The sequence below is a fragment of the Ixodes scapularis genome, unplaced genomic scaffold (genome assembly GCF_016920785.2).
Source record: "Ixodes scapularis isolate PalLabHiFi unplaced genomic scaffold, ASM1692078v2 PGA_scaffold21__2_contigs__length_744675, whole genome shotgun sequence".
Classification (NCBI taxonomy): domain Eukaryota; kingdom Metazoa; phylum Arthropoda; class Arachnida; order Ixodida; family Ixodidae; genus Ixodes; species Ixodes scapularis.
The window spans coordinates 504,685-563,269 of NW_024609848.1; the positions used below are offsets into that span (position 1 = coordinate 504,685).

At 46.0% G+C, this 58,585-nt stretch overlaps 1 protein-coding gene across 1 annotated transcript; it reads left to right on the top strand.

The window, feature by feature from the left end:
• The first annotated feature begins 15,375 nt into the window (after nucleotides 1-15,375).
• On the top strand, nucleotides 15,376-44,016 carry LOC121836241 (hyaluronan-mediated motility receptor-like). The gene is made up of 9 exons (XM_042291085.1): nucleotides 15,376-15,532; nucleotides 25,398-25,493; nucleotides 27,375-27,436; nucleotides 30,714-31,110; nucleotides 35,653-37,069; nucleotides 40,228-40,281; nucleotides 40,739-40,787; nucleotides 41,579-41,755; nucleotides 43,716-44,016. The coding sequence occupies exons 5-9, from the start codon at nucleotides 35,658-35,660 to the stop codon at nucleotides 43,839-43,841; spliced, it is 1,818 nt and encodes a 605-aa protein (XP_042147019.1). The 5' UTR covers nucleotides 15,376-15,532; nucleotides 25,398-25,493; nucleotides 27,375-27,436; nucleotides 30,714-31,110; nucleotides 35,653-35,657; the 3' UTR covers nucleotides 43,842-44,016.
• The last annotated feature ends 14,569 nt before the right edge of the window (nucleotides 44,017-58,585 follow it).

Consider the following 58,585-nt stretch of genomic DNA (forward strand, 5'->3'; position numbering starts at 1 on the left):
CGACAAAAGTTCGCGACACCCGTAGGTACAACACAAAGTGAAACGGAGTATAGACAGGGTTTCCGATTGGGCTTGGTGTTTTGTATGCAAAATGCATAACAGCAACAATCAAGTTGGTGATGACTAGGGGTGTTGCGAACCGGCCGAGGTTCGAGTTCGACCAGGTTCGACTTTTGCTAACCTCTTGTGAAAATTTCGACGAACCTTGTATTGAGGTTTGACACGTGTGCGCATGCGCGACAGGCTGGCAATTTGGATTCGGATTGGATGGTAATGGCTAAAGGATGAATTAAGGGCACCGCTGATTTGTTATTTCTGTTAATACAGTACAAAAAAATTATGTTATTAATGTCTTCAGTGATTAGAATTGGTTTCTTTTAATTGCAAGTGCTCATAAAATAAAATAACCCTTTGCATAAAAATAAATTCTCCAAACCTATACATGCGTGTATCAAGGTCTGGCCACACTGTCCGCAAAGTCGAACCAGTCGAATCTGCATGGTGAAAAGTTTCGAAGGTTCGTCGAACCCCGAAAGTTCGACCTAAAAATCCGGTTCGACAAAAGTTCGCGACACCCCTAGTGATGACGTGTGGTTACTGAATTCGTATGTGAAGATAATAAAAAGATTATTTTAAAAAAAAATGTGGACTTTTGGAGCACGAAAAAATGTGCGAAGTGTGTAGCGTTACGTCAGACGTAACCGAAGTTACGTCCAAATCTCCGCCTTCCCTAGGTTCACGGGCGAGAGAGAAGAGGGCGGGGGGGGGGGGGGGGGTTAGGTATAGGCGTTTCAGTGCTCCGTCCGGACGTAGCACTAGCCACAGCGAAAAACGTAATGTGTTGAAATGTATTTTTTACCAGAAGTAAACTAATGATAATAAAAACAAAACTGCAGGTGAACTGGGGAACGTTTTTCATAAAGTAATTAATCTGAAACGGAGACACGAAGACGAGAAATTAAATGCAGAAAAGACTAAAAGAGGCGAAGACGCCGCCTAGACCGAAGCGCACAAGTTTTGATTTAACCGAGTGCAGGCAAACTTAGCAAACTTAAAGCATAATTTTCAGTAAGGGACACATGCAGCTGTGAAAGCTTCATGCACACATATACTTGCATTCATTCACACTACGAATAGAAGCTTCAAATTGTATATTCTCAGGTCGGCCCACTCGTCGTGAATCTGTGAAGTCGCAACTCACAGCGCTGCAGCCTTTGCTCTAAGTGGTGTTGACAAAGCCCTTTCTGGTGGGGGCGTCGTCTGCTAGGCTATTCCGTTGACCACACACAGCCCTTGCTTTGTAGCAAAGGAGGGCAGGGCGCTTGCGATGTCGAAGTGCATGGGCGATACGCCCCTCCTCTTGAAATGCGTTCAAAATCCTATTGACATTAGCCTGTGTAACCCCGACTTTTTTCTATATCCCTTTGCGTCATGCCGCCCATCGACATTCTCACAATGCGTTCCCGTGTTTTTATGGGCCCTCGAGGAGGCATAAAAATGTGCGCACGCCCACTGGTCAAAGAAAACCAACCTCGTTGAAGAAAACTGTGACTACTTGGCTACATGATGACAGCAACAATGCAGTCGATAATACAAAACACCAAGCCAAATCGAAAACCCCGTCTATACTCCGTTTCACTTTGTGTTGTACCGCAGCCGACGCTACGAGTGTTATCTTGGCCAGTTCATCGCTAAAAGTGTGTCACGTGGCCTTCCCATTGGGTACAACTGCACGGGAAAGTACAATGTCACGTGTCAGGGTGAAAGCAATGGATTGGTTTTGATGCCTCGCAGCATTGTCTGCGGTATGTAGTTTAATTTATCGTTGCATTCAGTTTGTCGTGTCACTGTATTTTTCATTTTTGTTGGTGTTCACAAAAGTAAACACAAACATGAAATGAACAAAAAAAGTAAATTAAACTCAAGATGACACACGGTTTATGCCACGCCTAAGCAGTATCACACAAGCAAGCGCTGTTCAGATCTTTGCTTAAAGACTGTTAGCTATGCCAGCAGATAATGAACAGGGGCTGTGTGCGGTCCACGGAATAGCCTAGCAGACGATGCTCGCAACAGAAAGAGCTTTACGAGAAAGCGCTTAATCTCTCCCGTGACGCCGCATTTCTTCGCGGCACAGCGCTGGTTGTCCCGGCAGTCGACGCTGGCTTGAAATTATTAAAAATTTGGGCCATTGCACATGTCCATTTCAAGACGCGCTGCACGCCAGTAGCCGAGTTAAGTTGAAGGGAAAAATATACAGTGGAATAGAAATAATATGTATGAACGGGATGTATCAAATAATGTGTCTATAATATTTGATATAATCAACGCGAGAAGAAAAATGTGCCATATACATGCCACAACATATATTTGATGTTTGTGTTTATAGTGCAAGGTCAGCCTACCTTTGAGGAGCGGCGACACTGGTTTGTTCTGTAGTGGAGAAAGTTTGGCAGTGCTGTACCCACTTGCTAGCCTGGGGTCTTTAATGTGCATTACACAGGAGCAGGATGTATGTTAAAGTAGTGCTGAAGACAAAACATACTAATTGCATTAACGTTTTTGCGTGGTATTACCGACTCGTCCAATTAATCGCAGTGCAAGTGCATTGCGACCTTGCGCTTTTAGTGTATGCATATGTATTGTGTAGACTTCCAAGCTCCATGCTTTGCACAATGCTAAGGCTTGTTCAAATAGGTGCTATAGAGCCGTGAGGAATAATACAACTTAAATTAACTTCTTTAGCTGTTTCCTAAAATATGAAACAAAAATGTTGAATGAAGCTCCAGAGTAGCAATTCACTAAAACTTCAGAGAGCACCCAAGTCAACAAATCACTTGGGACCATTTTGTCCAGCTTTACGCTTGGTACCATACTGTCCAAAACCACTTTGTCCTACACCCGACGCCGGCATCTTGGTGCTTAGTACAGAGCAGATGCAACTGCCGATCGTCAAGATTCGAAAGTGCGACTTCCTCAGCATTAGATTCGGTGTTAAGAAACTCGTGTAATATTACTTTGCTCAGTCATGAACTGTTAAAACATTTGTAGAGGACGAAAAAGCATTCTTTTGAGACTTCAGATAAAGCTTCAGGTAGCAACTAAGATTTTTGAGCCCCAAGATGGGCAAGCATTACTCTGAAGCATAGCTTTTGGTGGCTCTAGTCTAGAGGATGCCATCCTTTGTTGTACCCCATGCTGACAGCACATGCTAAAAAAAATTCAAAGAAATCTCCGTAAAAAAAATGTCGCCATACCACAGTCAGAGCGAAGAGTGCGTGCAGGGACAGATTTTCACAAGCTTCAAAACAGAGGAAGGAAAATAAGCGATCAGAACATTAACGACCAGATGTCATCACCCTAAGCAAAGCGCACATAAAGGCACCCCAGTTTGATGGACTTTTCACATTCGTGCCAGACTGGCGATGAACAAGTATTCAAATATATATATTACTTATTCCAAATTACGAGTTTACCTTCTAAAACGAGCATGGGTGTTCTGGGCTGTAGACTTGCAGGTTTCGAAACCATGTACACGAACAGAACGAAGTGGTACCATGTTTTCTTATACTTTTTATTCTGCACGTTTAAAAATTCACATATATAATCTAAAAATAAAATGACAGTAAAAATCCTGGTATAATAAATACCAGTCCAATTGGCTTGAAGGCTGCATGCTTACAATAGGAGCAGCGACAGGTGTATGCGAAATCGGATCAGTGCGCAGTTCACGGAAACAGGTTTTCCTTATGAGAAGCAAGAGGGGGCTTGAGAGAGCAACGTTTGACTTCAAGCTCCAGCTTTTGGATCAGCTTCATCTGCTTGAGGTTTTGCTCCTGCAGTTTGAGGACCCCCTGCAAGAGCAAGAATATGGGCACGTGAGATGGCGTTTCAAACCAAAATAGTCAAGGCACGAGACACACAACACCTCTGAAATTCAAAGCAGATTATGATTACCAAATCCAGACTTTCTTCTTGTTTTAAGTGTATTTACAAAACCTTACAACCTTTTGCCCAACCATGTTGCCACCTGGTGGAAGACTGGATTCCAGGATTTTGAGGACGAAACAATGTTGTCATAGTCATTGTTTGATCGTGCCCTTTTTGGAAAATATGGCTATCCATTTGAGATATTGATGTACCAGTGATGTTTAGGAGTTCATAGAGTCCCGTTCAACGCTTCCGAGGCCTCATTTTCCAAAATCCCTTTCAAGCGGAAGTGGTCGATTACACGGCTACAATCGCCACCAACCACAAAACTACATTAAAAGAAAAGAAATCAAAATTTGTTAATATTTATTGCTTATTTTCTTTTATATAGTGCGACCCACTTATCATGATGCAACACTTATTAACGATCAGTTTCTAAAGTTTCTAGACTGGAAATGATCAGTTTCTAGTCCAGATACAACAATAAATTTGGTTATAACGATTGAAATTTCGGGTTTTCTCATTATCGTTATAAGCGAGTTGTACTGTATATCCATAATTAGATGGAATTGCTAGAGTTCAATTGTAGTTAAAAGAAGAAAGAAGCCTGGAACTACTTTCAGTCGTAGGCAGCGCTGTTGCTGTGGCGGTAACGGTGCCTCTGTGGCCTAGAGTGTAGACTGTCACCATAAGACTTGCTCTGACGCTCTTATTGGGTTGCGGGGGCAGCAGCCTCCACAGTTCACCAAGTTACCACGGGACGAAGTATACTGCCAGCAATAGGTAAAGCCTACATGAAAAGTATTTTTTGCTCCTACTATTATACAAGATTGCTCTTGGCTTGCCTGCAGATCGTTAGTCTTGGGATCGAGATTATCACTGCCGTTTTTGCCAGCGCATGGAGGGGATCCGTGTTAGCGCCGACGGTGGCCCCAAACATTTTCAACGGCACTGTGCTCAAAGTAAGTTGACATAGATTAGCAACTGCTACATGGGATATCTACGCGAAATGCCGCTGCCAAGAGCCTCGCTGTGGCGCCACTTCTTGTCGCACACTTCCAATAGTCAACGACAAGTGTGAGAATGTCAGGGTGTCTTTCAAACACCCAACCTCTAGCGCAGGCTTGCTGCCTTCTGGCTTGCTTCGGCTGCACGAGCGAGACGACAAAGCGTTATCGTAGGTAGGGAACTCGTGCTGCAGGTGGGACAACTGCCGTTCACCCTCTGTCTGCGACTTTAGAAGTGGTTAGAGCAGGCAGCACTTCCTCACGAGACGTGATACAGACGCCGTCGGTGGTGGCACCTGCAACCAACTGCCAAGGTGCACTCCCTTTTAGGTGCACCTTGGCAGTATACGCGTTGTTTAATCAAATATAAGAGCCGACATTCGCCAACCGCCAAACGGAGTGGACGGAGCTTCGTTTGTCAAAACCCTGCCTCTACGAGCGAGACAATAAACCTGCGTACAAAGCAACGCGATCAATTATTGTGCCGGGACCTCACATTTGTATTCATCCGCATTTCAATGCGAAGAACGGTGCCAAAGAATGAGACCTCCAAAAGCGAGAATCGAATCGAGCTTTCACTTTCCACACGGGCGAGTCTACCATCTTAAGCTTTTACTCTGTCCCCACGCATGCATAACAAAATGAGGCTGCCGCCTTCTTTGCCGACAAACAAAAACCGTGGAGCTCCGCGAAAACGCAGCCTACCGACCTTGGTCATCCTGGTCCCGGTCTGCCGCATCTGCGTAGCCGGTCTCGTCTTCCAGCGACTCCACAAAGACCCCGAGCTCTTTCCTCAGCTCCTGCGTGTCCTTGGTCAGCCTGAGCTCCGTGGTGCACTCCACAGCATCTCTCGAAAGCACGTCGGCCTCTGCAAAGCTCTCGGCAGCGCCGTCGTCCGGTCCGGGCTGTCTTGAGAGGGCCGCGTTTGTGGTGTTCTTCACGCTCCTCCCCATCTTCTTCTTCATGTTGCGCAGGAGTCCCTCGAGCTGGCCGACGTGCGCGGACAGCTTGTTCTTGGAGACCCGCAGCTGGGAGATGAGCCGGTCTCGGTCCTCGAGTTGCTGTAGCAGCTCCGCCATCTTGCGGCGCAGCTTCTCCTTGGGCAGCTGAGCAAGGGCATGAAAAACGGCAGAAAATCGCTTCAATGTCTGACAATATATATTTTCTTTTGAGTGTCTAAATTGGATGCGTGCCAGAAAACAAAAAAAAAAAAAAAACATTTTCCTAGGAAAATATTTTTGACACAATATTTAGCTCATGAAACCTGCTTCGAATTAGGAGCGATCCAGAAAACATGCTTCCATTTCAAGATGTCGACGGTGAAATGGACTACTGGTAGACTTTTTGGAATCGATAAGACAAGTTTTGCAACATAAATAATGCATTAACTTATTCTTTTTATTTTTGTTGGGAGAGTATTTTGTGGCAGGTGTGTTTATCTGGACACTTAGAGAAAAAAAAAAAAGTGCTTTAAATTTTATTTGAGAGCAAACGATATAGAAAGAGGCTGCAAGTTCTGCACAAGAGCTTTGAGTGACCAACAAGCAAAAGGACGAAAATGTGCTTTTCCTTGGGCAAAACCAATTACACTGCACGCAAGGATTTATGAGCAAAGCAAAGCGATGCAACAAACATGTTGCTGCCCAGTATACCCATTTCATTCTCTCAATAACCGTAACACCCATTTCTAAAGTAACCTCCGACCGTAACTGGCTTCGGGATATCAAATTTAGAACTCCAGAAAAGTACTTTAGATATGAATTTTGGCAAAAAAGGCCAGTTCCAAGCCTTTTTCCCAAAGTTTGGGTGGGTATAAGTCCTGCGAATCTTCATGGTGCAATCAATGTGGAAGTGTTTGGAGTTCCTGCAGCTGGCATTTTCGTAGCTTCATTGATGGGAGACTGATCGTCAGGGATGCTTGCAGCATTTTGGAGTGAACATCTACAGCCACCATTCGTTAAAGCAACAAACTGTGCTCCCTGCCATCAAACTACTTGGCAAGGTATACTGGCTTAGGTCATGCTTCTGCTGCGCACAAGCTCCCACTGCAGAAGTTGAAGCTCGCATGCGCCAAATCACCGTCTGGGCCTACAGTGCAACGTGGGTCATTGGTCACCATAGTCAGTAACAAGGTGAGGTCACCCTAACAATATCCCACACTGCCTGGTGATACTTACAAAAATACAAAGGGGAAGGACATTGGCTCAGAATGGCGAGGGGAGGAATCCTACTCTTGGCTTCCACTTTAGGTGGTGCAAGCCAGAGCCATATATCTAGAGAGTATGGCCATTCGTTGGGAAGTATAGGAGACAAATGAGGAGACACCATTGGCCGAAAGCAGGCTGGGTGTGCTCCAAGGAGTCTTCACAAATTTGAATGTGCCCAACCAGAAGCCGAATATAATACCCTGGCGGTGGTCGCAAGAAACAAACTTGACAAGTGCGTCGGAGTAACTCTCGGCGACTGAAAATGTGGTGCACGTAATGTTTCAATCATGGTTATCCAAAATCATGGTGGAAGACCACGACTAGCGGAACAATTGACATAACATGTACACCAAGCGCCAAGGGCCGGGAATCTGCCGTCAGAGCAAAACAAAATTGAGCGACACATTCGTTTCTCTTTCTGCATGATCATGATCAACACATCACGTGCACCCTATTTTCAACCATAAAGGGTTACTTAATTTAACTCTTATGCTCTTATTAAAACTATTAAAGCTGTTTTTCACTACCACCGCTAGGGGATTCTTTTTGGCTTCTGGTTGGCCAAGAGAGCATGCAGGGGTGGAACTCATGAAATGTACTTGGGAGCAGCCACTGGAGCAGCTTGAAATACGAGTATCAGCTGCTTAGTGGGCGCCGTCGGGTTAACACGGTCCTTGGCTCAAGAGGCGGTTGCTTAATTTTCGTAATTTTCCTGCAGCCTGTGTTGTTGGCCGAGCAGACGACTGGAGCTGTTTCGTAAATGCGGATACGCACAAAAGCTCGATTTCGCGGACAGATAAGTCGCATGGTCGAGGCATGCGAGTTAGCTGAAAAGTTAATCTCTGTGGAACAATTCTGTAGTCATCGCCGCTTTCCTTAGATGATCAAAACTGATTAGTATATTACCGTCCCTCCGGAGCCCATAGTTTCGGTTTTGAACGAAATCTCCGAAACGAATGTTTGACACGAAAAGAACAAAAAAACACCGGCAAAACAAAACTATGCTTTGCAAGTTTATCTGCACCGGCTACACTTAACCGTCTCAGTTCAAATACCTATAAAATTGGGCATTAAACAAAAGAAAATCTGTTAAATTGAACGCGCCACCTGTTCAGGCGGCCCGGCCGACCCGCCGCGACCTGGACTCAGCCGCCATGTTTGTCTGGTGGGGGCGCCCCCTATAGGTCGCTGGAGTCGCGAATACGTTGCTTTCGCTGTGAAGAGTGCGTCCGTTAGCCTTGTTTATCAGGGTTGCCAGGTTGGGCTATAAATAGCCAAATTGGGCTAGTTTTATTTGCGGTTGGCGGGAAAAAATGGTAGTTGGCTATTTGGCTAGTATTGGGCTATTTCTGACCTGTGCATTGGGCTATTTTTAACCTGTGCATTGGGCTATTTCTGACCTGTGCATTAGGCAATTTCTGACCGGTGCTGGAACTAAAATGCCTGAAAGCACTTGGGTTTTTAGGTTCAAAATTTTTCACCACCTCCGGCGGCTAACACCCTTACACGAATAAAGGCGTTAGCCAGAGGACGAGCCATTTACACGAATAGGGGTGTAAAAATTTTAAGTGTGCAGTGTGTATCTACGCTGAGGCTCTTAAATTAAATCAGTTGAAAGTAAGCGCTCTGTGGCGTTCTTCCTCTATGTCTTAAAGCGCAATCATGTTTTCTCACGCACAATACCAACTCGCCCAACAATCGGCAATGGTAGGAGAGTTCTGAGGGAGACCATGCGTATTTTGACCTCTGGTAATCGAGTAAGCACACCGTCCCTGGCATTGGACAGTGATATGAAGCGTTTTTTGTGTCTCTATAAGGTCTTGTTTTGTGGGTTTTCTAAAAATTGTAAGGGCTGTGCTGGAGCTGGAGTTGCCTGTTATCGCATGTGGCTGGTCAGCCCTCAAACGAGGTCATCAGGGTGGCTGGTTGGTGTGAATCATGTAGATATGTCTGAATCATGAATCATATCGGTTCTGTCTGAGTGTCCGGCTCTCGGTGACCTAGTGAAGAGTAGGTGTTTCTTTTTTGGTGGTGAGGGTTTTGAGGTATATGTAACAACGTTCGTTGTTCAAATAAACTAAAAGCGGTGTTTGAGACTTGTTGTTTTGTCCGTTTTTTTTTTATCGTTCCGTGTCCGTTTTTTTATGGAACTTCTACATTTATTGATATATTTACAGGAGTAAAAATGAAAGGGAAAAAATCTATTCATTTATTCGCTTAACGCGTTAAGCGAATAGACTACTTCCATAAAGCCCTGCATGCAACACGGCGCGCGTTGCACTCTGGGAACTAGTTGGCCAGGGAGGAGGGTGGCATGGTTTCGGTTTCGATCGACACGTCGACAAGAGATTATTTTCTGGTCCCGAGAGCGTCATTTGTGGTCTCTAAACTAACCTAAATGGTCATACCTCGAAGCTTTAGCACAATCCCGAGACGTATAGCTTGTCTTAACACATGTTTGTTGTATTTTTGTAATTGAGCCTTCCTGTTAGCGTTCCAATCGAGGTATGTGGACGAGCCAGTGCTGGGAGTCTTGACGCTGCGAAGCTCGAGTGCTCGGGGATGTTGCTTGTGTACGAATCAACAAGCTGTAGCAACCAATAAGTATGCCTACATCGAGCTTGCGCCTTTACATTAGTGTTGTTGATCAGGAAGTTTGCTTCGTGCGTCCATAGACGAAATATTACTTTTTGCAATTACTGTTTTTCTTAATGTGCCTGAGTATGCGAGGTAAAACTCGGAGGTGCCATTGAAAAGCTAAATTTTAACACACACTTATCTGTACTGATCCGCAGCACTGCATGAAGTGAAGTCCCCACCCGCTTGGATTCCACTAATATTAAACATCGCGTATGCGCATAAAGTTATCCTGCAATCATAGGCGAATTCGCGCATACAGGCCGTTTTAAGAATGCAAAAGTCGAGCACTTGTGTGAAGAATGTCGCACCGTTCGCCGGTAGTGCGTCAGACGGGCATGAACCCCTATGCGCACCGCATTGGGGTTCATGCATGCCCGTCCGGCGCACGGTGCGACATTCTCCAGACAAGTGCTCGAACGAATTCAAAGCGCATTTGACGGCTGCTAATGGCCATAATATTTGTTATGTGATTGCTTTCTTCCTGCCTGAGTATGCCGAGATAATTTCAGACACACCGTTCCCGGCACAGATCTCGGGCGTCAGTAAAAGCTCGTCCAAAAAGGCTTAGCGAGGAGTAGGGGACACTTGTTAGGGCCTCCGTCGTAGCTAGCCGATCTCAGCGTTTGCGAAAAGTTACTCTTCTATCAGCATAAAATTCTAGTGGGAGATATATGATGACACGAGGAAGACATCATAGGAACTTTTGTGCAGTAGTGAGGTCGAATTTATTGCGTTTCCTTAAAAGTTCACGCGCAAACGCTGGCCTCAACTTTGATACCCTGTGAGGATGCGGCTTGCTCAATGAAATAACGAGAAGCGGACGTTTGGCAAACAAAATGCGTGTAAGGCTCCAGACGAACAAATTTCAGTTGTAGTTCACTGGCACTAAACGGGATTACTGACATTGAGCTCAAAGATGCACTCGTGGGGTGAGGTGACTAAGCCACGACTTACTACGTTCGCAAACGCACGCACAATATACGGTGTTTCGGGAACCAAGGAAAGTGCGAACAAAGGTAAAAAACACAGGCGAGCTGGTGAATGGTATCCATAATAACCCTGAGACGAAGGAAAAATAAAAAAAAACGGACAGTAGAGACTTCGTTGTACTGTCCGTTTTTTTTTTTATTTTTCCTTCGTCTCAGGGTTATTATGGATACAAGGAAAGTGCCCCGGTCTTCGTTTTGTATCGCTCGAGAATATGTGTATTGTACGTTCGTGAAAAGTCAGATAATCGAAAGCGCAAGCATCGCGTTTGGTCGCGGCGTGATAGCATGAGATGAAGCTGCTCAGTCGAAACCAAAACTGAGTGGCCAACTAGTTCCCAGAGTGCACTGCGTGCTATTTCGCCGCGATGGGGCGCGTCGGTTTTGGAAGAAGTCCATTGAACGCTGTAGGGACATCTCGTCACGCGCGTATCATTAGTAAGGGTTCTGATGGAGTTGCCTGTTATCGCATGTGGCTGGTCAGTCATCAAGCGGGGTCGTCTGGATGGCAGGTTGGTGTGACCATGAATCATTTGGATCTGTCTGAGTGTCCGGCTTTCAGTGACCTACACTCTAAAAAAAAAGGGTGTATTCTTACACCTTTTGTCCCCTATGAGACACCCCAAAACTTCAGACGTCGATCTGACGGTACTACCTTTCACGAGAGGCTTGATAGCCGTGTGGTACAACTTTTTAACATATCTAATGTACGTGTTACTGACTACAAAAAAGTAATCGAGGTTTTCTTGGTCCTACTGCAAAACCTCAGTGTTTTCTTTCTGTGGTCTTTGATACGTACTTTAGCTATTTAATCAGTTATATCGCTCCGTTATCAAGCCCCTTGTAAAATGTATGGCTGTCTATGCGCTGTGCGTCAAACTAAAGTTTTGGGGTGCGTTATATGGGACAAAAGGGTGTATGGTGATACCCTTTTTTTAAAGAGTTCTTTTTTGGTGGTGAGGGTCTTGACGTATATATAAGAGCGTTCCTTGTTCAAATAAGCTACATCCATTTTTTCAAGAAAAAAAGAAAGTTTCGAGCATTTATTTATTTATTTATTAAAGTACCCTCAGGGCCCGAAGGCATTACAGAGGGGGAGAGCACATACATGAAACAAAGATGTTCGTATACGCGACGCAAAGTCTTACGAGATTTGGTTGTAGGAGAAAAAAGCGATAATTTTTGGCGCTGGAACGTGTACGTCTTGATAACATATATAGTAGAATCAAGCTACATATATCTTAATTCTCCACATAAAGGTGGAAATTAGTAATGGTTCGCAAGGAGTCGGACTCTTTTTACTAGAGTTCTTGACGTGAAAACGGGTATAAAAGCTGTGTTTAAGACTTGTTGTCTTTTGCGTTATTTATATAGTTTGTGTCTCCCGCTACTATGTAAGTTCTTCACCAGCTCGCCTGTGTTTTTAAAGTGTTATAACGGACTGAACGGTTTTGTAGACCGAAAAACGATTTAATGAAAACTTTATGGAATAATTTGATACAAGAGGGCTATATTCGCGTCCGTTTTCAGGCTTCTTTCAGACGTATTTTATTTTGATCCACACGCATGGCTTGTTCGTGTCACATCGTGTTTCTAAGGGTCCTTCTTTCTCGTTTCCACGCCGGGACCCAGCATCGGGGGTCGAAGTCGAGCCCCCATCCGGTCGAGTCGAGGAGGCTCTCCTTACGGGTCTTTGCCGCCAGCGTATTTGCTTACACTCCCGAGCTCAAAATCCTTGCGCCCTCGCACACTCGCACATTTTGCTAATGCTGTCATGATCCTCTGTCTAGCCATCGTGGAGGGCGGCGTCGGCGTGATGCGCTTGTAATCGGAGGATCTGCTGCGGTGCAGGGCGAGTTGGTTGAAATCGACGTCAACCGCTGCAAGTTGTTCGTAAAAAAAAAAAGCTATTGTGCGGCAGCTTGGCGGCAATCCGGTGTGCCTTGCGGGGTAAACCTGGAAATGGTGTAGGTTTGATTGTTCACGTTGGTGATGACTTAAGTGTCCGTGGAAAAGCAGGCCAAGTTTCGAGTAGGAAGGCCGTTCGTGTACCCTACCCTGTCCCTGACGCTGTATGGAGGTGGTCGATGTTTTGCATCGTAGGAACGCTTCATGCCGTGAAGGTAAGCGAGGTTCGCGTTTGCAGCGTCGCAGTTCACGCGGACGTCGCCGACCTCGTCGGGAAACGAGGAAAATTCCATTGGTCGACGTGGGACAAAGTTGAACAGGAGTTCGAACGGTGATGTCTGGAGTGCGGCTGCTGGTTCACTCGAAAGCATGTTGCCTGAAGATAATCGCTCCAATGGTCGATGTCGCCGTTGACGTTCTTTCGCGCAGACATGGAAGGATTTTTCCGTTGGCGCGTTCGACAAAGTTGTTAGCTTCGGGAGCGTAAGGTACTGTTAGGGATGCTCTGAATGTGCCTGTCGGTGAAGTACCGCGAAGCTGAACGAGAGATTAGGACCCTGTCGTACCGGTGATGACGGCTTGCGGCGTACCGAATGAGTGCGAGTTCTGTAAATCGAAGGACGTGCTCGGTCGACTTGTTAGGCATGGGGCGTGCGACAAGCGCGTGGTGAGGCGGAACGCGGTGATAAAATACCTGTTGCCGTCGGTCCTCGTCTTGCGAAGGACCTTGCGCCGCGGCTGCCAGCCGGCGACATATTCTCTTACAAATGAGAATAAACAACAGGGTTGCCAGGTGTCTGAACTGCAACCCGCCAAACTTCTACGAGATATAGCCCAAAAATAGCCGAATGTCAGTCCAGAAAAATAGCCCAAAAATAGCCAAAAAAAAACTTATCATTTTAAAATTTTATTTTGAACACGAAAGACGCATAATACATTTTTATCCTTCAAATAGAAATATTCACACATCACTATTTCGCAGAGCCAATGGCAGAGCATGGGTACATTACTGAAGTATTGAAACGTGTGAGAAAAACCTCTGATGGAACAAAGTCCTTACAGCACTGCTCTTGGCCCCACAACCCGAATTTAACATACAAAATATTCTCAAGTGTTTCCTTAGACATCCTGTTTCGCAAGTCCGTCTTTGTGAGGGTGACTTGGCTGAACACACGTTCTACTGCAGCGTTGGACAGTGGTAACGTAAGCAGAAATACAGCCAGTTGCGATAGCAATGGAAACATACGCGATCCAGCACTGTTTGTGGCTTCTTTCACATTCTTGCTGAATTTCGTGACAGAGTCGTCACGAAAGACACGAAGCTGTAGAAGGATATACTCTGACTCCATAGCGGAAATAATGAACACCGTGTTGTGAGATCTGCAATGGTGCCGAAATGCCCCAGAAATGGCGTCCCTTGCACGTTCGGCGAACTTCCTGAAACGCTCGTACAAGCGCATGACATCATACCTTCCACTGTATTAATGGGACGCTTACCATCGGGGGATGGTGACCAGAATGACGTCACGGGAAAACTATGCAGAATTAAACACAAAGTATAGGTGCACGCCAATAAAAAGACAACCTAAAGAATGCGCAGAACAGGTGCTGTTAAGGCCGCAAGGAATCGCGCCGTCACTTGGTGAGATGGAGGAATAACAGCACACGCTTGCATTCGGACAAGATTCGGAGGTAAACAATTGCACAAGGCGCAAAAAAACCAGACGAATGTGTTTGTCACATACTTATAAGGGTCAAGAGACTGAAGCGCCAAATGTTCACGCAACTTACTCTAACAAATACATTTGAACCTAAAAACCCAAGTGCTTTCAGGCATTTTAGTTCCAGCACCGGTCAGAAATTGCCTAATGCACAGGTCAGAAATAGCCCAATGCACAGGTTAAAAATAGCCCAATGCACAGGTCAGAAATAGCCCAATACTAGCCAAATAGCCAACTACCATTTTTTCCCGCCAACCGCAAATAAAACTAGCCCAATTTGGCTATTTATAGCCCAACCTGGCAACTCTGATAAACAAGGCTAACGGACGCACTCTTCACAGCGAAAGCAATGTATACCTCTCCATAAAAAAAAATGAAACAAAAAATTGTGTGGTTTTTTTTTTTTTTATGGTTATTTCCATCTTGCTTTTCAAATTCAAACGACTCTTTTCCCTCTCCCCCTCACTTTCTAATTTACGCCCCCCCCCCCCCCCCCCCTCCCCTCCCTCTTCCGCGCCACGCCGCCGCCGATCCGTTGATCCCCGCGCCGTCAACACGCCGCCGCCGGAGGTTCAAAAACCGGCGCGCCGCCGCCGGCGATTTCTGACCGGCGCACAGGTCTACCCGAGGGGGACACAATCCGGTCGCTCATTTGGCTCTCGTTTCCCCACCTGTCTATCTTACACCCTGGTTCAGACCGAAAACAAACGAAACATTAACTTATCTCGTCGGTACTGTTATTAAAAATCAATGAGGAATTATTTGTGCGCGGCACCATACCGAAACAAGCGACTGCAAAATCGCAATTCCCATGCTACATCACACTGCATTATGCGTCGCAACGAGGCGCGCATCACCACCCAATTCAGCGTAAAATTATTGATCAAAATATATCTATAATTTATGTTGTTCCGCCTCACGTTTCTGATTGGTGCACTGGAAAACGGCGGTTGCATAAAGCCGCCGTTGGTGTTGGTGGCCGTCTCTTTCGTAGTTGAAAAATTGTGCGGATCTTTAAAGCAGTCGGGCGGTTTGAGTTTGACTGTGCCAAGTTCAGTGGATGTTAGCGTGAGGTGTTCTTTTTTATTTTACGATGTCTTTTTCACGGGCCAAGCGTTTCACGGAACCGAAAGGTTAGTTAAAATCGCTTCTGTCTCATATTCATGTTGTGCATTTGGCAGTTGCGTTCTCATGACCATTTCTGTTCCTGCATTCGCTGTTTTCTAGTTTCCTGACGTTTCATTTCCGCCTATAGTTCTTGCGTCGAACGTATCTTTTTGTGCATGTGCGTTAGTTTGCTTTTAGCAGAGCGTAATGTAGAGGTGTAATAATTCACGCCCCCTCGATTCGACGGCACAAAGCGAATCGAGGTGCCGTGGTCCTTTTATGTGTGTGCATGTGTGCTTGCGTGCGTACGTGTATGCTAATACCACGACTCGCGTGCCAAGGCGTCAACAGTTTAATATCAGTGGCACAGTGTTACCGCGCTGTGAAGACTGGCCAGAAACTGTCCCCCCCCACCCCCTTCCCTGCCTGCCCAGTAGCGTAGCCGGCTCCCTGCCCAGTAGCGTAGCCAGAAATTTTTTTCGGGGGCGCTGAGCTGGGCTGGGATATTCATGACTTCGGGTACGGAGGGGGTTAAAGTATTTGTGTAGGCAGGGCCCGGTTAACCTGAGGGCTGAAGGAACTGTTGCCCGGGCCCCAGGCTGTCAGAATGTTAGTGGTTATCAATTTTAGTCGATTCACGCTGCCACCATAAATGAAAAACGAATAACATCTTTTTCCAGTTTCCGGGGTCAGCACCCCCCTTGGCCGCCTGACAACCTGGGGAGAGCAGAAGGGATACTTCGAAGGGCCTTTTCTTTTCATTTCATTTCATTTATTTACTTTCAAGGCCTTAGCATTACAGAGAGGAAAGGCGAAATAAACACACAGTAGTAATAAACGTCATCATAAACACAACAGCACGGTTACAAAAAATGGTTACAGTTGCCACATTTGAAGCGGACGGTGTCGGTGATCAGGGCGATGGCGGCAGGGAGGTGGTTCCAGTAGACGCAAGTTTTGGGAATGAAGGAGTTGAAATGTAAATTAGTGTGGCTGCTTGGCACGCCAACCTTGTACTGGGTGTCGCTGTGGGAAGGAGTTTACGATGGTGGCAAAAAGAAAGAATCACTGAGAGAAGAGTTAAAATGATAAATCTTATCAGAGACAGAGACAAGACATTTTATGATGAAAGGAAAGATTTGTTTTCAGTAGGCATTGGCCTTCTCGTTTCCTTCCCTTTTTATCGGAGCTCCCTCTATACAAGCTGGCGTTTGCGAGCTTGCTCTTCGTACAAGAGCATGCCAAAGCGACGGAATGTAATGCGGCCTCCCTTACCCCTCGTCGGAGGTGGCAAAGCCGTCAACGTTGGCGGCCCCGTTCAAGTCCCTTATTGAGACTTGGTGGAACGACCACCATGGCATTCTCTTTTGTGCTGGAACCCTTTTGGCATGTTTTATGCACAATGGCCGGCCTGTAGTTAAAGGGGCACTGACACATCAAAATCATATTTTATTTTACTATCCGAAACGATTGAAAACGATGCCTGGACATTACCCTCAAAATTTGAAACTTGGGAATTCCGTATTTCTGAATTAAAAAAAACAATTTTCAAATGCCGAATTTGAAGTTCCCGCGCGACCCGCGCCAGTGCAGTGAGTCAAATTTTGCGGTCTCCTGCGACTCGACTTTCTTTCGGACCTCCGCTCCACGCTATGAAGCTAAGCGCCGTTGCTACCGCGACCCGAAGAGAGGAGGAGGCGAGCAGGCGAGATAGAAGGGTGCCGGCGCGGGAAAAAAACCGGTTTCTTCCCCTGACTCGCCGATAATCCTCTGCTCGAGCGCCGCCAAGTTTTCCGAGGTTCCCGAGGGAGCATACAAATCCAGGAAGCGACATCACACCGAAATCTTATTTTCAGTATTTCAAAAAGAAAGGCCGTAGTGCGTTCGTAATTGCGTTAAAAAACGTGTTTTACGATTGCCGTTATTAAAGAGACCATGAAATGACTTTTTTACTTTTTCCAGATAACTTTTACAATAAACCGTCAATGTTCACTGAATGCCGAACAGGCATCCGTTTTCGTCTCGGTTTATTAACTTCTACACAAAAAATTAATGAAGTATCGACTTTTTCTTGACCGCAAAACAAGCCGTGACGTACGATGTTTCCGGAACCGGAAGTTCTCTCTGCAGTAGGAGATGGGAGCGTTAGCGAGTTGGGGTGCGCCGGTGGGTTTTACTGCGCCGATGTCACCGACGTATTTTCTGAATCGGCGCCTCTCATCGCCGCATCGCAGCTGAGCGAAATTCAATGAGATACGTTGCGTAGAGCGACAGCATGGGACTAGTCCCATACGCCGGTATGCCTGTTGGGAAGTGCAGCAGGAACAATTTGCCGCGGCGTTTTTCGCGGTCTCGGAGATGCAGGAGCGAGCCGACGTTAAAAAAGATACGTTTGAACTGTCAGCAAGAGCCACGTAAATACCTGTTCACACTCGGAGCGGACGCGCGCGTTTGATGAAGTGCTGTATTCGCGCTGTTGGTAAGCGCTTCGGGACCGATCTTTTACAATTGCAACTCGATACTGACGCGACACTCGGCAAAGAAAGGTTGGACCGGTATTGCACGTATACCTCCCACGAACTGTTACAGCTCGACAGTGACGTGCAGTCTGTCAGAATAAAAATGGCATACCAATAACAAAGTGTACATACCGTGCTACGAAGGTAATCCATACAGCGTTTATTTCAGCTCTATATCACACAAAACAAGGAGAGGATCGACGAGGGTCCCTTTTCGACGAGTGTTCGTCAACACTGCCTGGGAAAACAAGGGGAAGAGATTGACCTCACCTCTTAACCTAAAATTGAGGTCAGCGATCAAACTATAATACGGAAGGGTCCACAAGGGTAGCGCGGGCATATTCCATTCAGTACGCCAGCCGGTCGTAGGCAGACGGTCTTGCGACGAAGCAACGCTGCGCCGAGTCGAGTGCCTGCTAGGCCTATATTCGGAGAGCTTCGTCGGAGCGGGATTCGCGGCTGTTGTCGCTCTTCTCGGGTGTTTGTGGATCCAGCGTTCTTGTTCGTCGTGGTTTGTTTTAAGTACATTTCTTTCTTGCTGCTTGAAGTCGGCACGCGCGAGATGAACACGTAGAAAAATAAACGTTCAGTCAGTCAGAGTTTTGAGAGGAAGGAAACCAAAGCAAATAACCGTTCTGAACTTGGCCCTGCCCTACTGCGCACGCGCAGTAGTTGCTTCGTTTACCACACGATAGATGGCGCTTGGCTCCATTATCAAATTTGGCAATTTTCGCCACACATCTCTAATTATGCTACAAAATGTGGATCTGAATATTATTTAACAAAACTTTTAGGAAACATTCGCCGGCTATTTATTGTTTACGATCGCGGTGGTGGTGAGGTAGGCTCTTACCCAATAGGCGATGTGGATTCGGCTGACGTGCACCGTTTCTGCGTATGCATCGTAGTGAAAAGGCAGAGCTTTCGAAGTAAAGAAGTCGCAAAAGAGTCCAGTTTTCTTTTTTTTTTTGGCTCCCTAGTCTTGTGTTTTTGTGTTCCTTTTCACACCTTTTACGACGTGCGGTGGATGAAATTCGATTTTAAAATCATTTCATGGTCCCTTTAAATGTTATAGAAAGGTCGCCTACAAAGCTTCTAAATTTCCTGATTTTTGACGTCACCGATCAAAAGAAGCAAGGAGGCGACCTTTGTCCGGAAGTGCTCTTTTTAGCCTCGACCGCAAGGAGCAAAAGCGAACAATAGCCTCGAACCCAGACGCTCACGGGGAGGGGGGGCTGCGTCGGCTTGCGCCGCCGCTTCTCGTTGAAGGTTTCTTCGCTGGCGTGCCGACTGCCATTTCGCCGGCATCGGTCCTGTTTACCGCGGTATGTGAGTATAGTGCCCGTAATGTGAGAGCCGTGTGTCCATACGCCACTTTGCCGCTGTTGGTTTCCATCTAGCCGAGCCAGAAAACATCTCGCGACGAGTTGACCACGCCGCGAGTGACGAAGAAGCCAACATGGCGACGGTTTGTGCGATTGCTTTGGTGGCTCCGGTGTTGAGTGTCTTCAACGTCCTCGTGAGAAGGTTCCCCTGCCCTTCGAAGTTATTGCAAGCACCACGAAAGATGTGGAATCATCGTCTCAACTACAAATAAGCAGGCCTTCACGAGCAACAACGGTGCCGAGCAGGCGCTCGGCACAGTTGCGTCAGGCTCACGCAGCCAGCGGCACAGTTGTGTTGGTTGTGTCGTCAGATGTTCAACAACGCCGAGGTATTTTCATTTATCATTGGGAATGGCTTCAAGAGTGGGAAATTAATCTATTTCGCGGATTGTTAACGCCGAGGCGAGTGTCCTCCGTTGCAGTGCCGTCGTCGCGCAAAGTGCGGAGAAAACCGGGTGGCGATGGCGGCGGTGCTCTTTGATCTTGCGCCGTCGGGTTCATGAAGTCCGGAGTAAACGTACGTACGTGCGTCTGCTGGATCGGTGTTTTGGACTTCCTCAAAACTCTTTCTCACGCGCATTTTCCTTGTGAAGCTTAGTAGCTCATTACACCTCATCGTCGACTGCGCTCATTTGACTACGACGGACGAGCCTGCGTGATGTGAATTTCACTGCCTAAGATCCTTGGTGTGCTGTAACGAGGGCTAATAAAATATCACCGCGAACTTCTGAATTAATGAAGTTTCGTGATAACTGATCGCCTGTCACAATATTAATCAGTAGCGTTCCTAGACTCCGCCCCCACAGGCACCGTGCTTCGTTGCCCGATAGTAAGTGTTTCCTGGTACCTCGTAGAATTCCAGCTCCCACTTCAAGTAAGTACCATCCTTTATAACTGGCAATTAATAGTTTCGAACCCAGACGCTCGCAGTGTGTGTGTGGGGGGGACGCGTGTGAACATACTCGGAGACCTCGTTTACGCCGCTTCGCAGCGGCAGACAAGGCGCCACATTACAAAAGGAAGCTAATCCGAGCTGTCTATGTGACTAGACCCATTCGCTAGTCATTCGATGAAACGTCGTGGTCTCGTTTTCATTCGCTAAAACGGCGTTCGATCAATTGAACGCCTCCCACTTATTTCGGCTCGGGAGAGCCGCGCTGCCGCAGAAAGGCAAGCAGATCGCGAAAATGGGTCTCAAACGTGCCACGAATGTAATGTCGTATACAAGAAGCCAACAATCAAGCATTTGAAAGCTACAAGAAAGCGGTAGCGAAATATTTACTACGCAATGAACCCGGACTGAAACGCGGATGTCAAGGGTCAGCAGACACCGAGAACATTTAAGAACAGAAAGGTTTTCTCTTGTTTTCTTGATCGAGATGGGTTCTCGAATGTTCACGACATCTTATCTGTTGAAGAACGGGTCGCGGAGGCTTCTGGTGAAGACATCGTTCACGATGTGCCGGTGCATTCGGACAGCCTGCCGCATCCAGCTCCCCAAAGCAACGCCGCCAACGCAGCCCCCCCCCCCCCCCCCTCCTGCCTGCCAGTTCTTTCCGCGTGGTGGCGCGAGCGTAGATAAACATGGCGGCGCCCCGGAATTGGCGCGGACACTGGTCTATTAGCCCCGAGAGCGAACACAAGCGTCGCTGCGGTCGCCGCCCCCTTATTGGGTGAGGTGTACCGTGACGTCAGCGCGAGTACCCCGCTCCGCGATCTCGCATCGGGTTGCTTCCCAGCACCGGTTTCCTGGTTTGGCGTTGTGTGCCGCAAGCTCTTCGAGGAGCCGGACTTCGTTTACCCGGTGTACAAGACGTTGAGTTAGGTTGATATTAACGTGCTTCCGTACATTTTAAGAGCCTGCTTGTCCCTTTTACCTTTAAAATTGGGTTACAAATCCCGAAAACTATCGGCGGAGGCAATTACGCCGATGAACCTCCCCGTCCGTCCACACGACGCAAGGCAATCTTGAGAGGGGTCGGTGAAGCGGTGACGCAAGTGTTTCAGACGCTGGAATTCTGTTCCTTGCATGTTCATAATTTAGGACGATATTACATCCCGCTTTCAAGGCATCCGAAGCGGCCTTTGTATCATGGGCCTTTCGGTGGTCGGCAAATTAGCTCGCGACCCCGACTCTGCGCTGCCACTCTGCATGCGCTTGTTCGCAGATGTTTTAAAGGCCCTGCGTCTGATGATCTTTAAAGTGCTCATAGAACAGGGTTGTTTTACATAAATGTAGCTTCTTCCTGAATCAATTATATAGTTTATACGCGTATGCAGGCATATTTCTTAGAGGATTCACAATTACTGGAAATTAGTTTGTATGGTAGCAGCAAAAACGGCCGAATTTCCCCCAGTTGCCTCTATGATATGTAGTAAACTGCCCAAAATATGCACAGCAATAGTACCGTAATTTGGAATGTTTATACTTCTTCCTGACATTATTTATTCCACCCTTTGGTATTCAGAAAATACACCGTTTAGTCTGAATTGTCATTTCCATTTAAGAGTCACTGCCGCAGGTCCCCAAAAGCTTCCTCAGCCTCCAAACTCCCTGCAACTGGACTCTCTGACAACAGAGGAAAACAGGAGTAAAAGCAAGCATTCGAACGTCTGTCCAGTGGTAGATGCATCACTGGTAGCAGAAAATGTGGAACCTGTGAAGGGCGACAGTCTGCGTGAGAAAAGCTTCTGGTACTTTAGCTTCAGGACAATTCGATTTAAGTAAAATCTCAATTTTAGGGCTTAATGGACTAATAACGGGCTAGACACCATAACTTACGTTTGTTATATATTACTTGAGGATTGATATAAACAAGTCCACAGATACCACCCGTGTAGTCCATTGAAATACTATCCGAATCCAGCAAAGGTCAGGTGCGAGCAATGTATATAATAAATGTTCCTTGTTTGTTTTTTTACTTTGCCCCTGCACTTGGGCTGTCTTACTTGTGATTCTCTCCCCATGGCCGAGACTGTATTTAGCACGTTGCTCGAGCAGCATGCAGCTTTTCTGCTTCGGCGATTTTGTTTAAAGACAGAGATACAAAAAAAAAATAGTATACATAATTTGCCAATTCATTCGGACTATCAGCAGCGTTTATTGTGCAAGATGTAAATTTGTATTGATGCCCCTGCAATTGTGGCCATATTTCTATATTTTCACATACCAGCTGTGGTTCATGCGTTGCCTGGCCGGTCAGCCATGGTTAAAATGTTCGTTGAAGTTTCGCCTGTAGCTACAGGCCATACCTCAATAAAGGCATATATAAAAATTTACACTTCCTACGAAAAACACGCCAAAAAAAAAATTAAATAGAAACGAGCGCGCCGACAGTTAGCGTCGTCACAGCCTCCACAGGGCGAGCGGGGCGAGTCGGGGAAAAATTCTCTCCTCGCCGTGACGTCACCCCGGTTCGCCGTAAGGGGGCGCCAGGCGAACTTCTCGGGGCTAATAAACGCCAAAAATAAAAAAGCGCGCGCGCGCGCGGAGAAATTTTTTTTTCGCGATGCGGTTTTTTTTGCGTGTCTATGTCTACAACTTGCATCGTTTTAGACAATAAAAAAGAATACGACCTTTGGGGTGTCAGTGCCCCTTTAAGCAAGTGCCGCTAAATATTTGCGTCTCCAGCTCGACGCTCGCCCTCCCGCGGCGGAAACTGGAAGCGCTCTAGTGAGGGTCCCCCGATTCTCCTGTTCAGCGGTCATTGTCATTGTCATTTTCATTGTCATATTTCTTCGCGCGTTTAAAATTGGATCATAAGCAACAAATTATATTAGAGCTTGAAGAATTACTTATTCAAATATGTGAATTTTAATATTATTATTATTAATAGAAATCGCGGCAATGTATGCCTCTAATTAACGCCAAGATCACGAGAATACTCTATTTAACCATAATAGTCTTTCCTGAAAGGTATAATTCTGATTTCTTTTAGCATAAAAAACTCTGACATAGTTATCAAGATAGACAAACAGCTAAACACTGGATGTAATATGAAATCCTACGCATCACGCGGTGCTATAAAAACACACACACACTTCAGCTGTCTGACTTGGATTCCGTCTTGGGTTGTTGCAGTGAGAGCAGCGTTTATTAGTTTATGCGTTTCGTGGACATATTGTAAAAATTGGAATTATTCTCTTATTCTTGTGCTGGGATAATTGTCATTATCTCCCATGGCTATTATCTGAGCGAGAAAGAGGCAGCGACAACGAACAGATATCAGCACTGATTTTTTCATCAACTACGAATATCAGCCTGGATCGAACAGTATGTCACAAAATAAAAGTTTCCGCGAACAACTTTTCTAAGTAAATAATTACGATGTGAGACACATCTTGAGTCATGAAAGAATCCTAAGTTAAGACCTCTGTCGATAAATTAAATCCAAAAGAGAGGTAAGTTTCGGTTTCGCTCCATAATTAAAACGCGCATCCTTCCGTAATTAATACGCTGAACACCGTTCTTGTTTTCAGGTTAAAGAGGTGACCTGCGCTCATAAAATATTAGCTTCCTCGTATTACCAGAAATGTTTTATGTCGCTCAGTGAAGCCAGCACACTAGACAGGCTCAACAGCGGCACGCATCTCTGACCCTCACTAAACCGGCCATCTTGGAAAATAAGTGGCGCCACCTATAGTTAGTTGGAGTCGCGAAAAGACTGCTTGAGCAGCATATATGGTAGACTTTTTTTCCAACCTTTTATTTGATTAAAGTTTATGTGCAGTTTACGCCACAACGCAAAGTTTATAACAAGCAAAGAGATAATGGTACACGTTTTGGACCCGGACTGCATAACCACCGACAGACGCCTATAAAAAAAATCCTGCTCTTGAGATGACACCCCGCAACAGTTTTCGATAACCATTGGCTGCAAGCAATTGCTCTGGAGTTGGTGTTGGATTTGCCAGTGCGAGTGCATACTTTTTCTTCAGACTGATATGAGTACTACAATGCCTTCACCAACCTCTGAGGTATGACCTTATTCTTTAACTACATCCAAATGACCACTAAATTACTATATTTGGAAGTAATGAGATGACTACTAGAACTGATTGACACATTTTACAGCATGTGTACACTCTGTAAAATGTTGAATCTCAATTTTCGTCACATATTCTTTTAATGTCAATGTGCTCGAACAGCAGGGTTTATTGTGTCAGAATGGTATGCAGTTTCTCTTGTGGATTAGATGTAGAAGTACGTTTGACACACAAGGGTTCAGTTATCAAGAGCTTGGATGAGGTGGCTATCGGAAACAACAAGACTTCCTCAACCAGCGAAATTTTCTTTGCTTGTGTTGCTCCTTTTACTGTTCATGTCAGTAACCCCTGAACAAAGGGGTGGTTCGACAACTTATTGTTCGTAAAATGGAAGCTCTTTAGTTTTCAACATCTGAATATGTTCCCCCATTTTTATTGATTTGAGTTTTATACATAAAAGCTATACTACAATGTGCCGGAGCAGTTGGTTATTTGCAAAGCAAATTCTGATTAGCAATCAAACTCCGCCTCATTGCCAGCAAGGGAAGCTTGAATTACATTAGATTCATAAATCTAGAAGACGAAAAAAAATCTTACAATGAAAAGAGTTTAAATTTTGCAAGATGGTGAAATGTACATAATGGAGGCGTAATTGTTTCCTTCATCCCCATCATTGCCATGGTCATCATTATCAGCAGAGAACTTGTAACATCCTTGGCCGAGGGCCCAAAAATGCCATAATGCGGCACTGTGTGTAGGGCTGACTCCATAATCTCCTCCCCCCCCCCCATGGCTATGCCACTACCCCTACCCCTTGTTCAGATGCCACTGGCTTTTGGGTAACCCTCCTTCGGAATCGCGCTTCTTGGCTGCTTTAATTGCCTTGTCTTTCTTTCCCAGATGGATGGTGGTTGCAATATACCCCCTCCCTTCATAGACATCTGAAGTTGTACAATTTCGTATTTTGGGAGTTCATACATAATACCCGTAACCATTTGCAGTGTGCGGCCCGGGTGTGGGAGACTACGCACCCAAGGAGAAGCACAATGCGCTGTGTGCGAAATTTCTCGCAGCAGAACGCTTCAGACATGACTCGGGTAAGACAAGCTCCTATCGATGTTCAGTGGCGCCTGCATGGAGATGCAACCCGATAATGCAGCTGACCTGAACCGATCGAACGTTGTTGGTATGCCTCACTCGCGGGTTTGGAAATTCCCTTTAATGAAAGCTTGGGCTTGGCATGGAAGTAGTTTGTGAAGATTCAGCAAAGGTGGATACATGGGCCTGTAGTAAATTTAAATATAGTCAGTACAGTATTTATCGGCCACGATTGATCTTGGAGCAGTTGTCATTGTGCTATCTGTTTTTTTTAGCCAGCTTTTTATTGTTTTTAGTGCTACTCCATGAAAATCGTTCTTTTCCCACCAATACAGGGACGCCGGAAGTATATCGTGAGTGGGGGGGCTAAAGCCATGTTCCTTTTTGTCGTTTTTTGTATGATGTACTATTTTTTTTATTTTTTTTTTACTAAAAAGAATTTAAATATTACGATCTGAGTTTCGTTTGAGAGAAAACACTATCCTAGCGGGTTCGTTTTTGTCCCTTTCACTAGGTCCTGTGCGGTTTCTATTTTCTGCATGAGAAAACAATTTTCTTACGCGGTGCTCCTAATTGCTAAATACTGTATATCATCAAGAAGGAACTGTACATAATAAGTTTTCAGAAATCACTTCTTTATTGATGGGCTACAAATTCATATTAAGGCAAGATGGTATTTTCTCTGTTTATATATACAGGGGAACATCTTACCTTGAGAATCTCCGCTTCCTAGGCATGTACGCTTTGGGGCTGGTAGGAAGAAGCTGGTGATCTTCTTTGGATGGCCAGACATTGCATGTAATGCTGGAGTCGAAGAGACACTGACTGACGCTGACTGCATACGCCTCTGACGGGTTGGACCCTCCCGATGTCGTTGGGAGGGTAGGATCAGCCCCGATGATCTTGGAGCTTGGTGGCGGGCATGTTGTTGAATGATGCTCTGACTCGCTGCTTCTCGTAAACTTCAACGTTTATCTAAACGCATTCAACTTGGACGACCACCTCTTTGGTTCCGAGTCTCAAACTCCGCTAATTTCATTTCTCGCTTTTCGCATCACAACTCTAACTTTCCCTCGCTCTCGAAGGAAGAGCCAATAATTTCAAACCTGAAGATCATCACGTGCTCTCGACCGGACCAGTCGCCGGCAAGGACATCTTGAGACCTTCCTAAACGAAAACAACCGTCAAAGCTCGTCAAATATGACAGAAAGCGTCCGGTCCGAGGCGACAATCTGGCGCCACACATGTCTCGTCGCAGTATCCCCCAAGCTACGACAACAGCAACACCAACAAAACTATAATCCCCGGGCTCTAGAGGACCCCATACTAAGCCCCAGTTGGCCCCCGCGCGCCACTCCCCGGCCTTGCCACGGGCAGATCGGGTCCAGCTTGCTCTAAACCCTCGTAGCCGCCGTGCTGATGGACGACAAACATTGGATTAAAAAAAAAAAAAAAAAAAAGCGCGCTCCCGAAATTAATTGTTCTTGTCTAAAATCTCTACGTGCGACAAGACTGTGCCTTGCTGCTCTGTGGCTTGCACCTACCGTGATGCCTTCGTGACGAGCGCCTGGCTGGCGTTATATCCCCGAACTATTCTTATGAGGGCAAGGGGGCTGAGCCCCCCCATAAGAATACTTGGCGGGGCTCTGGCCCCCCCTGCCCCCCCTCTTCCGGCGTCCCTGCACCAATAGATTAGATTAGAAGCGATTCTTCCATGCTGGTTACTCCATTTTATTACATTAGAAGCAAGTGTTGCATATGTCTCTGACTCAAAGAATTAAATTCTTGAATATTTTGGTTTACATGGGTTCAGCGTGAAAGAGAAAATATACAATTGTTGTGGAGAAGCACCAGTGTATATGTTTCATGTTGCATTTCAGGATCTGCTGGAACTGCAACAGCATGTGGAACCCCATTCAAGGCTCCCGCAACACCCATGCATGTTAGTATGCTTTAATACTGACCGCATGCCTTCTTGGATGTTTTTACAATGCGTGGTCCAGCCGTTGGAAGCTCCCACGTGTCAATGTTTGTGCGAGGTTAATGTCTTGTATATAGTCCCTGACAAGACAAGAACTGCAGGGCATGTCTCTTGAATATACGGCCTCCAGCACTCTCCATGCCTTGCTATGGGCCTTGACTGCACGTGTGCGCTAGAGGTGCACTAGACGCCGAAGTGTTGTCAAAGGTAGAAAGCTCGCGCTGGAGGCAGGACAACTAAACCTCTTCCCTGCCGTTCTGAATGAATGGATCGATGCTAACAGTTGTACCCTTTATAATGGGAGGTAGCTTGCACCAGAGCCGTCTGTAGAGAGAGTTTGGTCAATCGGAGGCACGGGCGGAGCCAGGGTGTGCGCCAGATGCAGAAAGAGGGCTTGACATGCTCCAGGGGTGGAACGGCTGCGCCATTTGCGCCATTTTGCACCAGACTCATTTGTCTGCGCCATCCTGCGCCATGTTGCAGAAACTGCGCCACAGCCAATACCTTGCGCCATTACGCATCACATCGCAAAGCGTGCGCCAAAAAAAAATTGTATCTTGCCTTGGTTTCGGTTTCCATCGACTCGATTGCCAACAATGAGCGTGTTTAGCTTGGTCGACATTGCAATCCTTTGTTCTGTTTATTCTCCCTGTGTATCCCGAGTCGGAAGCATGCGAAAAAACTCGGGGGCGGATTCCAAGCCCTGCAACAGCTGCGACTTGATTGTTCTTCTTCAACCATGAGTGGTTAAGCAAGTCGGCCGAGGTGAGGTCGAGTCGTTAATGGTCAGATTGCCTGAGGCTCTGTTGCCCGGGATCCGGACGTCACCCAGTTGGAAACAAATGAGCAAAAGATTCCTTTTAGTACTTCATCGTTGGAAGTTGGAACCGCATTCCCGCAAGATAAATCGTGATTTGATAGAACCGAAACGCGGTCCGATCCGAAACCTTGTTGGCCAGCAGCTCTCACGCGAGCGGTAAATCTGCTCGGCGTACTTTAACCTCGCTCCTGCTTATCGCTTCAAATATGGTAGCTCCGTTAATCGTAGTCTACTGCTTCGATATTGAGTTGCACAATAGAATAAACTCGAAATTTATTTTTCTGTTCCTCCACGCAACCGCACGCCCTTTGCTTGCGCACGTCACGTGGTTCGCACATATAATTACTATGTCGAGCTTTGTGGGTTGTGCGATAAGCAGTGCTGGTTAGCATTTTGAGCAGCTGAAAGCCACTCAGAAAATATCAATGACACTATCTTCAGAAACCTATGGTACTTACTGTTTGGTTCTCATCAAGGCTCAAAAACTTTCAAGTTTTTGCATCTGTTACACTGTTATTTGAACAACCTAAGTTCCTGACCACCCATGTTCATATCTGCTGCTAAGCACAACTGAAATTGATCCCGTGCTTGTCTAAGACACAAGCTGAAGTGCAATAAAGACTGATCTGAGCTGCACCTTGCCTGCTCTAGAATTTAGCTTTAGCTGCTCCCAACCTGCTCCAAAACAGCTGTTTCAGCTGCTCCCATGGCTGCTCCCAAGTACATTTCATGAGTTCCACCCCTGCATGCTCTCTTGGCCAACCAGAAGCCAAAAAGAATCCCCTAGCGGTGGTAGCGAAAAACAGCTTTAATAGTTTTAATAAGAGCATAAGAGTTAAATTAAGTAACCCTTTATGGTTGAAAATAGGGTGCACGTGATGTGTTGATCATGATCATGCAGAAAGAGAAACGAATGTGTCGCTCAATTTTGTTTTGCTCTGACGGCAGATTCCCGGCCCTTGGCGCTTGGTGTACATGTTATGTCAATTGTTCCGCTAGTCGTGGTCTTCCACCATGATTTTGGATAACCATGATTGAAACATTACGTGCACCATATTTTCAGTCGCCGAGAGTTACTCCGACGCACTTGTCAAGTTTGTTTCTTGCGACCACCGCCAGGGTATTATATTCGGCTTCTGGTTGGGCACATTCAAATTTGTGAAGACTCCTTGGAGCACACCCAGCCTGCTTTCGGCCAATGGTGTCTCCTCATTTGTCTCCTATACTTCCCAACGAATGGCCATACTCTCTAGATATATGGCTCTGGCTTGCACCACCTAAAGTGGAAGCCAAGAGTAGGATTCCTCCCCTCGCCATTCTGAGCCAATGTCCTTCCCCTTTGTATTTTTGTAAGTATCACCAGGCAGTGTGGGATATTGTTAGGGTGACCTCACCTTGTTACTGACTATGGTGACCAATGACCCACGTTGCACTGTAGGCCCAGACGGTGATTTGGCGCATGCGAGCTTCAACTTCTGCAGTGGGAGCTTGTGCGCAGCAGAAGCATGACCTAAGCCAGTATACCTTGCCAAGTAGTTTGATGGCAGGGAGCACAGTTTGTTGCTTTAACGAATGGTGGCTGTAGATGTTCACTCCAAAATGCTGCAAGCATCCCTGACGATCAGTCTCCCATCAATGAAGCTACGAAAATGCCAGCTGCAGGAACTCCAAACACTTCCACATTGATTGCACCATGAAGATTCGCAGGACTTATACCCACCCAAACTTTGGGAAAAAGGCTTGGAACTGGCCTTTTTTGCCAAAATTCATATCTAAAGTACTTTTCTGGAGTTCTAAATTTGATATCCCGAAGCCAGTTACGGTCGGAGGTTACTTTAGAAATGGGTGTTACGGTTATTGAGAGAATGAAATGGGTATACTGGGCAGCAACATGTTTGTTGCATCGCTTTGCTTTGCTCATAAATCCTTGCGTGCAGTGTAATTGGTTTTGCCCAAGGAAAAGCACATTTTCGTCCTTTTGCTTGTTGGTCACTCAAAGCTCTTGTGCAGAACTTGCAGCCTCTTTCTATATCATTTGCTCTCAAATAAAATTTAAAGCACTTTTTTTTTTTTTCTCTAAGTGTCCGGATAAACACACCTGCCACAAAATACTCTCCCAACAAAAATAAAAAGAATAAGTTAATGCATTATTTATGTTGCAAAACTTGTCTTATCGATTCCAAAAAGTCTACCAGTAGTCTATTTCACCGTCGACATCTTGAAATGGAAGCATGTTTTCTGGATCGCTCCTAATTCGAAGCAGGTTTCATGAGCTAAATATTGTGTCAAAAATATTTTCCTAGGAAAATGTTTTTTTTTTTTTGTTTTCTGGCACGCATCCAATTTAGACACTCAAAAGAAAATATATATTGTCAGACATTGAAGCGATTTTCTGCCGTTTTTCATGCCCTTGCTCAGCTGCCCAAGGAGAAGCTGCGCCGCAAGATGGCGGAGCTGCTACAGCAACTCGAGGACCGAGACCGGCTCATCTCCCAGCTGCGGGTCTCCAAGAACAAGCTGTCCGCGCACGTCGGCCAGCTCGAGGGACTCCTGCGCAACATGAAGAAGAAGATGGGGAGGAGCGTGAAGAACACCACAAACGCGGCCCTCTCAAGACAGCCCGGACCGGACGACGGCGCTGCCGAGAGCTTTGCAGAGGCCGACGTGCTTTCGAGAGATGCTGTGGAGTGCACCACGGAGCTCAGGCTGACCAAGGACACGCAGGAGCTGAGGAAAGAGCTCGGGGTCTTTGTGGAGTCGCTGGAAGACTAGACCGGCTACGCAGATGCGGCAGACCGGGACCAGGATGACCAAGGTCGGTAGGCTGCGTTTTCGCGGAGCTCCACGGTTTTTGTTTGTCGGCAAAGAAGGCGGCAGCCTCATTTTGTTATGCATGCGTGGGGACAGAGTAAAAGCTTAAGATGGTAGACTCGCCCGTGGGGAAAGTGAAAGCTCGATTCGATTCTCGCTTTTGGAGGTCTCATTCTTTGGCACCGTTCTTCGCATTGAAATGCGGATGAATACAAATGTGAGGTCCCGGCACAATAATTGATCGCGTTGCTTTGTACGCAGGTTTATTGTCTCGCTCGTAGAGGCAGGGTTTTGACAAACGAAGCTCCGTCCACTCCGTTTGGCGGTTGGCGAATGTCGGCTCTTATATTTGATTAAACAACGCGTATACTGCCAAGGTGCACCTAAAAGGGAGTGCACCTTGGCAGTTGGTTGCAGGTGCCACCACCGACGGCGTCTGTATCACGTCTCGTGAGGAAGTGCTGCCTGCTCTAACCACTTCTAAAGTCGCAGACAGAGGGTGAACGGCAGTTGTCCCACCTGCAGCACGAGTTCCCTACCTACGATAACGCTTTGTCGTCTCGCTCGTGCAGCCGAAGCAAGCCAGAAGGCAGCAAGCCTGCGCTAGAGGTTGGGTGTTTGAAAGACACCCTGACATTCTCACCTTGTCGTTGACTATTGGAAGTGTGCGACAAGAAGTGGCGCCACAGCGAGGCTCTTGGCAGCGGCATTTCGCGTAGATATCCCATGTAGCAGTTGCTAATCTATGTCAACTTACTTTGAGCACAGTGCCGTTGAAAATGTTTGGGGCCACCGTCGGCGCTAACACGGATCCCCTCCATGCGCTGGCAAAAACGGCAGTGATAATCTCGATCCCAAGACTAACGATCTGCAGGCAAGCGAAGAGCAATCTTGTATAATAGTAGGAGCAAAAAATACTTTTCATGTAGGCTTTACCTATTGCTGGCAGTATACTTCGTCTCGTGGTAACTTGGTGAACTGTGGAGGCTGCTGCCCCCGCAACCCAATAAGAGCGTCGGAGCAAGTCTTATGGTGACAGTCTACACTTTAGGCCACAGAGGCACCGTTACCGCCACAGCAACAGCGCTGCCTACGACTGAAAGTAGTTCCAGGCTTCTTTCTTCTTTTAACTACAATTGAACTCTAGCAATTCCATCTAATTATGGATATACACTACAACTCGCTTATAACGATAATGAGAAAACCCGAAATTTCAATCGTTATAACCAAATTTATTGTTGTATCTGGACTAGAAACTGATCATTTCCAGTCTAGAAACTTTAGAAACTGATCGTTAATAAGTGTTGCATCATGATAAGTGGGTTGCACTATATAAAAGAAAATAAGCAATAAATATTAACAAATTTTGATTTCTTTTCTTTTAATGTAGTTTTGTGGTTGGTGGCGATTGTAGCCGTGTAATCGACCACTTCCGCTTGAAAGGGATTTTGGAAAATGAGGCCTCGGAAGCGTTGAACGGGACTCTATGAACTCCTAAACATCACTGGTACATCAATATCTCAAATGGATAGCCATATTTTCCAAAAAGGGCACGATCAAACAATGACTATGAAGTCTCAATCCTCCTGGAACAGTTGAGAACGAGGGGAAGTAGCCTTGCTTTTCTCCTCTTCATTTCGGTTCACCAGCTTGAGGGGACGAGGCAAAGAGTAGAGGGAATGAAAATCGTGACGTCGGATGTCTCTTTGGCCTTATCGGTTGTGTTTGATCGTGCGCTTTTCCAAAAATATGGCCATCTGTTAGAGATCGCTGTGCGAGTGATGTTTCTGGGTTTTGCAGCGTCCCGCCTATCGCTCCGGTCTTGTTTTGTAAGCTCCGAATTTCGGTTCAATGTCCCTTTAAAATGTTGCCCTGGAATTAGTACCCGCCATAAATTTGCTGGTGAATTGAGCATACAATTGTCTCATGAACTGTTCCCAAAGAGCTTGCTACTCTAGCGGACGGCAACGTTGAGACGGCGGACATTAACCCGAAGTTCTTAGTTTTGCAGCAGACGACTCTTGGCCAGCAGACGACAGCTGGTTCCTCAACGAAGCGACCCACACGCTCCCACGACGTGATGTCACGTGCCTCGCTCAGACGCTCTTATTGGGTTGCGGGGGCTGTAGGCTCCACAGTTATCGTGGAACAGAGTATAGTGAACGTTGTCTCGTGGTTCTTTCGGGACAGTCGAGAATACAAGCACTTTGTAGGGCCATATTCTAGCACAGAAATACGAAAAATGTGGCGGTGTGTTGCCGTTTTGTCCGCCTACAACTCTGGGGGCACGATTGACCCTCCCAGCTCGGAGCAACTTCTGTGGGTCATACGACGTAAGAACTTATACACCAACTCATGTTTACAAACAAACGGGAGCGACCCCAGCGGACGCCACCGGCGCCGCGCATGCGCGATGGGGGTGTGGGCAAGAAGCTCGCCGTCGCCCATAAACAAACCATGGAAACGCGATGTTGTCGGCGTCGGTGTGAGTCCCCCTGCCCTTTTTCGCGTTCGAATTGTTGATTCTACGTCTTTCTGGCGATGACTATCTCGAGCGGCGTCAGCGAAATTACCGAGGCTCGTTACACCACAAAACTTCGCGTGAATAATGTGACATGTGGCGATTCCTTCCGCGTGGACGCCGCAGTACGAACGCTAAAGCCTGATTCGCATGATGAGATTTCGCTCGCAATTTTCAGTCGCGACGTCGCTCGGGCTGCAAAAGCGTGAACCGTAGCCGAGATGGTCGACGTCAATACTGAAAATCGCAAGCAGAATCGGACCAAGTGAATTAGGCATAACCATCGGTGATGGTCACTGGTAACAATGATCAACATCTCCTTGTATCTACTGTTTACATTGAGCCTGCTTACCAACCTTCAAATTTAAGTCTTTTGAGGCCTGCACTTGCTTCTTATCGCAAGTACCGGGCCATCATTTGGTCTACGGGCCGGCGTCGTCTAAGAGAGCAGACGACAAGCAGAAACGTTTGAAAGAGCAGACGACAGTTTAAACGATCGGGCGGCCGTTTGAACTTGAAGACGCACTGAACGTAGTCCGCAGGTGGTCCGCACGATTTGACGGTTTTCCAGCGTTCATGTTGCAGCAAAACAAATAAATCTAATGACCACAAGTATCCGTGAATTCAACCCAAAGTGCTTCCCGCACAAGCAATCGTTGTCCGACGGCATCTGCTTTTCCCTTTTTACGGCACATATCCAGATTCTTGGACGAACCGAGCACGTAAAAACTGACCTTCAAACCTTTCTAGACACTTTTGGTACAGCCCCAGTCGCGGCGTTTTGACGAAAAGGCTGGTTTTTGTCTGGTTCCTTTCAAAACAACGCAGGAATACACGTCTCGCATGGGGACTTCTGCCCACAGCCCCAGACCGGAAGTGCGACCGACGCGCCACCACCGCGCCGTGACGTAACAGAGATGAGTTTGTGTATAGTGACTCTGGACACGAACAAGTTTTCAATTGACAAGAAGCCGAACAGAGTCGGGCACGAGACCGAGAAACGCGGCTGCGAAAAGGTGCAGGTGCGGTCAAGACTGCGCGCGCATAGTGGAAGTCCGAGCGGGCAGCGCTGCACTGTGCGATGCAATGTTGATGCTGTCATTGGTATCGGCCCTGGTCCGTACCAGGCCCGATGAGATGCCTACCTGATCAGGCCCGGCCCGGTGAGAGGCCAAAGCATGCCTCATCTCTTAAATTCAAAGCTACCTTTGGGAGGTGTAGGTGCATTTGATTCGTTTAGCCTAATTGGCATGAAAGATGGTGTCATGGCATTGTGTCGGCATAAAAATGTGAATGTCAAGATGGGGATCTTCATAGCACTCCTTCAAAAGACGAAGAAAAGTTTCGAGATATTGTGGGACATGTACAAGTCAGTTTTTATGCAATCCAGTATGAACTAAAGTCACAATAAATTAGAAATTTTCAGCATTTGCGTATTTCCGGGCCTCAGCCAGGCCCGGGCCCAGAAACAATACATACTACTTTGCCTGGGCTCGGCCCGGGTCCGGAAACGACCTGTGCTACATGGCTCGGGCCGTGCACTCTTCGTAAAATAAGCGAGATCTGGCGTCGTGGTGGAAAGCATATTCCGTGCTGGAATACGCATTCGCATTGGAGCAGTCGTTTTAATATTTTTGAGTCTCCAATTTTGGCTAGTTTGTGGGAAATGCTGGTGAAACGACGGAAATGGTGCCAGTGCTGACCCTGAGGACCTCATCTGCAAACAGAGCATGCATTCTGCCTGTCGACTAATACCAACACTAATCATTTTAGCCTGTTAACCCAATTTCTGCTACATGTGTATGAAAACTGGCCCATTCGGTCGAACATTGCTTAGCGTTTACTAGCGTCTTCAGGTAACCTGAATTTCGTCTTCTCCTGAAAGCTTGAAAATAATGTTGCTTACTCCTGCTCTTTACTCATTAGAGGTGTCTTTATGCTTCCCACCTTGCCGATAGCTAAAAAACAATTTTTGTTCGTTGGATTTTTTTTTTTTGACGCAGTGAGCAAAATATTTTTTTGCAGATGAGATGGTGTCTGCTGAAAGGATCTATCAGGAGCAGGCGCACGATGAACTGCTGCAGCAAGTGAGCAACTTCATGGCTGAAATTTCGCTTCTTCGACAAGAGAAGGAAGAGATCCAGAAGCAACAAGAACAGCTTCAGAATCGGATGACTACATGGCAAATCGAGCAGACTGCAGCAGCCCAACAACAAACCGAGCTTGCTCAAAAACTCCAACAAGACGTCGATAATGCCAACGCCTCGATTTTGTGCCTCGAGGAAATGCTTCGCTTGAAAACTGATGAAATTGCCGAGGTTAGCAAGACGCTGGAGCACGAAAGGACCGAGCAGGCTCAAGCTACAGCAGTCAACCTTCAGCTGGGCGAAGATATCGAAAAGCTGATGTCACTGAAGGTTTCCCTGGAATCGGAACTAGCCACGGTAAAGGCACAGTGCGAGGAAATTGTTGTGGATCGTGAAGCCGCCGAAAACGTCTTCCTGCAGGCAAAGGACACCATCACTGAACTGAAGGAGCAACTTTCGTGCGCTTCAGATAAAGAAGACTGCTTGGTAGCGGAATTGATCGCCCTCAAGGCTTACCTCACAGTGGTGGAGACAGAAAAGCAAGAAATCAAGGAAGATCTCGCTTCAGTTCTCAAGGACGCCGACACTATGTCTGCCGAGACCAGCAAGTTGGGGATTGAACTTTGCACGCTCCGCAGCGACAAGTCTTCGTTAGAAGGCCAGGTGACCAAACTTGTTGCTGAGAAGGAGGAGTTGCAGAAGGAAGTGTCGATTCAAAGGGATCGAGCCGACGTCGCCTCGACAGAAGGAGAGAAGCTCAATACAAATTTGAGGATTCTAAAGGAAGAACAGCGGCTGCTAGAGGAGAACTTCCAAGCCCGAGAGAAGGTGATGCAAGAGCAGGTGGTGTTCCTCCAAGCAGAAGTGGAGCGGCTGAAGGGTGCATCCCGGGGCCTGCAGCAGGAGCTCGGCAAGGCGCTGAGCGACCTCTCTGCTTCCTACAACAGGGAACGAGAGACCAGGGAGCAACTTCATAACGTGGCTCTGGAGCTTGAAGAGGAACGCACTTGCAGTGCAACTCTGCACACTCAAATCGCTATGGGGGTCCGAGCTCTGACTGAGCTGCAGTCGTCACAAGAGCAGCTGCTGGGTCAGGTGCAAGAAACCGAGCACAGGGAGGCGAGGACTGCAGGGAAGCTGGAGTGCGCGCTGGCAGAGCTGCGTGCCGCAGCTGCCGAACGCACAGACTTGGCCAAGGCGTGCGACGACTTGCGCAAAGCGTCCGATTTGAAGGCGGAACAAATCGCCACCTTGGAAAGGAAGGCCAAGAGGTATGTGGTCGTTAGCCGGGAGCTGGAACAAGAGAATCGCCAGCTTTGCAAGGACCTCCAGGACTACTCCAAAAAGGATCGCGCGCACTACCCACTTTTATTTTCCTCTGTTCTTAAGTGTGTGGATACTATTGTATGCTCATTAGTCTGGTGGTCGGTATTGTGACAATTTGCGCCTGTCGTGCAGTTCTCGAAATGTTTGCTATGAAACTGTGCACTCTTGGGTGTTGTCTGACTGCCTATGATATAGCTGAGGTTCTATTTGCAGTGGTGGAACTGCTGTGCCAATTGCGCCAAACTGCCAGAACGAATTACCTGCTACATGCTGCTCCAAAGACTGCCTTTGTGCACAATTTGCGCAGTGTCTGTGCCAAAAGGAAGCTGTTCTCGAAAAGGAAACTGAAAGTGTCTTGCACGTGGCATTTTTAGCGATGCCACTGAAAATGAAGAAAGTACAGTTTTTTTATGCCTATGTATTATGTGCAAAGAGTAGGGCTGCATGAATATTCTAATTTTCTAATAGTAATTTCAAATAATATGTTATCCGATATTCGCTTCCACATTACTACGATATTAATACTTTTCGAAGTGTTGATTGCAGCGAGTTAGCCCCCTTGAGTAAGCTTCTCAAGCACTGGTGCACTGCGGAGAAGCAATACCCGCAGAGCAGACACAGCTATCTCGCGACTCGCTTCGCTGCAGCGCAGCCACACACTTAGGAGAAAAACGCACCTTCAAACTAGTATGGTGCATGCACGCACCTGGTGTATTAAAACAAAAAATAGAAAACTGCGATTGTTGATATTACATTGCAGTAATATCGGCATTTAACTGTGGTTATTATGCAAAGGCATATGTTAGGCAGCGATGTTCTAAAAACCTGTGTTCATTATTTTTTTTATTTTTTTTTTAACTCGAAATTAAAGAAAATATTTTCTTGTAGGATTTATAAATTCCCTCATTTAGGTATGGCTGGGCTCCTTTATATGCTTAATTTTATGTCATTTGTTGTTTCCTTGCCATCCCAATGTAGGTACTGGGCATTCTGAGGCTACAGTCTACAAATATAGCTAGATTAAATTTAACAGAGTTCACGAGTGGGCAATTAGGAGCTTAGGAACAACCCTCGTGAGTTCAGCTGAATTTTCATTTAAGCATGGTGTAACAGTAGTAAAATGCGTGGAACAATGTGCCACAACTTTCCAATATTCAATTAAAAAATATTCCCTCAAACCATAGTTCACTTTTAATTTGCTTCGAACACAAAATCCATTATTTGCACATGCCTAATGAAGAGTTAATTATCGGTTCTTGTGCAAACGGTGCTCACATCGATCACAATGAATAGCTAGCACTACTCGTTGCGATTGGTGAGATTAGCGTTGTGCTCTGCTTAGCTGCTCTATGAGCAGCAGCAAGTTGAATGCGAGCGAGGGCAGTGCGAGACACATTCAACACAAAAGTGTTTGTTTGATGTCGAACTCTCAACAATTGTGTCACTGTGATGTATACCCTATACAGTAGGCAAAAACATCTTTTTACATCAAACCCAGACAGAAGCACCATCGGTACTCCTAATAGGTTAATTGAAACATCTACAAAATTGCCGGCATAGGATTGTTCAGTAAATAAATAATTGCAGAGGCCAGGTCCTTGGTAGGTATTACTATTTAGTCTTCCAACATTCCAATAACTGCAGTTTTTTCCACAGGCTAACTTTCAAAGAGATTGTATAAAATTTTTTGACATGAAAGCTCAAAATTGTCTGCTCTAAAAGTGGGAATCTCTGCTCCAAAACCCGTTTAACCCTGCTACAAGAGCTGCTCCTAATCACCGCTTGTCAGTTCCACCACTGTATTTGTAAACTTCATTGCCAAGGGCATTTTTGTTTTCACTGCTTTAAAGGGGTCTTCAAAATAAAATGCACCTGCCCGATTTTATTTTTTTAAATATTCATTAGGCCTCGAAGTATTGCAGCAAACTATTGTCTGCATTTTATTAACCATGCTTAAACATCACATTTTTGGGACTGTCTGTAACAACCATGCGACGCCCTAGAGCAGCACGAGCAACAAAACATTGTGGTAGCTGTGTAAAAGAACAGGTATTCAACTTTAATTACCCTTTAAATAATAAATTGAGAGTGATAAAAACTGTCAGTTATTTATTGGCGTTCTTGTAATAGTTGGATGCCACTACATCACTTGATTGGAATACAGTTCCAGTTTCAGACGTGTCGGGGGTTTTTGTTGTTTGGTAACAGTTTTAGTCATGCTACTTGTCCCACCGCGGCTCACATTTGTTGTGGAATGCGGTTCCACAATGTCATGGTGGATTAGAATAACAACAAAACATAGCACTAAAATAAACCCCAAGAGGATTCAAACCCAGGACTTTGCAAAATGAATAGCAAGGAGGGACGTGCACAGGTGTCCTCTCAACTACAGTGCAACCCATTTATGACGATAATGACAACCCGAAATTTCAATCTATAGAACCGATTATCGTTGTATCTGGACTAGAAACTTATCATTTCCAGTCTAGAAACTCTGGAAACTGATCGTAATAAGCTGTTCATTATTATACACTGCATCGTTATAAGTGGGTTGCACTGTATTGGCACATACGTTTTGTGCCATTTATTTACCATGGATGTAGTCGTAGGACGTCTTAATTCCCCCACGGCCGTCTTTATGGTTGAGAGTTTTCCATTAATTTTTCTTTACCGCAACCTTCTTAGTGATAACCTGTACGCAAAGGCGATTGTTTCATATTTCCATTTTTATTTTCCTTTTCCTGAAGGCAGATCGGCAGTTGACTAGTCAAAGTGAGAGCATATTCACAACTCGTCCTTTGACGATCGTATCGGGTTGCAGCTCGACCAATTGATGTTGCGAGCAATTTCCTAAACTCCTCTGTAGCACGTCACGTAGCTGAAGCGCCATACTGTATAGGCGTACGGCTCGACACCTAAAAGTTGACCGCGGTGTAATAGGCGATGCTAGAGCTCAGTCAGACAACTATCTTAAGAGTATCTGAGCATTGTGTTGGATGTCTTTTTAGGACCGAGAGGGAAGTTCTCTGGGAGGCCAAAATTTTCGCTTTTATGCTAGTAAATTAACTTAGACAACCAAAAGAATGAATGTGGGTTGTATCATAAAGGACAAGGATTCCAGATAGACAAATCGCTCAGAATTGTGGTAAAATTTTTCAGACCCCTTTAACTTTTATATTGTTTTCAGGGAGGTGAGCATACTCCAGAAACGACTCGAGGACTCTTGTGCAGAAGCCCAAAGGTGAATATGTCTCTGCCTTAAAGCACTATACATGGATTTTAAAGAGAGGCACACTTTCTGAAATGGCCTTTAACTTGGATAAATGCTATGTGGCAAGCGCAATGCGCTATATTTTAGCGTGCAACTCGGCACTTGGTTAAAGCCATAAAAACGTTTACCTCTGCGAGCGGAACTGTAGGCTGAATTCTACACCACTTTTCTCCCGGTTTCCCCGGCAAATACAAGGGTTTCCCCTTGTATTTGCCGACATTTGTTTATTCGATACCTACAACACCTTTTCGGGGTACTATTGTAGAGGGATACACATTGCAAAAAAAAAAAAAAAATATATATATATATACATAAACAAGAATTTAACACACATTATGTGATGCACTGGATACGGCACTTTCGTTGTAATGAATTCTGTGCCGCTAGCTGATATGCTCACTCCTTCCATTTTGTATTTTGTATGCAGGTGGAAGAAAGACTATGAATTGCTGCAGGCCAGGGTCGCACCCTTCCAGGTTAGTGGGAAAGGACTGTAGCGTTTTGCCAGAATAACGATCGGAAGGTTCGCAACATGGTGTTTTCCGACTTGGCAAGGAATAGACTCAGAACCAAATGGGGCCTTGGGATTGTTACTTATTTAGCGCTTGACTTGGGTAAAAGCACCTTCTGAAATTCTAAAAGAATGCATTCTCACCCCTCCCCTTGAATTGAAAAAATAATTTCTGGCAGTAACCAACAAACCCTTTCCAAAGGTTCATTGTGCAACACCGCAGCCGCCATGGTTTGGTCATTGTTTCCTGCGTGAAGCGTGCAGTTAGATTTCAGCTCACACCGAGGCTGACACAGCACTCGTCTCCAATGCATGCCCAAAATAACACTCTTGAGCAGTTACCAGAGAGCACACACTCTCAAAGAGGGTCTATTGCAGCTGAAGGATTGAACACCAGATAAAATTGCTTCCACCGTTGTGGGTAGGCATTTTGAGCCAACTCGCTTCACACCAGTACTTTTGGAGCCTGGCTCCAAAAGCGCTGGCCTACGAATCCCCAGGCGGAGAGTTCAAATCCTGGCCGAGGTGCTTACAATTTGATGAAGGCTCGTTGGCAGAGAAGGCACCGGTAATTGAGATTTCAGTTGCACATCAAGACCCCTGGGGGGTCGGAATTAATCCTGTGCCCTCCGCTGGGGTGTGCCAGATGCCCTTGGTCGGTTTAGCCCGTAAAACCCCAAAATTTTGATGGGTACAGTTTTCTCATTTTCTTTCTCCGAACAATGACGATGTGCGGTGGCACTTCGTTTTTTCTAGTTGCAGCTGGAGCTTTATGACGTTGAGAGGCGCCACCTGGCAGAGAGAAACCAGGCTACCGAATCGGAGCTGTCCAAGTTGCACCACAAGTTCTCTGAGCTGATGGGTCACCAGAACCACAAGCAGAAGATCCACTACCTCACCAAAGTCACCGAAGAACGGCAGCATTACCAGGCGGCAAGTAGCCTTTTCAGTGTTGTAGCAATAACCGCTCTTTTGTCAATGAGTTATGAATCACGTGCTTAATTGAGTACTCCCCAGGGTTAGGCACCCATGCCTTTTTCTGTACTTTGCGTAACTTCTACCTATGCATGGCGGATTCCTAGAGGTTTTTACAAAACATATCATGCTGAAATCCAGATTCGAAAAATTCTGTATCTTTTAGGCTATTAATATTTATAGTTTGGTTCTCAACCATTCATGTTTAAGGACCTCTTTGCTGGCAGAAGTGATGGGGGACTCATCCACTGGGGAGGACGGGGAAATAATGGACGATTACGATAACAAAAGTGTAAATAAAGAACTCGATGTATGCAAACTTACTTTGAAGTACTAGAACAGAACCATACTCACTTGCTGTGCATGCAAGACGGTCAGCATAATTTTAATATTGTTTGGTTGAGGGCTTTCAGTACCCTAAGAAGGCGTTCAAAGACCCCGAAGGGTCTACGGACCCCCATTTGAGGACCACTGGTTTAGCCGATGCAGAATTAATTGACCTTTTTAGGAAATCGCCAGTTTAAGAGGTTCTGGTATGAAAATGCGAGCATGTGCTCAAACAAGCGCAAGCACTGCTTCGACTGAGGTACCTACACCCTGCTGGCTCCATTGTCCAGCAGTGACCTAGATTGGGCTTCCCCAAAGTCCCCTTTGTTCCTATTGTGGCTTATCTTTTGCCCCCAAGTTAATTCTAATACCCCATTCACACGGCAGCAAGTATCTACCTTTAGCTAAGGTCCCTTAGCTAAAGGTACTTTAGTAAATGGCATTCAGTATCACACGGTGAATAAACGGAGGATGAATGTGTGAATAGGTAGTACTGGCCATACTTTTTGTATCGGCCTTGTCGTAACGATTTGTAGCTCGTGAACTAGCATAAACGAGGAAGAAAAGCCTTTTTCTACATGGCGGATGAGCTTGGAGCGAGTGGTGCAAAGCGCACCTTGAGGCGGTCCAATGAAGAAGCTGAGGTATTGTTTTGAAGTGACAGGTTTGTCCACGAACGATTTGCGTATGCTGTCCTGTAAAAGGTTCGCAATCTTATGCATTTGGCCTCCTCAGACCGGCAGTGCATTGCAGCTGCATGGTGGGCCCAAGGTTTCAGACGGTGTTTTGAAACTCAAAGAACTGGTAAAATACTGCTTCGAAAATCGTTACCTAGTTTGTTCTAGTTACCGTTTTGCTTTGCTATACAAGAAGCCACTGGCAGCAGGCATTGTACAGATTCACTCTAATATAAAATGCCTCCTTTCAAGACGTTTAAAAATGAGAGGCACATGCCAATGCTTGGATTTGCGTACGCCGTTGTGTTGTATAATTGGCTGTAATATTGAAACGGACACGTTCAACAGAATACATGGTGGCTGAATCTGCTAGCATGAGTGTTTCTCACTAGCATATTGCTCCGTGCTTGTGTTCAGGCTTAATCCAATAACTGCTACTTGGAAATATTCAATTTGTTATAAAGCACTCAACAGCATATATCAGTCATTTTTTTATTTCGAGTTCATGGGTGAAGCGATGAGGCGAGTTGGCGAGAGCTCCCTTCAACATAAGCCCTCCCTTAGTTAAAGGGACCTTTATGTGCCGTGCGACGGCCTCCAGCTCTCTTTACTAAAAGATCCTTAGTTAAAAGTACCTTGAAGCTGCCGTGTGAAATGGGTAAAAAACTTTCCTGCCCTCTTCTTCCTAATGCGCACATTGTTTCGTCCTCAAAATCCTGGAATCCAGTCTTCCACCAGGTGGCAACATGGTTGGGCAAAAGGTTGTAAGGTTTTGTAAATACACTTAAAACAAGAAGAAAGTCTGGATTTGGTAATCATAATCTGCTTTGAATTTCAGAGGTGTTGTGTGTCTCGTGCCTTGACTATTTTGGTTTGAAACGCCATCTCACGTGCCCATATTCTTGCTCTTGCAGGGGGTCCTCAAACTGCAGGAGCAAAACCTCAAGCAGATGAAGCTGATCCAAAAGCTGGAGCTTGAAGTCAAACGTTGCTCTCTCAAGCCCCCTCTTGCTTCTCATAAGGAAAACCTGTTTCCGTGAACTGCGCACTGATCCGATTTCGCATACACCTGTCGCTGCTCCTATTGTAAGCATGCAGCCTTCAAGCCAATTGGACTGGTATTTATTATACCAGGATTTTTACTGTCATTTTATTTTTAGATTATATATGTGAATTTTTAAACGTGCAGAATAAAAAGTATAAGAAAACATGGTACCACTTCGTTCTGTTCGTGTACATGGTTTCGAAACCTGCAAGTCTACAGCCCAGAACACCCATGCTCGTTTTAGAAGGTAAACTCGTAATTTGGAATAAGTAATATATATATTTGAATACTTGTTCATCGCCAGTCTGGCACGAATGTGAAAAGTCCATCAAACTGGGGTGCCTTTATGTGCGCTTTGCTTAGGGTGATGACATCTGGTCGTTAATGTTCTGATCGCTTATTTTCCTTCCTCTGTTTTGAAGCTTGTGAAAATCTGTCCCTGCACGCACTCTTCGCTCTGACTGTGGTATGGCGACATTTTTTTTACGGAGATTTCTTTGAATTTTTTTTAGCATGTGCTGTCAGCATGGGGTACAACAAAGGATGGCATCCTCTAGACTAGAGCCACCAAAAGCTATGCTTCAGAGTAATGCTTGCCCATCTTGGGGCTCAAAAATCTTAGTTGCTACCTGAAGCTTTATCTGAAGTCTCAAAAGAATGCTTTTTCGTCCTCTACAAATGTTTTAACAGTTCATGACTGAGCAAAGTAATATTACACGAGTTTCCTAACACCGAATCTAATGCTGAGGAAGTCGCACTTTCGAATCTTGACGATCGGCAGTTGCATCTGCTCTGTACTAAGCACCAAGATGCCGGCGTCGGGTGTAGGACAAAGTGGTTTTGGACAGTATGGTACCAAGCGTAAAGCTGGACAAAATGGTCCCAAGTGATTTGTTGACTTGGGTGCTCTCTGAAGTTTTAGTAAATTGCTACTCTGGAGCTTCATTCAACATTTTTGTTTCATATTTTAGGAAACAGCTAAAGAAGTTAATTTAAGTTGTATTATTCCTCACGGCTCTATAGCACCTATTTGAACAAGCCTTAGCATTGTGCAAAGCATGGAGCTTGGAAGTCTACACAATACATATGCATACACTAAAAGCGCAAGGTCGCAATGCACTTGCACTGCGATTAATTGGACGAGTCGGTAATACCACGCAAAAACGTTAATGCAATTAGTATGTTTTGTCTTCAGCACTACTTTAACATACATCCTGCTCCTGTGTAATGCACATTAAAGACCCCAGGCTAGCAAGTGGGTACAGCACTGCCAAACTTTCTCCACTACAGAACAAACCAGTGTCGCCGCTCCTCAAAGGTAGGCTGACCTTGCACTATAAACACAAACATCAAATATATGTTGTGGCATGTATATGGCACATTTTTCTTCTCGCGTTGATTATATCAAATATTATAGACACATTATTTGATACATCCAGTTCATACATATTATTTCTATTCCACTGTATATTTTTCCCTTCAACTTAACTCGGCTACTGGCGTGCAGCGCGTCTTGAAATGGACATGTGCAATGGCCCAAATTTTTAATAATTTCAAGCCAGCGTCGACTGCCGGGACAACCAGCGCTGTGCCGCGAAGAAATGCGGCGTCACGGGAGAGATTAAGCGCTTTCTCGTAAAGCTCTTTCTGTTGCGAGCATCGTCTGCTAGGCTATTCCGTGGACCGCACACAGCCCCTGTTCATTATCTGCTGGCATAGCTAACAGTCTTTAAGCAAAGATCTGAACAGCGCTTGCTTGTGTGATACTGCTTAGGCGTGGCATAAACCGTGTGTCATCTTGAGTTTAATTTACTTTTTTTGTTCATTTCATGTTTGTGTTTACTTTTGTGAACACCAACAAAAATGAAAAATACAGTGACACGACAAACTGAATGCAACGATAAATTAAACTACATACCGCAGACAATGCTGCGAGGCATCAAAACCAATCCATTGCTTTCACCCTGACACGTGACATTGTACTTTCCCGTGCAGTTGTACCCAATGGGAAGGCCACGTGACACACTTTTAGCGATGAACTGGCCAAGATAACACTCGTAGCGTCGGCTGCGGTACAACACAAAGTGAAACGGAGTATAGACGGGGTTTTCGATTTGGCTTGGTGTTTTGTATTATCAACTGCATTGTTGCTGTCATCATGTAGCCAAGTAGTCACAGTTTTCTTCAACGAGGTTGGTTTTCTTTGACCAGTGGGCGTGCGCACATTTTTATGCCTCCTCGAGGGCCCATAAAAACACGGGAACGCATTGTGAGAATGTCGATGGGCGGCATGACGCAAAGGGATATAGAAAAAAGTCGGGGTTACACAGGCTAATGTCAATAGGATTTTGAACGCATTTCAAGAGGAGGGGCGTATCGCCCATGCACTTCGACATCGCAAGCGCCCTGCCCTCCTTTGCTACAAAGCAAGGGCTGTGTGTGGTCAACGGAATAGCCTAGCAGACGACGCCCCCACCAGAAAGGGCTTTGTCAACACTACTTAGAGCAAAGGCTGCAGCGCTGTGAGTTGCGACTTCACAGATTCACGACGAGTGGGCCGACCTGAGAATATACAATTTGAAGCTTCTATTCGTAGTGTGAATGAATGCAAGTATATGTGTGCATGAAGCTTTCACAGCTGCATGTGTCCCTTACTGAAAATTATGCTTTAAGTTTGCTAAGTTTGCCTGCACTCGGTTAAATCAAAACTTGTGCGCTTCGGTCTAGGCGGCGTCTTCGCCTCTTTTAGTCTTTTCTGCATTTAATTTCTCGTCTTCGTGTCTCCGTTTCAGATTAATTACTTTATGAAAAACGTTCCCCAGTTCACCTGCAGTTTTGTTTTAATTATCATTAGTTTACTTCTGGTAAAAAATACATTTCAACACATTACGTTTTTCGCTGTGGCTAGTGCTACGTCCGGACGGAGCACTGAAACGCCTATAGACCTTTTCATCCTCCTCCGCATGGGCGCTGCCATCTTGGAATCACGTGACGCGGCAGCCATTAGGTTGCTTCAACTTGCTGCTCCGTTCTCCCCTCTGCGCCTTGGCGGATGCGTTGTATTCGTGTTTTTCGTCGCGTTTCACCGCGCTTTTTTTGCCTTACTTCGGAAACTGTAGTCCGATACGTCTACTGGACGACTAAGACATCACGAAGGTAGAAAGGTCCTTATGATAGCTGGGGTTTGTTTACTAATAGTGGCGGAACATTCTCAGTCAGAAGCGCGTATATTTATATCGCGCATTTAGGATCGGAAGGCGTCAAGAATAGTCAGTGCAAGCAGACTATCTGTATTTCCTGAAAGTAGCGTTCGTTGCATTCATCATATATCGAAAACAGATTCTTTTGATTAGGTCAGGAAACTTGAGGAGGAGATAGACAACGAACGTTTAACTTCCGTTTTATCTGAGACTAGATGTAACGGTTCGCCAATATCAGGCGATATGTTCCTTCATAATATCAGACCTACATATGTATGAGGTCTTCGATCTTTTTGGCGACGTAAACATTCGGTCGGTCGGTTACTTATGAAGTTTAAGAAATTGCATACTGTGATCGCTCCCACTTCGACAGTCATTTAAGTGATTTATTGATTATATTCAGATAACCAGTGATATCCACTTAATTAATTTTAACACGAAGGTTGAGACTTCCCGCGTAAGAAACTGCTACAGACCCTTAACAGTAGCGAGTTTTAGAATAGCGCGCACAAAGAAATAGCTTCGTTTCTATTTGCAAATACAAAACGCGGTTTGGGTTCGTCACATACGCAATAATAACAATGTTTTTTCGTGTGTGTGTGTTTTTTTTTTTTTTTTGCGAGTATCTAAGGTCCGCAATATTTGACGCCAAAAAAACAACGACAACAAACAACAGAGCCGTCCACATAACAATCACTTGAGTCCAGGATTGTCGATGGCGAATAGAGGTTTATTTTTGGTGGCTGGCGACGCCGAAATTTACAAAGCGATTTTGTTCAACCAAATAAATATTTGCTCACACAGGTCCGTGGAGTGGTGCCTAGCGGTAGAATTCAGCTAAACTTGCCGAGGTATTTCTCCTGCGACTTTTAACTTTATTTGGCCAATTTCATGGAACACAAATGCATGCCATATTTAATTTGACGGGCCTGTCACTTAAATTATATCTTGAGTAAGCAAAGATTAATATAAAAATCATTTATTTCCTAGAGCCAATATCGCGTAATGATGTTTATGAGTACTTTAAGAGGGTTGATAATTTAATAGATTTCCCACTTGGCCTGTCAAGACGTGCTCGAGTACTCAATTAAAAAGAAAAAGAGGCCGAGACGATACTACTTGTTTATATCAATTATCTGCGTCATTACGCGACACTTCGTTAGTCTGCGATGTTCACTAAAAGTTGGGTACCCACGAAAACCAAACAGTGAGTACTAAACTCGCGAGTTCATCTGTTCTGGCCGATTCAGCACAATGCTAATCAAACTGTCGATATGCTTCTTTAATTCACGTGCTAGTCTTTTCATTAGTTTTTTTTTTTTTTTTTTTTTCTGGAAACTGGTGTCATCGGTACGGCCGGTGACGATGGTAATCTTCCCTGTACCTCAGTCAGACGTTTGCCAACCGAACATAATCAGATACATCAAAGGAGTTGGTAAAAAAAGCCCACAATTCAGGCTAAAATACACCTCGTAGTCCTCAAAGTGGCTCAATGCAACTGTTTCATTGGTTGTGTGCTACAAGGAAAATGTTCGTATCACAAAATTAAGCAAAAACAACGTAGAACAGCAACATAGCCGCGTTGACGTTGAAATTGAAACCGAACAGATTGAAGCAACCTAATGGCGCCGGGTGCGTCAGCGCCCTCTATCCGCCAGTGACGCAACTACTAAAACGAAAAGGTCTATACCTAACCCAACCCCCCCCCCCCCCCCCCCCGCCCTCCTCTCTCTCGCCCGTGAACCTAGGGAAGGCGGAGATTTGGACGTAACTTCGGTTACGTCTGACGTAACGCTACACACTTCGTACATTTTTTCGTGCTCCAAAAGTCCACATTTTTTTTAAAATAATCTTTTTATTAGCTTCACATACGAATTCAGTAACCACACGTCATCACTAGGGGTGTCGCGAACTTTTGTCGAACCGGATTTTTAGGTCGAACTTTCGGGGTTCGACGAACCTTCGAAACTTTTCACCATGCAGATTCGACTGGTTCGACTTTGCGGACAGTGTGGCCAGACCTTGATACACGCATGTATAGGTTTGGAGAATTTATTTTTATGCAAAGGGTTATTTTATTTTATGAGCACTTGCAATTAAAAGAAACCAATTCTAATCACTGAAGACATTAATAACATAATTTTTTTGTACTGTATTAACAGAAATAACAAATCAGCGGTGCCCTTAATTCATCCTTTAGCCATTACCATCCAATCCGAATCCAAATTGCCAGCCTGTCGCGCATGCGCACACGTGTCAAACCTCAATACAAGGTTCGTCGAAATTTTCACAAGAGGTTAGCAAAAGTCGAACCTGGTCGAACTCGAACCTCGGCCGGTTCGCAACACCCCTAGTCATCACCAACTTGATTGTTGCTGTTATGCATTTTGCATACAAAACACCAAGCCCAATCGGAAACCCTGTCTATACTCCGTTTCACTTTGTGTTGTACCTACGGGTGTCGCGAACTTTTGTCGAACCAGATTTTTTGGTCTAACTTTCGGGGTTCAACTGGGTCGAACCGGTTCGACGAACCTTTGAACTTTTCACCAGATTATCATGTTTTCTACAGCGATCAAAGTACAAATGTTGTCTTAGTTTTGAGTAAAAGCCTCAGGATTTGGTAAGGTCACGTGTCTAGTTGTCAAAACAGGGGAGTGCAACTTTCTATACCGCCCATGGAACGCAAATTGGAAAACCCTGGAGGCCGCAGCGCCATTTGAATCCCCTGGTATCTGGTGGCTGTACTAAAATAAATATGGCGGCACAGCGAAACCAAAACCGAAACTGCACGGCAGCGCCATTGTGTTTGGATGGATGGACGGTGCTTGCGCCACCTAGATTTAAAAAAAAAAAAAAAAATATAAGGCAGACTAAAGTTCCTTCCCAAGGAGAGCTACGCCAGAAGGATGTACTACCAAAGTACTACCACATCCGATATCAGGGGTTCAAGACAGGCTGGATGAAGAGAATAAAGGCCATAGATTCTAAGTACGGTGGGGGCACAATAAGGCATCTGGCGACGACGGAACGGGAGTGGGCGAGGACAATACGGACAGAGGTGACACGGGCCGGAATAGAGGACTGGAGAAGGACAATGCAGAAGAAACAGAGCCTCCAACTGTACAGGAAACACAAGAAAGAACCGGGTTTACTACAGTTGATCGAATGCCATTTCATCGAAGCACGTTTTAGAGAACGGGCTCGTTTTATCGAAGCACGGTTTAGAGAAAGAAGAGACTGAGTTTAGAGAAACGCCGTTTATCGAAAAGGGAACAATATTTAAAAACGGCTTTCCTACTTCGTGCGTGCATCACTGGTGCGCGTGTTAACCCAAGCCCCCTGCTGCGCTCCCGCCGCTTCGCGGCGGCAGTCTACGGCGGCTCATTACAAAATTGTTAACTCGCCTGATTTACCCGTACACGCCGCTTCGCGGCGGCCGAATTCGCTAAAAGGAAGCTCATCGCCATTTTCTCTAAACTGGGTTCTCTACAAAGGGATTCGATAAACTGGGGTCGGTAAAACGGCGTTCGCTAAAACGAGCTTCTCTAAACCGCATGACTCCGGAAAGAACCAGCACCCTATCCACACTACCGGGGAGACCGAGCCAGCGCGCTGCTGTTCCAGGCTCCCTACTGACCCAGAGACGCAGATTTGAGCTCTATGGAGATGACCCAAACTACGGGCTCTGTGGCGGCGACGAGGAGACTGTCGAACACATCTTGGGACAATGCAGTAGCATCGACCAGAAAGGGCAAAGCGCGTTGCAGTGCGGTGTAGAACAGGCCTTTGGCTACGGAGAAGAGGCCGAGGAGGGCAGCGGTGACGACGGTGACCGTAACAACCAGTAACAACCGCACGCATTCGACGGACGCAACAAAACGCCGCCTGGTGACGTGGAAGCGACTTTGCCGCACCGCGAAACACCCTGCCTAGAATGGAACGCCTGAACAACCTCAAGAGTGCACATCAGAAGTGACTATTTTTTTATTTTATTTACGGTAACAGAGGCACTCCTCCTAGGTGCGCCCGCCCTGTTTTAAAAGGGTTTTGGTCCATCTGACTGACTGATGTTGTAGCTTTTTTTTTATTTTTTGCCCGGTTTGCGCGTTGCTTTGCTAGGCTTCTGCTGCTTTGCGGCTTGTTTTCGCATTTCAATGCTGGTTAATGTGCGTTGAAACGCACACAAGCCAGCACTGAAAAGCGAGACCAGCAGCAAAGCAGCAGAAACCTAGCAAAGCAACGAAAGTGACACACACACAAAAAATATGCAATGCTTGTCCTTTTGCGTTCATTTTTATTCAAAAGACAGTAGAAAATACAGACGAAATTTTTCACTATTTTGCACACAAGAATCAAAGAAATGAACAACAAAACAGGATAAAACGTTAAGGTTACGTGCGTCGAGGTGATGATATGCGTCATTGCAAAAACACTTCGCTAAATTTGCATAAAATCTCTAGGTTCGTGATCCTTTTCGAGCTTCTTGGCGTATACTCACAAGCCTTACACCGCCCAGCCACAGGCGTGGAGCCTACAAAAAAAGGTTGAATTGCTTGATTGGCCATTACGTGCATGATAGGGTCATATGAAAACAGCGAGAAGTTTCTGCGCCTCCTTTCAAAAAACGGTACTTGGAGTTCAACACTGTGACACTAAAAACTCGTGTCTCCTCTATTTTTCTTCTCCTTGACTTAAATGCCTCCACGCTAAATTGACAATCATTTCGAATTTGATTATATTAGTAAGCATATAAGTAAAGAGCGACGACGGTGTCTTGCAACTAAAGGAAACTAGGCATTGAGGTCAAGAAAAATAGGTGAGCTCTTTGGTATTGAGTCTTCATCAAGAACCTGCATTCGTTTTTAATATTATCACTTAAATTTAGGAGTGCGTCACTGCTAAACGAAACGGGAAACCGGAGCGAATCGCTCCATCGCTCATCCTCAGTTAATCGAAAAATATTTAGGCTGATTTTCACTCCTTGCGAACAGACACGTGAATCGCTGACAACAATGCAAAAAAAAAAAAAAAAAAGAAACCAGCTCACAGCAAAAAGTTTCCCATCTTTTAAAGTGAACATATGTGCTCGATCTTGATATGACACAGAAGTCTCCAGTAATTTGAAAGTGACATATTTCTCGCGGCGAGTGAAGAGCAATCCTGAACAATGATAGGATTTGGTTTTGTGATTGGAAACCATCGTAGCCATTGCCAAAATCAAACAATTAATACTCACTACCACTGCGACAGCTAGGTTTTGTTGCAAACATCTAATCAGAAACTTAAGCAAGAGAAGACCGAAAGAGCGTACCGCACGTCCATTGGAACTTTGAAACCATTGATGTCCCGGCTTTCGGCAGTCATTCCCCACTTGGCACATCAGGTGGTGTGGTGATGACGGAAATCCATGACGGAAATCCAGCGCATCTCGAGGCGCGCGGCGCGGGTTCGGAGAGAGAGAAAGCGCGCCCAGACACGTTGAAAGAGTGCAAGAGAAAGTTACGATAACAAGCCTCAAAGTCTCGAGGAAATGGAGCGTGCTGGTTAAATTACGGTGTTTGTGGAGAATAACATAGAGGACGAAAACCGGACGACACGCGGAGAAACGAGTCGTCCGGTTTTCGTCCTCTTTGTTATTCTCCACAAACACCGAAGCTTCAAAGCCATTCACACCTTCAAAACAACTTCAACTTTATTTCGATTCATTAAATATATGAATCATATTTATTTAAAATAAAATAACAAGTGCCAACACCCGCTGGCGCTGGGAGCGCGGCCTCATTGCTAAAACGCGTCTCCGACTGATGTGTTTACTGTTGGTTTACTTCGTCCAAAAAAGTGGTCCCTCAAGTTCCGTCTGATGACGTCATAGAAGTGCCACGCTCTCGCCGGTTGCGATCCTGGCGGCGTCACAACAGCTGTGGTGTACATCAACCTAGTGCCACTAAATAAGCTACGCTTCAGAGTAACGACACTTGTTCATATTGTGGCTTAAAATCATGGTTGCCAGTTATCTGAAGATTTATCTGAAATCACAGGAAACGCTTTTCCGTCCTCCACAAATGTTTAAACAGTTCGCGACAGAGCAAAGCATTATTACACGAGCTTTCTAACACCGAATCTAATGCTGAGGAAGTCACACTTTTGAATCATGACGATCGGCAGTTGCGTCTACTCTGCACAAGCACCAAAATGTCGGCGCCCACAACAATGTTGGGGTACAGAGTGCCGATACTCTAAGCGCAGCTCATTTAGTGGCTCTACATCAACCAAGGAGGTTAGCTTATGGCGAATTCTGCTGGCCGTTTTGGAGCGCGCCGGGGGCGCCGGGATAAGATCCGCAATGGAGCACACGATCCGAACGGGGTCACGCCGCCTAGTGCCACTAAATAAGCTACGCTACAGAGTAAAGACACTTGGCCATATTGTGTCTTAAAATCATGGTTGCCAGTTATCTGAAGCTTTATCTGAAATCACAGGAAATGTTTTTCCGCCCTCCACAAATGTTTAAACTAGTGCCACTAAATAAGCTACGCTTCAGAGTAACGTCACTTGGCCATATTGTGTCTTAAAATCATGGTTGCCAGTTATCTGAAGCTTTATCTGAAATCACAGGAAGCGCTTTTCCGCCCTCCACAAATGTTCAAACAGTTCGCGGCAGAGCAAAGCAATGTTACATAACCTTTCTAACACCGAACCGAATGCGGAGGAAGTCGCACTTTTGAATCATGACGATCGGCAGTTGCGTCTGCTCTGCATACGAGCCAAAATGGCGGCGCCCACAACAATGTCGGGGAACGGAGTGCCGATACTCTAAGCGCAGCTTATTTAGTGGCTCTAACGCCGCCTACGGATCTCCTGTTTGAATATGCATGACCACTGCTCAGGGGCGGATCCAAAACTCCGTTTGGGGAGGGGGGGGGGGGGGGGCGGAAAATGTTTAAAGGGCCCCTGAAAAGAAAAAAAAGTTTTTTTTTAAAAACAGTCTGGTTGGGACACGCGTGTCAAAAAATAAATTTTACGCGAAAAAAAAAAAAAAATGTTAGAGCAATGTTGACGGCGAGAGATTTATTTGAAATTTTGCGCGCAAATTCCAGGTCATTCAGCTCGGCTTCTCATTGGTAACCATGGTCATTCAAATCGGCTTCTCATTGGCCAATAGAATGAGTGACAGCTTAGATGTTGGTTATAAAATCTTCGTGATCTCTTGAGATCGCGTTTTGAATGACATATTTTTAGGTTTAAGAAAGAATCCATCCAATGAATGTCGCAATTGCTTACAAACGTTTTACAAATTCGTAACTTCCGTTCGGATACTACAACAAAACAACAAACAAACGCTTCGCCATTTTGTTTTCTGTCATGGTCGCCGTCGTGGTAGTAACGCGTCTCGCGTACCTCGGGTGGTTTTATAGTTTTATCGCGTTTATATGTGAAAACCTTCTGCAGAGGGCTTGTTGCTTGTGTTATTTAGTCATCGTAAGTACTTAGAATTGGCGCGGTGTGACAGGTTTTTGTTTTCCTGCTTTTCTTTGCGTGATTCGTGTGCCCCGTTTACCCCATCTTTTGTATGTTTTCTGGCGCGCGCCAGTGCCAATTTGTTTTTTTAGATGTCGGTTCCCGTAAAGAGTTTAGTGAAGGCACGCGGCACCGCACTTAACGTTTAATAAAAAAATGAGTCACCACTGCATGTCCTCGCGGCGGCTTGAAGGGTCGTGCGGCTCAGACGAACTCGTCGAGGCACCCGCTTCGCCGCCTTCCGCGGCGAAGTAGGTGCCTCCTCGCGAGCGGTTGTCTCGCGGCGATCGGAGCGGACGCCTTCCGGCTGGCGAGGCGTGTCCTCGTACGGGCGAAGGCCCAGTTCCTGGCAGCGTTGAAAGGTTGAAGCAACCGACGCTTCAGGTCGGGGTCCATCGTGCACGATACGACGCGGTACGTCGTGCGACCGGCAGACACAGGGGCTGTGTTCCAAATCTCCGAATGGATCCGAGTTATTCCGGCGGATCGTATCACGTGACAGCACAGATTGAAAAACGCTGTACGCGGGTAGGTTTTAGAACGCCAAGGGTACAAAACTCTAACCCTGGGGTAAGATCGAGTAAATTTTGGAACACGGCCAGGAAGTAGCAATGGTTTTCGTGCGGGGCGCAGCCAAGCCGGGAAAGTAGCCAAGCCGATCCAATACGAAGAGGCGGGGTGTACCTCTCCTCCACGCTCCCGAGATGCCGAGAGAGAAAAAGGTGGCAAGGAGGTGACTGCCGACTAAATTGCGTCTGACGCGGTCAATATTGCTCTAAAAAAAAATTTTTTTTCGCGTAAAATTATTTTTTTGACACGCGTGTCCCAACCAGACTGTTTCTAAAAAAACTTTTTTTTTCTTTTCAGGGGCCCTTTAAGGATACTATAGGTGGTATTCACTGAGCCTGCAGGTTCGATTTTGCCAGGGAGCGCCACCGTCGATCCGCCATCTTCGAGGTCTCGGTTTGACTGGCTTGGGTACGCTACGCGATCGTCCGCTGCTACTGTGTGCTAATTTCCTATCGTTGAAGCTTCGTTGAACAGAAGAGAGAAGAAAAGTTAGTCTCGGGGGCGGGCCGTTTTCCTTGTTGCCGCCAAGTACCGTGTCTAACGGCTGAACCGCATGTAAGCAATTTGGCGAGCGACGGGACGAGACGAGCCACAGCGACGAGACAAGCGACGACGACCCGCTTCGCTGTCGCTCGGTCACTCGCGCGACGTGGCAAACCGCATGAAAGCGACGGGAGCATGCGACCAAGGCGATAAGCGACCCTTTCTAGAAATCCAAAAGCCAAGCGACGCGACGACCGACCGCGAGAAATCTCCGTCGCTCGTCGCCGACCCCCGTCGCTCGTCGCCGACTCCCGTCGCTGTCGCCATCGCTCGCTAAATCGCTTACATGCGGTTCACCCTTCACTGTCACTCGTCGCGTAGCTCGGTTTTGGGATTTCTAGAAAACTTAGCGCTCCTCGCCTTGGTCGTGTCCTCCCGTCGCTTTCATGCGGTTTGCCTCGTCGCGCGAGTGACCGAGCGGCAGCGAAGCGGGTCGCCGTCGCTTGTCTTCCCGCTCGCCAAATCGCTTACATACGGTTTTTAAATCGCTTGGGCTAATGAAAATGCGCCGCATTTTTTATAAGCTGCGCACCCTGTGAGCCGCACGGTATGTTTCTGCACAGGAACGAACACCGAAGGCACGACGTATGTACGACACAGCGGCGATGGAGCCACACGGTTACACGGCCGTAGTACAGAAAATCAGCTAGAGAAAAACAACAATGAAACTAGCAAAACAAAACAAAGAGTAATCACACCGTGCTGCAAAAGCACCAAAGTAGAAAAATTAGTTCTTGCAAGAGCTACCGCCGTCGGCACGGCGGGCGACACGGAGCGCTTCATGGAGCCGAGGGAGCAACGCGGCCGCGGTAAACGAGTCCGATCGCGACAAAAAACAAACTAAAACACACAAAAAATACTCCCACAACGCTTCAGAAGTACCAAAGTATAAGAATAACCCCTAGTTTCGATCAAAAAGACCCTTTAAAGTTGTAAAATACTGCTAAACCACGCTCAAAAGGTCCGGCCAGATGGCAATCGCGATAGCAAGAGACCTCGAAGATGGCGACCGCGGTGGGCGATGGCAGCGAACCTAGCGAGTGACGTCAAGTGAATGTCACCTATACTCCCATTCTTTTTTGTGCAAGGGGGGTCCACCCATGTCAAATTGCCCTCCGAGAAGGGGGCAGGCAGGGGGGGGGGGGGGGGGGGGTGGCCGCCCCCCCCCCCCCCTCCCCCCTTGGATCTGCCACTGCCACTGCTCCGGGATCGGCGAATGCCTTCCCGTCATTCACTTACGTCATCTCGCAAGTCCCACTCATGCGAAACTCAGCTAACAGCATTTCTAACTGACGCTTACTTCAATTTCGATTCCAATGTTCAAACTGACGCCATCTTCATTGACTTCTCCAAAGCATTTGACAGGATCCCTCATCAACGTCTTTTAATGAAACTAAGAAATATTATTCTTCACCCCTCAGTAGTCAATTGGATTTCTGAATTCCTTACTAATCGCAGACAGTACACTTCTATTAACAATATAAAATCTACCACAAGCACAGCAACGTCTGGCGTCCCTCAGGGAAGCGTTCTTGGCCCTCTTCTTTTTTTAATCTACATTAACGATCTCCACCATGGCATCACTTCTGAAGTACGTTTGTTCGCCGATGACTGTGTCATATATAGACCCATTCATTCACGCCACGATCAGCTAACCTTGCAAAACGATCTCCAACTTATAATTCAGTGGTGTCATAAATGGCAAATGGCTTTAAACTATAATAAATGTAAATTGCTATCTTTTTCCCGCAGTTCACACGTTCTATCCTCCTCTTACCACCTTTCTGGCATCCCAGTAACTGCTTGTTCATCGTATAAATATCTAGGAATTCATCTGACATCTGACCTGTCATGGACCACTCATATAACAATTGTCATCGCCGATGCTAACCGCACTCTCGGATTTCTTCGCCGTAACCTCAGACAAGCTACATCCCCCGTAAAACAACTAGCTTATACTACCTTGGTCAGAACTAAACTAGAATTCGCTTCTTCCATATGGTCACCGTGGCAGGCATACCTAACTAACAACCTGGAATCCGTTCAAAGCAGGGCGCTCCGTTTTATTTATTCCGACTATTCCCCATACGCAAGCGTATCAGGACTTTGCCAATCAGCTAACCTTGACACTCTTTCTCACCACCGCAGGGTGTCTCGTCTTTCTCTTCTTCATCGTCTTTTATTACAACAGTCATCTCAGACAAAGTTTGTTATCACCTCCTTACCGAATTTTCTCTCGTCTCGACCATTCTTGTAAACTACGTCCGATTTCATCGTCAACCGTCACTCACCAAATGTCTACTTTACCATTGGCCATTGACGACTGGAATTCACTGCCTGGCGTCTTATAGACCCTTTCAGGCAACATTTCATGGGCGCCGCCATCTTGGCGTCACGTGACCCTGCCGCCATAGCCGCCCTTCAGTTTCTCGCCGTTCCTCCACGCTGTGTGCTGCACCGGCCCCTACCGGAGCTTTGTTTTCGCGTTCTTTTACGTTCCGCGTTGAAATCTTGTGTTTTCTTTAGGTCTTTTCGATATTTCGGGCTTTCATTTAATCATTTGATATCTATATTTTAACATATCTCTTGTAATTTCTTATTCATGAAATGGAATCGGACAGCGAACGGATCGACGATACACGATTATGGCTTCAGAGACCATGTAAGTTCATCCCATTCTTACGTTTTTCTCGCTAATAAAGGCAGTCAACACCATTGCGACATAAGCAAATTTCAACTGACGCAGTAAGGCTATCCAGTCGTGCTTCTCGCTGCATGTGCGCGCTTGTTTCCGTAAAGCCGACCCGCATGTAAGCGATTTAGGGTGCGACGAGACGAGCGACGGCGACAACGACGAGAGTCAGCGACGAAGATTTCTCACTGTCGCCTGTTGCATCGCTCGGTT

What these genes read in the sequence shown, in the direction of transcription:
- LOC121836241 (XM_042291085.1), top strand. Translation starts at nt 35,658, where the DNA reads ATGGTGTCTGCTGAAAGGATCTATCAGGAGCAGGCGCACGATGAACTG. An exon ending in TACTCCAAAAAGGATCGCGC is followed by an intron (nt 37,070 to 40,227) that starts GCACTACCCACT and finishes TATTGTTTTCAG; the next exon opens with GGAGGTGAGCATACTCCAGA. An exon ending in AACGGCAGCATTACCAGGCG is followed by an intron (nt 41,756 to 43,715) that starts GCAAGTAGCCTT and finishes TTGCTCTTGCAG; the next exon opens with GGGGTCCTCAAACTGCAGGA.